General features: G+C 42.9%; 8 protein-coding genes across 8 annotated transcripts; 2 read left to right on the forward strand and 6 right to left on the reverse strand.

The window, feature by feature from the left end:
* Positions 1–1,190: 1,190 nt before the first annotated feature.
* On the reverse strand, positions 1,191–2,138 carry LOC112911788 (olfactory receptor 51I2-like). Its single transcript, XM_025988461.2, has one exon. It carries the CDS (start codon positions 2,136–2,138, stop codon positions 1,191–1,193), a length of 948 nt encoding a protein of 315 aa, XP_025844246.2.
* Positions 2,139–14,353: 12,215 nt separating this feature from the next.
* LOC112911756 (olfactory receptor 52D1) lies at positions 14,354–15,310 on the forward strand. Its single transcript, XM_025988430.2, has one exon. The coding sequence runs from the start codon at positions 14,354–14,356 to the stop codon at positions 15,308–15,310; it is 957 nt and encodes a 318-aa protein (XP_025844215.2).
* A 12,470-nt stretch (positions 15,311–27,780) lies between these two features.
* OR52D1 (olfactory receptor family 52 subfamily D member 1) lies at positions 27,781–28,737 on the forward strand. Its single transcript, XM_025988432.2, has one exon. The coding sequence runs from the start codon at positions 27,781–27,783 to the stop codon at positions 28,735–28,737; it is 957 nt and encodes a 318-aa protein (XP_025844217.2).
* Positions 28,738–33,358: 4,621 nt separating this feature from the next.
* LOC112911787 (ubiquilin-1-like) lies at positions 33,359–35,002 on the reverse strand. The gene has a single exon (XM_025988459.2). The coding sequence runs from the start codon at positions 35,000–35,002 to the stop codon at positions 33,359–33,361; it is 1,644 nt and encodes a 547-aa protein (XP_025844244.2).
* An 8,415-nt stretch (positions 35,003–43,417) lies between these two features.
* On the reverse strand, positions 43,418–45,385 carry UBQLN3 (ubiquilin 3). The gene has a single exon (XM_025988410.1). It carries the CDS (start codon positions 45,383–45,385, stop codon positions 43,418–43,420), a length of 1,968 nt encoding a protein of 655 aa, XP_025844195.1.
* A 4,632-nt stretch (positions 45,386–50,017) lies between these two features.
* Positions 50,018–51,862, reverse strand: UBQLNL (ubiquilin like). Its single transcript, XM_025988458.2, has one exon. The coding sequence runs from the start codon at positions 51,860–51,862 to the stop codon at positions 50,018–50,020; it is 1,845 nt and encodes a 614-aa protein (XP_025844243.2).
* A 2,296-nt stretch (positions 51,863–54,158) lies between these two features.
* Positions 54,159–59,820, reverse strand: LOC112911785 (olfactomedin-4-like). Its single transcript, XM_025988457.2, has 7 exons — positions 59,672–59,820; positions 58,977–59,076; positions 58,572–58,724; positions 57,531–57,653; positions 57,188–57,341; positions 56,644–56,803; positions 54,159–54,870 (listed from the first exon to the last, which is right to left on the reverse strand). The coding sequence occupies exons 1-7, from the start codon at positions 59,818–59,820 to the stop codon at positions 54,159–54,161; spliced, it is 1,551 nt and encodes a 516-aa protein (XP_025844242.2).
* Positions 59,821–62,292: 2,472 nt separating this feature from the next.
* LOC112911783 (olfactory receptor 52D1-like) lies at positions 62,293–63,312 on the reverse strand. Its single transcript, XM_025988456.2, has one exon. It carries the CDS (start codon positions 63,310–63,312, stop codon positions 62,293–62,295), a length of 1,020 nt encoding a protein of 339 aa, XP_025844241.2.
* Positions 63,313–70,959: the final 7,647 nt, after the last annotated feature.

The raw sequence follows: 70,959 nt of genomic DNA on the forward strand, positions 1-70,959 counted from the left end.
GGGCTGTCAAATTCAGTACAGGTAAAAAAAAATAAAATAAAAAATAATAAAAAATAAATAAAAAATAAATTTAAAAAATTTAAAAAGATAAAAAAATTCGGTAGAGGTTGGCAAAACCAAAGGCCTACATATTTCAGGATCTCCCATATGCAAAGAACATATCAAGAATCCTAAAGTCTAATACTGACTACTTAAATATTGTAGCTGTTGGATTAGTCAGGGATCTCCAGAGAAACAGAACCAATAGGATATGTATATAAAGGGATTTATTATATTTATTAGAAGGAATTGCTTCTCACAATTATGGAGACCCAGAATTCCAGACCCAAGGGAACTGATGATATAGTTTCAGCCCAGATTTAAAGACCTGAGAACCAGGAAAACCAATGGTATAAGTTTCAGGCCAAGCCTAAGACCAAAAGCAAAAGAAGACTAATGACCTTACTTAAAGACAATCAGAGATTTCTTTCTTTTATACTTGGACTTTTATTCTATTCAGGAATTCAATGGGTTGGATGAGGCCCACCTACATTGAGAAAGGCGATATACCTTACTCAGTTTACCAATTCAAATTCTAATCTCATCCAGAGACATCCTCACAGATACACGCAGAAATAATATTTAAACAAATATCTAGACACTTTGTAGCTCAGTCAAGTTCATATGTAATATTAACTATCACAGCTGCCAAACTTTAAAACTTGACTTCTCATACATGATGGGGAGAGCTCTGGCTCTTGACAACATCAGAAACTAATCACCTGAGCTAAACTCGTAAACTGGTAAAGATGTGATATATAGCCCATGATGAACCCCTTTGCCCCTTTTTCAGAATTGTACAGGCCCATAACCAGAAGTCCAAGTATCATGTCACGCAATATCTGGAAGATCATTCCCTGCTCCTCCAGAAAATAATCTCACCCTGTAGTGATATTTGACATTCTTTGGGCTTCTTGAAAAGAGACAATTTTTCTGTGTCTCAAGGCCATAGAAACAGTTGATTAATGGATAAGATCCAAGGTGGTCCTGGCAGGTGTTGGCCCAATATATCAGACTAAATGATTAATCATTGATTCTATAACTTAAAGTGTGGTGCTAGCTTTCTCTGGATTGATTCTCTTCTCCTCTGGTGTCTGAATGGTTATACCTCCAACACCAAATTTTCCAGGGCTTCTAGCTCTACCCAAGACTCAGGACTTAAGCCTAAAGAGCATCTTGAAGAGCCTGCGACGTATCTCCTTTGTCTTGATGGAGTAGATAATAGGATTGAGCATGGGAGGCACAAAGAGGTAGAGAATTGACATGAGGATATGGACAGCATGAGGCAGACCGGCACCAAAGCGATGAACAATGGACACACTCACCATGGGTACATAGAAGATGAGCACAGCTAGGATGTGGGACACACATGTGTTCAGTGTCTTGATACGCTCCTCCCGGGAAGCAATGGCAATCACTGATCGCAAGATTAGTACATAAGAGATGAATATGAGTGCAGAGTCCAGGCCAAAGGTGAATAGCACAATGGAAAGTCCATAGTGGCTATTGAGGGAGACATCAGTACATGCCAGCTTAATCATATCCACGTGAAGGCAGTAGGCATGGGAAAGGATATTCTGGGGGTGACAGAAGGGCAGTCTGTGCAGCAGCAGTGGGAAGACAAGAATGAGGGCAAAGCTTCGGAGGACAATACACAGGCCCATTGCCACAATGCAGGCATTAGTGAGCACTGTAGCATAGCGCAGGGGGTTGCAGATGGCCACATAGCGATCGAAGCTCATAGCCAGAAGGATTCCAGACTCTGTCCAAGAGAAGAGATGGATGAAAAACATTTGGGCTAAGCAGGCATTAAAGGAAATCACCCGGGCATGGAAGCAGAGAGCAGCCAGCACAGTTGGCAATGTGGAAAAGGACACTCCCAAGTCATTGATTGAAAGGAGAGACAAGAAGTAATACATGGGCTGGTGCAAGATCTGCTCCTCCTTAACAATGAGGAGGATCAAAGTGTTTCCCACAATGGAGACAGCATAGAATAGAAAGAGAGGGAAGGATAGCCAGGATTCCATGGACTCCATTCCTGGGAAGCCTGTCAGTATAAAGGTGGGAGCATCAGAGGCATTGATTCCGAAGGTACCCATGAGAAGTTGGGGACAGCCCCGCTTTTTGGAGAAATTACAACTTGTGTCTAAGACTACTGTTGTTCCTAGGGAGGAAAAGGAACACAAAAGTTTATAAATTGTTATTACACATAGATGTTCTTGCTAAAATACACTGGGAGGATGAGAATTAATTCCAGGTTTTCTTGGGAGGCAGTTACATGGCTTGAACTAGATTTCCCTAATCCAGTTTCTACCCTGAGGTCTGTACATGGTCTACAGCCCGCAATTCAGCTGGAATAGTCCATGCGGGACCCTGGGAAAATCAAAACGTCTCAGGAGGCATTGGAAAATACTAGTTAAGAGCATGGCACCAGAGAAAATCCTGGGTTTGAACTCCAGTGACATTAGATGAATTTCTTTTTTTTTTCTTTTTTCTTTAAAAAAATTTTTTTTATTTTTATTTATTTTAATTTTTATTTTATTTATTTTTTTAAGGATACAACATATTTATATATTATGAGCCAGGCATTGAGTAAATTTCTTTACATAATTGTCCCACTTAATTTTCACAACAATCTTATGTAGTATGTAGTATCATAATTTTTCCCATTTTACAGAAAAGCAGAAGTTAAGCAATTTGCCCTGGATCAGAGAAAGAGCTGAGTTAAATTCAAGTTCTGAATTTTGATGCTTTCCCACTGCACAAACCTGGGTTTCCTCTGCTGAACAAGCCCTGATTTACAAGGTCTTTGAGGGCTGAAGATTTTTTTTTTAAATAAATTTATTTTTTACAGGTGTTCAATTTGCCAACATATAGAATAACACCCAGTACTCATTCCGTCAAGTGCCCACCTCAGTGCCCGTCACCCAGGCACCCCCACCCCCCGCCTTCCTCCCCTTCCACCACCCCTAGTTCGTTTCCCAGAGTTAGGAGTCTCTCATGTTCCGTCTCCCTTTCTGATATTTCCCACTTATTTTTTCTCCTTTCCCCTTTATTCCCTTTCACTATTTTTTTATTCCCCAAATGAATGAGACCATATAATGTTTGTCCTTTTCTTAAATTTTTAGATAAATTTCTTAAACTCTCTTCCCTGTTTCTTTACTTTTAAGACAGGGATAAAAGAGAACTGCGCTATGGGTATGGATACATGCATACGTAAGATAGAAAGAGAGAAACAAAGAGAGGACAAGACAGAGAGAACTTGGACTTGGAACAGGTCCTGCCCACTGTAAGCATTATAGAAGCACTCTCATTATTGTTATTATTTTAAAAGCATGTTTATATGGAAGATAAATATTATATTGTGCTTTCCAAAGCACAAAAGTTATTGAGTATATTCATAATAAACTTAAATATGTATTTTTAAACATTTGTTATCATAGAATAGATTGTGGTATGGACAAAGCAGAAGTAACTTGCAAAACTTTGAGAATTATTGAGAGAAAAATTATAACACTGAAAACATTCTATGCATTACCTTATTGTTTTTCTTTGTGTTGTTAAGGAATAACATTTTTCATTTCCATAACAGACCATTGTTTTTCAACTCAGAGTGTGTTAAAGTTCAATAGGAGTAGACAATTAGAAAAACGGCATTACACCAGCCCAGATGAGGTTGTGAGGAGGGTTGATAAATGAGTAATCTATGCATTTGTCATTCCTTGCACTGTGGAATTTCAGAAACAACCATTTGGGGAGGGAGCTACATTTAGGAATATTTCATAATGCCCAAAACCCTTTGCATACTCTGTGATAGGGGGCTATACCTATTAGCTTTGGAATTTAGGCATTAGAGGCCCCCTACTTCTCATGGCTAGTTCCTAATACTTGAATGGAATTACTCACCACTGAGTAACTTATTATTTTATGTCCTTTTGGCCAGGGGGACTTTCTTTCTCTCTGTCATAAAGCCAGCAATACATCAATGAACAATCAGATTAGAGATACACGAGTCAGTCTCTTCTTGAGCACTCACCACTAGATTTCATTCCATCACGTCACATGTTCCACTCTAAGGAAGTCTAAAATTGTCTTAATTGTAAAAGCCTGATGCTGCAGAAGGTCAGTTTCAGTATATCCTTCCTGTCCTACTTAGAGATATTCGAGTTCAATTGAATGTCCTACTCTGTTCCTTATTTTCGGTGTTCATGCAAAGCAGAAGGTGGACCAGAAGATGAAGAGAGACATGATAAAAAGACAAAGAGAGAAGAATGGAAAGGCAGGGAAGAGATAGAGAGCAGGAAAGAGATAGAGATACGGAGATAAAGAATATAGAGGAAATACTATGGAAATAGGAGAGTCAAGGGAGGGGAAAGGGAATTCCAGACCAGAGAATGAACTTTAGGAAGACAGTAATTAGAACATTATACATGGAGAGGAAGAAAGAGGACAAACAAGGCCAAGAATACTTCTTGAGAATATTGAGAACATCATATGCCAAATGCTCCACAGGATGGGCTGTGTTTTCCCCAAGCTAGGCCAAGGCTGCCAAAGACCCTATACATACCACATTTCATGGGAGCTGCCTGTCAGGCTCTGAGCAGTAAAGTGGCTATGGTAAGCCATTAATTATCCTCCAGCCAAGCCCTGCTGGGAATAGATTATTCATGGCTGGATCCCGGTGGACACTCCTTACTGTCTGTTCCCATGGTTGATTCAGATCTGCTTGCCAAAGCCAAGGGAATAGCTCCTCTCCTCCCAGCTGAGCAGGGCTTACCTGCCCCGACACTGTGTCTTCATGGCTTCTGAGATCCTCTTAAGGGCATTCTAAGGTAGCTCTAGTAGATAAAGGGTGTGAGCTCCAGGGAGCCCAGTGTTAGTAAATGGTATGCTAAGAATATAACTCATTCATCCTGATCTTCAGCCCCAAGATTTCTTTTTTCCACACCAAGTCCCCACTCCAGGGCCCTCTTCTTAGGGGACTTTGGAAGCCAGAATGCATGGCTGGCTTGGGTCATAGGTGATAGAAATGCAATAAACATCATCAGTGATACTGGGTATTTGCAACGGTCCTTAAGCTCCATCAAGAACTTTATTAGATTTGTCCCTTTCTATTCTAAACCACATTTAGAAAGAAATATCCAGGGGTACCTGGCTGGCTCACTGGTTGAGCATCTTCCTTCAGCTCAGGCTGCCTTGATCCCAGAGTCCTGGGATTGAGTCCTGCATCAGGCTCCCCATGGGGAACCTGCTCCTCCCTTTGTCTATGTCTCTGCCTCTCTTTGTGTCTCTCATGAAAGAATAAATAAAATCTTAAGAAAAGAAATAATGTCCACTTTCCATTTTACAGATGAGAAAAATGAGTGCCCAATGGGATAAATTAGGTCCAAAGTTACAATACCACTGAGTGGCAGGGCTGCATCCAAACATAGACTGTTCCTTTATTCACTTAACATTTTCAGAAAACTTAGTAGAATTTTTCATCTAGCAATGACCCTGGAACATGCATCATCTACTTGTTAATCACTACCATCTTAATCTCCCCCCCCCCCCGCCCCTTATCCTTTCTTTCATATTTGATTATCTTGTCTTTGCCTTTCTCTGTGCAATCTACCTCAAAAATAACTAGAGAAAACAGAAGAAGAAAAAGGATAAAATAAATTAAAACTGTTCTCTCTCATCCTATGACTGTAAACATCTGGCCTTCCCATAAGGCCACCAATGAATATCTGAGAGACAAACCTGGCCCCTTCCTCAGTACTCCTAATCAAACCCAGAGCTTACATCTCCTTTGTGTATGGTGTCACATCTATGGTGTTGCAAAAGCAGCTGCATCCCAGGCAGTGGAACTTTTAAGTTTCAAAGATGATGTGATTCTATAATTTCCTTTTTACAATTTTGCCATTACCATATAATTCACACTCCGTAAAATTCAGTTTTTAAGTGTACAAGTCAGTGATCTTTAGTGTATTTGCAAAGTTGTGCAGTCATCACAAATATCTAAGCACAGAATGTTTTCATCACTCTAAAAAGAAGTTTCATTACTACTAGCAGTGACTCCCCGTTCTCATTTACCCTAGCTTCCTGGCAACAGCTCATCCACTTTCTGTTGTTTTGGGCTTAACTATTTCGAACACTTCAACTAAATGTAATAAAATGTGCTGCTGATTGCGTTTGGCTTTTTTCACTTAGCATGTTTTCAAGGTTCATTATGTATCAGTGCTTCATTTCTGAATATAATTTTCCATTGTATACACAGACCACATTTTGTCTATTAGTTATTTGATGGGTATTTGGATTATTCTAATTTTGGGGCTACAAATAATGCTTCTTTGAATGTTAAATGTATAAGCTTTTATGTGAAAATACGTCCTCAGTTCTTTAGAGTATTTACTACCCAGAAGTAAAATTACCCAGTCATTTGGTAGCTTTATGTTCAACTGCTTGAAGAAAAGCCAAATGGTTTTCCAAAGCGGCTTCATCAATTTACATTTCACCAGCCATGTTTGAGGATTCTGATTACTCCACATCCTTGCTAACATTTCTTATTTTCTGTTTTGTTTTTTTTTTTAAATCTTGTTTTGTTTTCCTAATATGTGTGCAATGTTATCTCATAGTGGTCTTGGTTTGCATTTCCCAAATGACTGATGAAGCTGAATGTGTTTTCATGTGCTTAATGCCTCTTTGTATGTCTGTTTCTGCAGAAATGTCTATTCAAATCATTTGCCCATTTTTAAATTGGTTCGTTTGACTTTTGGTTGTTGAGCTGTAAGAGATCTTTATATATTTTGGATATGAAGCTATTGTCAGATATATGATTGCAAATATTTTCTTCCATTTTGTGGGTTGTCTTTACAGTTTTATGACACTGTCTTTAGCACAGAAAGTTTGTGTTTTATTAAGTCCAATTTATCTATTTTTCTTTGGTTGCTTGTGCTTTTGGTATTATACCAAAACAACCAGTGTCTAATACACCAATAGTTTTCCTCTAATGGTGTTATAGTTTTGCGCTTTACCTTTATATTTTTAAATCTATTTTGAGTTAATTTTTGTATACAGGTTGAGAAGAGGATCCAACTTCTGCCTCTTTCATGTGGATATCCAATTATCCTAACATTTGTTGAAAATATTATTACCCATTAAACAGTCTTACTACCACTGTTAAAAATCCACTGATCATATATATTATAATATATATATATATATGAGTTTATATATATATATATATATATATATATATATATGAGTTTACTTGTGAAATGTTAATTCTTTTCCATTAGCCTATATGTTTACCCCTTACATCAGTACCATCCTGTCTCAATTAATCTAGATTTGTAATAGAGAGAGCAGACAGCATGAGAATCTGAGGTACTGTTTCCAGTCAGTAGCAGAATTTTGGAGAAAGCTCAGGCATGGACAATAAGAACCAAAAAGAGTTTTCTGATTTCACTAGGAATGATAGGCAAAGGCCCACTATTTTCTAGTCCTGCTTCCTTATTAAGGGCACTGACATTATCAGCTGTGGCCTGAACATTTCTAGGCATCATTAACTATTTTACCTAAACTATGTTGTTCAATTAGTTGTCGCATCTTGTAACATTCCTTCAAATTGCTTTGGCATGTCATCAATACCATATCTGCCTAAGAGTAGACCTTCAACATCTGAATTACTAAGACTACTTATTGGACCCTGCACAAAAATCTGCCACCACCCAGTCATTCCGTCTCTCTATCAACAGAGTGATTTTTAAAAACCAAATCTTCCTGCTTAATTTCTTCAAAACAGACAGTTCTCCCTTAGTTTAAAAGCTAAATAATGACAAAGATATGTATAATCTACTTCTCATGACCTATTAACTTTTTATCTGGAACATCTAATTCCTTCTAGTCCTCAAATCTTATAAGGGGAAGTGCAACCTTCTATAGTTTGGGGAAAGTGGATACACTGTGACCTACTAATGGACATGCTCATGGGCCACCACCTCTTCTCATTGTCTCTTCTTTCTTGTTCTTCATTAAGTACATAATGGACTATATTTTATTAATGTCACACTGCAAAACTATGCTTGGAAAGTCACCACTGACCTCAACATTACTAAATACAATAGACTCTCAGTCCAGAGACAGATACAATTGACTTTACTTCTTTCCTGATTTTTTTTTTCTCCTTTCTTGGACCAATAATGGCACTCTTTCTAGGTCCTCCCCATATCTTGATCCTCATATCAGTTTCCTTTACAAATGGCTCTCCCTCTGTTGTCTCCTCTGTTACACTACCCATCGTTCTTTTCTAAGCTAGCTTCAGTTTGGACTTTATATACTCTCTCTGAATGACCATGGAAAACCAACCAGATTTTTGCTATCTTTGAAACACATTAATCAAATAATCTGTATATTCTGCTCTAATTTATTTCTTTTCCAACTGACTACCTGGCATGTTTATTTGACTGTGTCATGGGAACTTTAAAACCAAAATTCCCAAAATATGAATATAAATTTTTTTATTCATAGATTCCTCTTCTCAGTGCGTAGCATGAATTTGATAGCTAAGCCAGAAACCTAACTATCATTCCACACTATCATCCTTTCTCTCATGCATTCTTCATATCTAAAAAGTCAGTAAAATCTAAACATCTGTTTAGTACAAGTAGTGCAGCAAGCTCTAATAGAGCAGTGGGTATTCGAAATGGCAGTTAAAAGGAATGACGTAGAAAATGAACTTTGTCAAATAAAACAATTGCTTGGTAAAGCTAAAGTATGAAGCTGTAAATTTACATTGTGTTAACCTGTAGATATTTGTGATTTTTTTTTTCTCTAGAGTATCAAGCAATCTTAGAGCTAACCTCAGAAAAGCTAGGTGATAAGAATGGTTCAGGACAGATACCACCAAGGAGCTCTTGAAGATGGAAGAACAAATCCTAAGTTGCCATAAAAACCATCTCTGATAGAAAGAAATTTGAAAAAAAGAGAAATTGAGAGATCAGTTTTTATGACATTAATTTTAACTATGTTAGTATTATGATTATAAACTTAGCCATAAAAATTCAGTCATGTGAGAAAAAAATTTAATTCAATTTCATGCATTCTCCTGTTCTTTTTTGGTGCATTACTCCTCCTATAAACAACAATTAGAGGGGTAATTTCAATAACTGATTCAGGGCAAACCACTTTATTAATTACATCACCACATATCACCTAGAGTTTTCTTTCCTTGTGTTACACATATTTATTTTAAGAATAACATGTGGCTTTAGATTGCACTATTTTGGCAGTATCTGGAAGTTCTAAAATTGAATATATTGTTGGGCTCTGCCAATGGGAGCCATTAGATGTAGACTGGAGGTCAGAAGAAGGAATTTACTTTTCCTGTTAGCTTTCTGCTCCTGTCATTGTCACTCAAGCTACTGTTTTATCCTTAGCAACAGCAGTTGATTCTGACAAAAGCAACTGGTTCCATTCTTTTGTTTTGTTTTGTTTTTTTCTTTTCCCACACTTACCTCCAAATAGTCTTGTCATATAATTCACATTTACCAGCTCCAGCTCTCAGTGGTCCATTCTTGAAAGTCTGGGCCCTAGCTCTGTGGGCACTCTCCTTTAAGCTTCTATAACCAGAATCTCCTTTTTCACACCAGAAATTAATTTCAGCACTTACTGAATCTCTGTTAAGGCAGTGTGCCAGGGTATTCAAACTCCTTCCACTCATAGCTATTGGTCTAAAAACAAGGGTTAACAGAACTTGGTTTTATAAAAATTAACTAAGGGTGAACCTTGTCTCATATCATCGATATTGATTTTTGAATATATAAATTCATTGAAGGAAAAATAAGAAAACCCACATATATTCTATTAAAAGCTTTATATTAAAAATAGGCTTGTGTTCAATAATTTATGAAATTAAAAGTTTTCTATATTGTTTGTGTTAATGTGTACTTAAAATAATTGTTATTGTAGAAAATCTTAGTACTCAGAGCCTAATGATTAAAAAAAATAAAATAAAGAATTCAAATTTGCATACAAATTTTCATTGCAAACAATGAAAGAAGAGTGATCATCACAAGATATTTAAGTGCAGAAATTAATATGTAGGAGAATGGACTAACTTCAGGAAGACAAAGCAACAATGTTAAATTTATGACATTTACAGGGCAGCCTGGGTGGCTCAGTCGGTTAAGCGTTCAACTTTTTTTTTTTTTTTTTTTTGGAGTTCAATTTGCCAACACATAGCATAACACCCAGTGCTCAATCCATCAAGTGCCCCCCTCAGTGACCGTCACCCAGTCACCCCCACCCCCACACACCTCCCTTTCCACCACCCCTTGTTCGTTTCCCAGAGTTAGGAGTCTCTCATGTTCTGTCACCCTCTCTGATATTTCCCATGGATTTTCACTTCTTTCCCCTTTATTCCCTTTCACTATTTTTTATATTCCCCAAATGAATGAGACCACATAACGTATGTCCTTCTCCGATTGACTTATTTCACTCAGCATAATACCCTCCAGTTCTATCCATGTCGAAGCAAATGGTGGGTATTTGTCGTTTCTAATGGCTGAGGAATATTCCATTGTATACATAAACCACATCTTCTTTATCCATTCATCTTTCGATGGACACTGAGGCTCCTTCCACAGTTTGGCTATTGTGGACATTGCTGCTAGAAACATCAGGGTGCAGGTGTCCTGGCGTTTCATTGCATCTGTATCTTTGGGGCAAATCCCCAGCAGTGCAATTGCTGGGTCGTAGGGCAGTTCTATTTTTAACTCTTTGAGGAACCTCCACACAGTTTTCCAGAGTGGCTGCACCAGTTCACATTCCCACCAACCGTGCAAGAGCGTTCCCCTTTCTCCACATCCTCTCCAACATTTGTTGCTTCCTGTCTTGTTAATTTCCCCCATTCTTACTGGTGTGAGGGGGTATCTCATTGTGGTTTTGATTTGTATTTCCCTGATGGTAAGTGATGCGGAACATTTTTTCATGTGCTTGTTGGCCATGTCTATGTCTTCCTCTGTGAGGTTTCTGTTCATGTCTTTTGCCCATTTCATGATTGGGTTGTTTGTTTCTTTGCTGTTGAGTTTAATAAGTTCTTTATAGATCTTAGATACTAGCCCTTTCTCTGACAGGTCATTTGCAAATATCTTCTCCCATTCTGTAGGTTGTCTTTTAGTTTTGTTGACTGTTTCTTATGCTGTGCAAAAGCTTCTTATCTTGATGAAGTCCCAATAGTTCATTTTTGCTTTTGTTTCTCTTGCCTTCATGGATGTATCTTGCAAGAAGTTGCTGTGGCCAAGTTCAAGCGTTCAACTCTTGATTTTAGCTCAGATTATGATCAACTCTTGATCACAATCTCATGGTCCTGAGACTGAGCCCCATGTGGGCTCCATGCTCAGCACAGAGACTGCTTTGGATTCTCTCTGCTTCTCCCTCTGCCCCACTGCCTCCTCCCACTCTTACTCTCTCTCTAAAAAGCAAAAAATTATGAGAACTATGGAAACCTTGTTCATTTATTTTTAAATAGATAATAAATGAGTGGCAGAAAATTTCAAGTCTGTTTACATTCCATAGGATACACTTAAAAGACTGATGTATTTTTATCTTAAAAATATCAGTATTCATAATATACTGTATGTTATATCTTTTTCTAATATTTAAATATTAAATGACAATTTATAGATGTCAACATTTTTGAGGAAGTATATACTATTTCAAAAATTTTTGGAAAGTACCTAGGCAAAAAAGTTTGAAGACCACTGGTTTGTATTTACATGAGAGAAGGTGTGCCTAGGTGGCTCTGTAGATTGAGATCTCACCTCCTGGTTTCAGTTCAGGACATAATCTTGGGGTGGTGAGATTGAGCCCCAAATGGGGCTCCTTGATCAGCATGGGGTCTGCTTGAGATTCTCTCTCCCTCTCCCTTTGCCCTTCCCTGACTGTCTTGTGTGTGCTCACTCTCTTTTTTTTTCTCTCAAATAAATACATCTTTAAAAAGAGAGAGAAGACAATCATGAATAAAGGAAAAGAGTACAGCACTCTGAAGGCTTTGATGCAAACCATGGTGTCCAGGCTCGATAGATGGGTAATGTCAAAGAATCTGAGTGCATCTGGCTAGAGAACTGATGGCTTCACTCCTAAGATGAGCTCTGTGGGTGTGAAATCTGCAGAGTAGCATAATGCCCGTGCTCAGAAGAGTCCTGTGTTAGATTTAGTATACTGCTGCCATGTTCTTAAAATTCTTACCAACTGATTTTTGAACTTATGAAGTCTCATGAGACAATGGAGCCTAAGCCTCTCCACCGCCATTTCTTACCACCATATTTATATGTATATGGCATTCACGATGCCATGTGTACACAAAATACCATGGACCACTACACATGGAAATTCAGAGACGTATCACAATTAAGAGTGAAAACAGAGAAAAAGAAGAAAAGGGAAGGAAAGGGAAAGTAAGAAGGGAAACATAAAACTTACTACATTTTATTTCAACTTTCCTTAAAATTCCCTATGGAAAATGTTCTTTCATCATTTCTTTCTCTTCCTTCAACCTCTCCTTATTATCTCCCTAAGAATGAGCACCATGAATCAAATCTCTAGAGAAATCAGCCTTGGGTTTTTATAATCAAGCATCAGAGAGAGAGTCAACAAGTAACCTCACCTACAAAATCCCTTGATCTGAGAAGGCTGAAACTCAGAACTAAGCTGAAGATACTCAGTGAGCTCACAAAACTGAGGGCAGATTGGACTTTTGAACTCAGATTCCACACTCAGCCCCCATCATCCCCCAAATCACATCCATACATCCTGCACAAGAATACAGCTTTCACATCCCAAGAAAAACCACTGCATTCAGGCATATATCACCTGCACCAATTGTTTCTCTACCACATACTCTCCTGCACAGCCCCACATTCACATGTGACACCCATCACAGAGCTCCAGCCTCAGCATGCTCAATCTGTGAACACATGTCACTGGAAACAGGTATGTTTTTGAAAGTTTACAGAAAAAAATATGTGAAAAGAAAGAACTCAGAGTTCAATTATTAAAGCCTAGGTCTCCAAGGCATGATAGTGACCAAGAGCCAAGGCTGAGTGGGATGAATTTGGAAGGATGCCCACATTCCACCCAGAGTGTTGCTCCAGTTCAAAGTCATTTTCCTATTGTTTCCCTGAAAAACAACCTTATTTGTACCTAGGCTTTCTGGTATCTTCAGAGTGGCAGAGTATCTTACAAAGTAGTAGCTTCCTTACAGTAATCTTTGGTAATCTTCCTTTACCGGCAAGAATAGGCTGGAAAGAGAGGACAGAAGAAGGTTATAGTGACTCCAGCTCTCTACCCCACCACCCATCCTTTTTTTCCTCCAGTGGCTGGGGCCATCAGTGAAAGTCCCCTGGAAAATAGGAGCAGCTTTCACTAGTATCTGTCTCTTTGAAGTCCAGATAATGAATAAAGTGATTGCATTAGATACTGATATTGGGATATCTGGCAAGGAAAAGATAGGAATTCAAGTATTGGCCATATAAGTGAGGCTAAGTGAGGTGAAAACACCAAACTTTGAATCGGGACACTTAAGATGTAATTTCAAATCTGACAGTAACATACTTTGTGATCTGGAGTGCATTAGTTTATTTCCCTGAACTTGGACTTCCCCTTGGTAAAACAGAGGTAGAATAATTATAACACTCTATATCATTCCAATATGTGGCTACAGGAAAAAGAGCTTGCACAAATGGGGAAGATGTTATTTTTGGTGTCCAAACATTTTAATCCCATATACTTAACTCTTTTTTTTGCCCACAAAAAATTGTGTGAGAGAAGGAGGCCAGGTGCTGTCATTTCCAACTTATAAGTGAGAAAACTGAGTCTCAAAAACATCGTAGGACTTATCTAATGCTATATAGTGAATAGGTTGAGAAGCTGTGACTTGGATTCCAGATTCATTGTGCTTCATAAATGAAGACTGCCCAGAAGGGAAAATATTTTTCTTAAGAATCTGCAACATTTTTGTGACAGATTAGGACTAAAAGTTAGGAGTCCAGGTATCCTACAAAGGATTCTGTTAGGTATGCTTGGGGCTTGGAATGTGAAATCAAAACATTAATTTTGAGAATAGAAAATAGATGGAAAAAATGAATTACATATGATACAGTATTCTAAGATTGGGAACAAGTTACAAACAATGTATGTTTTTCTCCGTCTAAAAAAAGATTGTTTCACAGAAAGGTCATTTTATATTAATGAACCAAGGACCTGATGTTACAGGGCAATCATACCATGACTCCACCACCTCTTGGATAGAACCCTTTACTTACCAAGCAGAATGTCAACTTCTAACCTCAGTGATGACAGTCTTCCAGCCATCATGTTCCTGACAGGAATCCCAGGGCTGGAGTGGGCTCATGCCTGGATTTCCATCCCCTTCTGTGCCATGTATCTGGTAGCACTGGCTGGGAATGCTGCCCTCATCCTGGTCATTGTGACAGACAATGCTCTTCATGCACCCATGTACCTCTTCCTGTGCCTTCTCTCACTCACTGACCTGGCTCTCAGCTCCACCACCGTGCCGAAGACATTAGCAATTTTGTGGCTCCATGCTGGAGAAATTTCCTTTGGTGGATGCCTGGCCCAGATGTTTTGTGTCCATTCTATCTATGCTCTGGAGTCCTCAGTTCTTCTGGCCATGGCCTTTGATCGCTATGTGGCTATCTGTAACCCACTGAGATATACGATCATCCTCAACCGTAGCATCATAGGCAGAATTGGCCTTACTGGAATACTCCGTAGTATCGCTGTTGTCTCCCCATTCATCTTCTTGCTGAGGCGACTGCCTTACTGTGGTCACCATGTCATGGCACATACATACTGTGAGCACATGGGCATCGCTCGCCTGGCCTGTGGCAACATCACTGTCAATATTGTCTATGGACTGACTGTGGCCCTGCTAGCTGTGGGTCTGGATTCCATCCTCATTGCCATTTCCTATGGCTTTATCCTCCACGCTGTCTTCCGCCTTCCATCTCAAGATGCCAGGCACAAGGCTCTGAGTACCTGTGGCTCCCACCTCGGGGTCATCCTGGTCTTCTACATTCCTGCCTTCTTCTCCTTCCTCACCCATCGTTTTGGCCAGCACCGAGTTCCCAAGAATGTGCACATCTTTCTGGCGAACCTCTATGTGCTGGTGCCTCCTGTGCTCAATCCAATCATCTATGGGGCTAGGACCAAGGAGATTCGGAGTCGGCTTCTGAGACTGCTTCACTTGGGGAAGGTCTCAGTGTGAGTTCCAAGTAGCACTTGGAAATGATAAAGAAAGGTAAATGAGCAAGATAATTGCCTAGAAGCTTTTACATGGATGTAACCCTATAATGTAAACAGGAGAGGAAGCACTGAAAGAGAAATGGCCAGGCAAATTGGTTATGTTGAATATGATGATGAATGTGCTGAATGAACAATTCTAAGTTGCTTGGAAAAAGATTATTATTTTTTTTCTGTCATCTCAGTAAGTACAATATTTAGCCAAGAAGAAAGGCATTCCTGTCTGGATTTCACATTGAATCTCATGTTGGAAATATTCTACTGGGACATGAAACAAACAAACAAAAGAGAACATTTGGAGTGCATTTGAATGAACTCCAAGGCTTTGTGCCATGTTTAAGAGCACAAGAACAGAAGTGATATAATCAGATTGCCTAGGTTTGAACACTGGCTTCTCCACTCGCTAGGTTTATCTTTCAAGCATGTTGCAAAATCTTTGTATGCCTATTTTGGTCAAGTGTAAATGAGAATAATAATATCTTACTCTGGAGTTTGTGGTGAGTATAAACTAACTTATTGAGTTTATGTAGAAAATTTAGAACAGTGTCTAAAGCATAAAATGCTCAAGAAATGAATGTAAGATGTAAAAGTTACATAACCTCTCAAAACATTATTTTAGGTTCATAACTCATCTAAGAGCAATTTTGTATTGTCTCATCTCACATAATTTTTGCTACTCTATTATATAAGTGCTGCATAAAGTTAGGCTTTGCTTGGTATATGATTAGCACTCAGTAAAACCATATTTTCCTCCATTCCTATCCACTCCTCTGATTGTGAAGTTTATTTCCTTTTGTCATAAATTTATCCCTTACTAAGGATTTATAGAAGCGTGTTCAGAGTTCCACTGCCTTTCTAAATAGTCGCTTGTTGACTTCAGTGACTAAGTGTACTTTTAAGTTTATCGCACTTTAAAATTGTTGAGCTTCTGTAAATTAATATTTTTCATCAGAGATAGATTTATTTATTTATGTATTTATGTATGTATGTATGTATGTATGTATGTATGTATGTATGTATGTATTTGTTTATTTATTTATTTTTAAGAGAGAGAGAGCATGAGTGAGAGGGGCAGAGGGAGAAGGAATCTGAAGCAGACTCTGCACTGAGTGCAGAGACCTACTTGGGGCTCAATTTCATGACCCAAAGATCAGGACCTGAGCCAAAACCAGGAGTTTGATGCTTAACCAACCAACAATAAATTCAGAGAGTTTTGAATGTTAATTCTTCAAATGTTCCTTCTTTCTTTTCCTCTCTCTCCTGCCTCTCTGCTCCTTCTCAGACTTTCATACATATGTATCGGCCTTCCTGATGATGTATCACAGGTCTGTTCAATTTCTTTTTCTTTTAGTTACTCATACTGAATAATCTCCATTGACCAATCTTCACATTTGCTGTTTCTCTCTTCTGTATAGTCAAATGTACTATTGAGACCTTACAGTAAATTTTTTATTTCAATTATTGTACTTTTTAAGCCCATAATTTGTATATGATTTTTTAAAAATAATTTATATTTCTTAATTAATATTATCATTATCACAGTTTCCTTTAGTTCTCTGAATATATTTAAAATAGTTGATTTAAAGTCATGGTTTAGCAAATCCAATGTTTTGACTTCCTCAAGGACAGTTCCTCTTGGTAATTTTTTTCCTGTGTATGGGCCATAATTTTTTGTTTCTTTTGATGTCCCATAACCTGTTGAAAACTGAACATTTTCTTTCTTCTTTCTTTCTTTCTTTCTTTCTTTCTTTCTTTCTTTCTTTCTTTCTTTCTATTTATAAAGATTTTATTTATTTATTTGAGAGAGAGAGAAAGCACACTCACACGTGGGGGAGGGAGCAGAAGTGGGTGGCGAGGGAGAAGCAGGCTACCCACTGAGCAGGGAGCCTGATGTGGGGCTCGATCCCAGGACTCTAAGATCATGACCTGAGTTGAAGGCAGATGCTTAACTGACTGAGTCACCCAGTTACCTCTGAAAACTGAACATTTTTAATAGCATAATGTGGCAACTCAGAGAATCATTCTCTTTCCCCATTCTCTTTTGGTTTTTGTTGTTTGCTGCTGGTATTTAGTGTTTTTTTAGTTAATTCTGTAACACCAATTCACCAATTCATTTTTATGTGTAGCCACTGAAGTCTCTGCTAGTTAATAATAGGAAAGAGATTTCCTTACATACTTGGAAACAGGAAGTCTTTATCTCTGCTCGTAGCTCTCTATATGCATGTTGGAGCAAAACTTTAATACTCAGCCATTCAGTGTGAAACTATATGTTAGCCTTTCCTTTCCTACTTGTGCAGAGCTTCAAGGTGAGACAAGGATGAGACCACAGGGTTTTCTCACGTCTTTTCTGGTTATATCTACAGTCCTCGGCAAATGCAGAGACCCGGATATGCACATGGCCTTCTATATCCTCAGAGATGTGTCAAAAATATACAAAGTTCCTATAAATATCACATTCTTAAACATTTTGTCTTTACTTTTTGGTTAGTTTCTTATTTTCTCCAACTGTTATCCACTATCATAGGCAGCTGCAATTTAATTGATTGCCTGTAATTGTTTTTGACAATTACCCACAGGGAAAAAGAATGCTTACACTAAGAGAGCTATGGATCAGATGAAAGAGAGACAGCCTTGCAAGAGTGGTCTTCAGGGGAACTATCAGGCCAAATAACGACAATTTTCTGGGAAGGAGATTTTGAAAGAATTCCAGCCTATCTGCTCCCTCTGGATGTCATTGGTTTTACTGTGAATTCTGGCTGTTATTTTTTAAGGCTACTGCGGGGCTAGAGAATGGGAGAATGGCATTAGGCAAATCAAAATGATACACAGCCACTTATCCTACAAAAATTCAACCATTTTTTTCTTAAAGACAGCCTCCCTGGATGGATAGATGCAAGGCTTTAATGCCTAGAATTCTGAAAAAGTTGATTCAAACCATTTTTTTTGCCAGAATTTTCATTGTCTTAATGGAACAGGAAAGTTTCCAATATCCTTACTCTGCCATTTTCACAGTTGCCCCCACCATACTCCATATTATTTCTTTGCTGGCAGACATGGGGACCAAGAAATCCATTGGGAAAATGGGAAAAAGTTTGTTATATTTGAGAAAATGGTTTTGGAATCTGACTTGTTATGAATACTTATCAGTTAGATGATGTTAACCTAAACCATGATTTAAACTTTAATTTCTTCATCCTTATGAAGAGATACTATCTTAAATCTCCTCATTGCATGTATCATATGAATTATTTACTTAGGTTGTAAGATGGCAAGAGTGCAACAAATGTTATTTCCCTTCACCATCAGCTACTCCACTTTTGGAACAAAAAAATGAACAAACAGGGTAGAAATCAGAACCTTGTCTCCAGTCAGTTGTGGAGGAGAATGCTAGGACTGAGGAGGGAAATACTAACTTCACAGAGGAAGGACGAGCAAATGCTCATATGTCTTCCTGTAACTTTTCTCATTATGGCATTGTCATTCTCAGTCCTGGCTTAAAATCTTCCACTGCTCTTTGATTATTTACTCTCATTTCCATGTCCATTTAATTTTCAAGTTTCATAGCCTTTTTTTCTACAAACATTTCTGCCACTTCATATATATCATGTCTGCCTGAGTTTAGACTTTCACCATCTGAATTACCAAAGCAACTTCCTAATTTTTCCTGCACCAACTCTGCCAGAATACATAAATTTCTTCCCTTGGCTGACAGACTGATCATTCTAAAATCCAAATATTCCTGCATAAGTTCTTCAAAACATACACATTACCCTTTGTTTAAAAATTGGGAAATGACTCAGGCATGTATCATCCTTAAGAATTAGTCTTAATTCATCTCTCTACTACTTTTTACCATTGATTTTTGGCTGGAATACTCAATCTTCTTCCATTTCTTGGGCATTACAAGGAGAAGAATGTGTAATACAGCCTTGAGTGAGTCACTATACCATGAGTTGCTCAAGGACATGCTTATTTGCCATATGATTCCTTTATGTCTTCTTTCTCATTCACTAATGGACAATTCACTAATGGACTCATTCACTAATGGACAATGTTTTAGTAGTATCATACCATAAAACTGTGCTTCTACTGTCACCACTGACTTCAATATTACTAAATATGTTGGATTCTTACTTGAAATATTGATATAGCTGGCTGTTCCTTATTTCTTGACTGTTTCTCTTTTCTTGAATTACTAAATGCCACACTTCCCTGGCCCTCTGCTTACCTCCACATTCATCTCTCTTCAGTCGTCTCTGCAAATGATTCTCCTGTTTTCTCTTCTAAATACTAGTATTCTCCACATCTATTTTTAAAGTTTGATTCAATTTTAACTATATATTCTTACTGGATGATCTTGGAAAAAATCAGATTTCAAACCTACACATTTAGTTATAATTACAACTAACAGATATCTATGATTGGCTGCTGCATAGAATTTGGAAGACAGCATATCCCAAGTACTAATGTAAACTTGTTCTTGTTAATTCCTATTTCTCAATAAATGACACAAGTTTTTTAAATGGTCAGTATTACTTAGGCTTCTCTGGAGAAACAGAATCAATAAGATAGATAGGTAATAGAGAGATGATAGATAGATGATAGATAGATAGATAGATAGATAGATAGATAGATAGATAGATATAGATAGATAGATATTGAATTTATTATAAGGAATTGACACATGTTCATGTAATTATGGAGATTGAAAAGTCTCATGATTTGTCATCTCCAAAATGGAAACCTAGGGAAGTTGGTGGTGTAATGCTGTCTAAATCTTAAGGCCTGTAAACCAGAGCAGCTGATGGCATAGGTTCTAGTATAGATCTGAACACTTGAGAATCAGGGGAACCAAAGACTGGAAAAGATGATGTCTCATTTGAAGCAATCAGACAGAAAGAGCCTAGGTCTTTCTTCCTCCAACTTTTTGCTTTTCAAGCCTTCATGGATTGGATGATGGTCACAGATGTTGGGATGGCAAATTGCTTTACTGAGTCCACAAGCTATTTATATCCAGGAATACTCTTATAAACACAACAAAAATACTGTTTAGTCAACTTTTCAGGCATCCTGGGAACCAGTCAAATAGACACATAAAATTAACTCTCATACTGACTAAACAAAAAACCAGATGCCATTGTGCACATATTTTTCTCCTTAATTCCCTATATTCACTTAAGTAGTCACTGAATCCTAAATATTCTGTATCCTGAATATTCTACATCCTGAACAAACTCCAAAGGTGCAATGGATGTTTGAGACAATATCTAGTGAGGAAAATAGAGGAAATTAACACCAGATCTAGCAGAATGATTGCTGGATAAAGCTAAGGTTTGAGGCCAGGAGTTTATATTGTGTTAATTTGTGGATATTTATTATTTTTATCCATAATATTTGCTATGGATTAATTGTATCCCAGTCCCCCAAATTCATGTTTTGAAGCTCTAACCCCTAATATAACTGTATTTGAAGATAGCACTTTTAGCAGGTGATTAAAGTTAAATGAAGTCATAAAAGTAGGGCTCTAGTCTGATAGGATTAGTGTCCTTTTAGGAGAGGCACCAGGGAAGCACTTTGTCCCTGCTCATGCTCAGAGGGAAGAAAAGATCAAGTGAAGGCAGAGTGCTTTCTGCAAGCAAGTCTCTTTTTTAATTAATTTTTTAATTTAAGTTAAATTCAATTAACATATACTGTATTTTTCGTTTCAGAGGTGGAATTTAGTGATTCATCAGTTAAATACAACACCAGGGCTCATTACATTAAATGCCCTCCTTAATGCCCATCACCCAGTTATCCCATCCCTCCACCCACCTCCCCCCAGAACCCCTCAGTTTGTTTCCTATAGTTAAGAGTCTCTTAAGGTTTGCCTCCCTCTCTGTTTTCATCTTATTTTATCTTTCCTTCCTTTCCTCTATTTTCATCTGTTTTGTTTCTTAAATTCCACATATGAGTGAAATCATATGGGACTTATCTTTGACTGATTTTTTTCACTTAGCATAATACCCTCTAGTTCCATCCATATCATAATACCCTCTAGTTCCATCAATATCATTGCAAATGGCAAGATTTCATTCTTTTTGATGCCTGAGTAATATTCCACTGTGTGTATGTGTGTGTGTATGTGTATCATGGATGCACACATATGAATCATAGGATACTGTGTTAATTGCTATGCTATTGCCTCAGCTTCAAATCTTTCTGATCTCTGCTTGGGGATGCCTGTATATATATATATATCACGTCTTCCTTACCCATTCACCTGTTGTCGGACATCTGGGTAGAGAAATTTTCTTCAATGGGTAATTAAATCACCATATATTTGATTAAGACTTGCTTTCCTGCTTATGCATATTGATTTTAAGAGCAATGCAGGGCTTTTGAGCTGAGTATTTTCACAGTGTTTGTATGTTCTAAATATAAAGATATTAAAAACATAGGACAGTAGGAGTCATTTTGTCTTTTTCATCCTTGATCTAAAGTTAAAGAAGTGGGATGCCTGGGTGGCTCAGCAGTTGAGTGTCTGCCTTTGGCCCAGGGCATGATCCTGGAGTCCTGGGATTGAGTCCCACGTCGGGCTCCCTGCATGGGGCCTGCTTCTCCCTCTGCCTGTGTCTCTGCCTCTCTCTCTATCTCTCATGAATAAATAAATAAAATCTTTTAAAAAAATAAAATAAAATAAAGTTAAAGAAGTGAAACTCCTTAACAGAGAGTTACATGAAAGAAAATTAAAGAAAGATTCAAACAGTAAATATTGTTTTTTTCATATGTTTAACTTCAAGGCATTTTTGTAATTGTAGTTAAATATCTATCATTAGATTATGTTGTTAACTAGAAAGAAAAATAACCCCAAATAGGTGAATTATTACAGTTATTAATTATAAGTATAACTGACATACTTAATGAACTATATTTTTCAAAATTCACTAGATGATTTTTTAAGGTGAAAAAATTATGTCATATGTGAGTATGTGTGGCTGTAGAGAAGATGTGTGTTAGAAAAGTATTGTTCATTTAAAACTATATTTATCAAATTATATAAATGTTTTTGAGTTACATTCAATCTTAAAGTTATTTAATCCTATGAAATGTTTCCTGTTGTCTTAGTGATATACGTTTTTCTTACACTTAATTTAAAAATTATTGTAAGGTATAAAAAAATGAATGGAATTATACCTGATTTTTACATATGATTTATATTTCCTCAGTCCCCAGATATACCACAGGTTGTATCACATGGATGCACACATATTAATCATAGGATACTGTGTTAATTGCTATGCTATTGCCTCAGCTTCAAACCTTTCTGATCTCTGCTTGGGGATGCCTAGGATGGGACATTTGTCCTTCACCTGCTGGCTGGTCCTAAGACTCAACCAGTAGAGGGCAGTAGCGGTCAATTAGACCCTGGGACAGGGTCAGAGGATTTGTTTATCCTATGCACATTCTGTTCTGTGTCACCCAAGCATCTGTTATTTTCACTGGTAATAACAGTTAACTCTAATAGAGACAGTAGGTTCCAAGTGGCATTTTAATATTGCCCCTTATTTTGAACCAACCTCATCATGTCCTTCAGATATGGCACTACCATTTGGCTGGAATCCCTCTTCAGAGATCTGAGTCCAGGCTATGAGGCCACTGTCCTTTGCCAGAACCTCCTCTCTTAGGACCATTACTGATTAAGGCAATTACTCTCAATTACGGCTTGACTGCCACAATGCAGAAACAAAACTCCATCCACCCCCAACTAAAGTACTTATATAAACAAAGGTTCTCAGAGCTTACCTTTATAAAAATAAAATTAAGAATAATTAAGTATGAATCACACTTCATTGAATAAATATTGACTTGTTAATATATGGGGTAGTTTGGAAGAAGATAAAAGCTCTATCAACCTCACTAAGGATAATATTTCCAAAACAAATTTGGCCTATACTTATAATTTATAAAACTTAAATATTTTCATATTGCTCTTGTGAATGTATGATTATAGTTGTTATAATAAAACATTGTAACACTTGAAGGTTATTGTTATAATTTCTTGTATTATTACTGGCATGTAAGAGTTATCATAATGAGATATACAAACAAAAAATATACATGTGAGAAAATAGACCAACTTCAAAGAGACAAAGCAATAATTTCAAATTTCTGACAGTTAAGAAAAACTCGTTCATATACTTTTAAATGGGCAGTGGTGAGTTAGAAATTCTAGGGCATAGAGTTTCCAAAGGATATATTAAAAATTGTTATATAGAACTTTTATTTTTAAATGTCAAAATTTATAATGTACTGGAAATTACATTTTTTTCTACTCTTTAAACTTTTAACGGCAATTCTCAGAGTCAATGTAAAGGGGAATATGAAAATTTTGAAAATTATTTTATGAAATAGCGAGTAAGATTTTTGAAGACCACTAGATTGAATTAGTTTGACAGGAGAGAGGTATGTTAAAAGGGAAGAAAGAAGAGTACTCTAAAGTCATTGAAGAATGATCAGTTAATCCTTGAAGTGCTAGCTCAGGGACCTGATAGATGGATGAAGTTAAAAATCAGAGGGAATCTACCTAGAGTATGGATGTCACTTCATACCAGTCCAGCTTCATGGCAAATGAATGGACACTTGCATAGTGCTCATTCTCAGAATGGCCTTGTGCATTCCCTAGCACTCTGTTATCATCATGAAATTCTTGGTAATTTTACCTTTGAACTTGTGTTTTGTAAGTGAAGCCTAGGTTATAATGATGTATGAATGCACATGCTCACCATCATTGTTTGCTGCCTATCACCCACCACAGAACTCTGGTGGATTCACAGTGAGATGGAGTTCAAAAAAACACATAGAATAAAAAGAAGAAAAGAAAATGAGGAGACAAGAAAGAAAAAAAATTAAGAGGTGAGAAGGGAGAATAAAGCATAAAATATACCAGATGTTTCATTTCCACTTTTTCTGGATAAGTCAAGGAAGATTCTCCTAATTCTTCCTCATGTTATCAGTCCTCCTCATTCTCTCAAATGTGCATCACAGGCCAAATCCCTGGAGGAGGCCAATTTGATTTATACTCCTGAGCATCATAGGCAGAGTCAATAAATAAACTTGCTTATCAAGCTCATTGACCAGAGGAGGCTGGGACACAGAGCCGAGTTAAAGACATTCGCTGAGCCCAGGAAACAGAGAACAAAGAAAAGATCAGACATTTCAACCCAGATTACACATTCAGACCCCTCTGCTTCCTTCTACCACAACCACATGAACCTGCACTGAAACGCAGCTTTAACCTCCTTAAATAACACTGAGCAATCAGATACCCATCTCCTGCACAAGCTGTCTCTCCATCACCCTCTGTACACAGCCTCACACTCAGTATACCCACTCACAGAGCTCCAGCCTCAGTGGACTCCACTTGCAAGTGCATGTCTACCATACAGGTATGTTCTTCTTCTCAGGCTACCCAACAACTGGGTTAAATGAAATACCACAGAGTTAAATCATTGAAGTCTAGGTCAGAGAGGGGGACCTCAACGACAAGACCCTGAAACAATTTGGAAAGCATGCCCCCATTGTGGACCAGAGTGGCATTTCCTCAATATCCATATCCCATCATTTCCTGAGGGGGGGGGGGAATCCAACTCTGCTCTTATATTAGGCTTTCTGCTTCTCACATCCCAGATGGTCACAGAGTACTACTATTTTATAATTCCACTTGAAATCATCCTTAAAGGTCAAGAATAGGCTGATAAGAGAAGGGAAGGGAAGATGGTAGTGATATCAGCTCTCTGCCATCCACCATCCAAGCCTCTCTCCCCAGGTGTCAAGGCATGCATCAAGACCAAGCTTAAGACCAATTGATGTCATCAGTGAAAGTCTCTATGCAAATATGAGGACTCCCTAATTCTCATTTAGAATTCAGATAATGAATAAAGGAACCTTATGAACTGATATTAGACAAAATGCCTTGCTTGAAAGAGATAGGAATTAGATATTGGTAATATCATGGATATTTGGGTGTGGTAAAACTTGAAACTTGAATCAGGCCCCTTAATTTAAGCTCTGCAATGAACATGCTTTGTTATCTGGATGACATCAGTTCACTTCTCTGGACTCTATCTTCCCACTGACTAGGGGTGCAAATGATTATCACACCCTATTTTTAAAATTTTTTGTATATATATATATATATATATATATATATATATACATATTTAAGATTTTGTTTATTTATTCATGAGACACAGAGAGAGAGAGGCAGAGACGCAGTCTGAGGGAGAAGCAGGCTCCACTCAGGGAGCCCGATGTGGAACTCGATCCTAGGTCTCCAGAATCACGCCCTGAGCCGAAGGCAGGAGCTAAACCGCCGAGCCACCCAGGCTGCCCTGTATATTTTTTTTTATTGGAGTTCGATTTGCCAACATATAGCATAACACCCAGTGCTCATCCCGTCAAGTGCCCCCCTCAGTGCCCATCACCCAGTTACCCCCATCCCCTCTCCCACCTCCCTTTCCACCACCCCCACCTTGTTCATTTCCCAGAGTTAAGAGTCTTTCATGTTCTGTCACCCTCTCTGGTTTTTCCCACTCATTTTCCCTCCTTTCCCCTTTACTCCCTTTCACTATTTTTTTTATATTCCCCAAATGAATGAGACCATATAACGTTTGTCCTTCTACGATTGACTTACTTCACTCAGCATAATACCCTCCAGGTCCATCCACGTTGAAGCAAATGGTGGGTATTACACTCTATTTTCTCTGGGAAGTTGTTGGTGATAAAGAGCTTGAAAAAAGGGAGCAATTATTTGGGATATCGAAACTTTTTTCATGAATATTATTTATTTCTCAACCATAAGCTTTTGAAAGTGATAAACCGTGTGATGCCATTTCCAATTTGGAGATGAAAAAAAAAAAAGGCCCAAAGAGGTTATGGGATTATTCCAATGCCACATAAGGAACAGATGGAAAAGAGAGAATGACTATAGAGGCATTGATTTTTCCAAATTAAGACAGGCCAAAGAAATGGAAGATTTGTTCAAAGTCACACATCAATTTTGTTAGAGAATCAGGACTAAATTCGAGTTTCTCAGAATCCCACACAGGTTTCTTTTAAGTAGAAAATGTATTTACTAAAGGGAAATGTTTTTAAGTACTAGCTAGCCTTCCAGAGCAGAAACAGATTCTCTTTCCAGAATATCTTTACAGTAAGCAACCCCAGGATACTCTGTTTCTTCCCTTGAGTTGTCTCTGTCAGCACATGGCATTCTCATCTAGCCTCAACATCCAGCCATCACACTGATGGACATGCAGCACCACTGGCTGGCTTTGCCAGAGTAGGGATTGCTGTCTCTCAATAGAATGATATATCTCTTTCTTTCTTCTATTGTACCCTGATGAGTACTCAAATAACTGTGGATACTCACTCATGTGCTATGTGAGCATATTCAGATGACTTAACTACTTTCTAGGCATTCCAGTTGAGGTACAAAATGAAGTTATGTAAATATATATATATATATATATATATATATATATACACACACATTAGAAACACAGAAAATAAAGTGATTGCATTATTGTATTATAAAGTCCAAAAGTGAATGTTACATTCCATTGACTAGTAAACATTGAGTCTTGAGTGAACATTGATCAAAATGTCTAGGTCCAGCCAAAGGCATGGTTGGTGTGGAAGTTGCAATTGCATAAAGGCATAGTCTCAGATAATGGGATTGTGTAAAGTAGTAGAACAATGAAAAAAATAAAAGACCATTTTGGACCAGAAAAAAAGGGAAGCTTCTGGGAGAAAGGAAAACATTCACTGAAGCTTTGAAAACAGAGAAGGGGAAAATAAAGCCAGAAGACACCCTAGGCATGGAAAGAGGCAAGGAACATCCCTCCGAGTGAGTTGACTAAATGATGGGCAGGATGTATAGGCGGTAAGTTATGAAGGATCAGATTGGAAAGATGCTTCAATGGTTAGTTTGGTGCTCAGAATATAGAACTCAAAACATGATTGATGAGTACATGAATGAGCAGAATGAAAAAAAAGAGCAGACTATACTTGAGAGAGTCTTTAAGATTCTTTTTTTTTTTTTTTGGTTGTAAAAATTTGACTTTTTTTTAAAATTAATTTTTATTGGTGTTCAATTTACCAACATACAGAAAAACACCCAGTGCTCATCCTGTCAAGTGTCCACCTCAGTGCCCGTCACCCATTCCCCTCCAACACCCGCCCTCCTCCCCTTCCACCACCCCTAGTTCGTTTTCCCGAGTTAGGAGTCTTTATGTTCTGTCTCTGAGCGAGTTAGTGACAAATGTTTTTCTTGGTCTAAAAAAAAATTGTTTCACAGAAAGATCATTTTATATTAATGAACCAAGGACCTGATGTTACAGGGCAGTCATACTATGATTCCATCACCTCTTGGATAAAACCTTTTACTTACCAAGCAGAATGTCAACCTCCAACCTCAGTGATGACAGTCTTCCAGCCATCATGTTCCTGACAGGAATCCCAGGGCTGGAGTGGGCTCACATCTGGATTGCCATCCCCTTCTGTGCCATGTATCTGGTAGCACTGGCTGGGAATGCTGCCCTCATCCTGGTCATTGTGACAGACAGTGCTCTTCATGCACCCATGTACCTCTTCCTGTGTCTTCTCTCATTCACTGACCTGGCTCTCAGCTCCACCACCGTGCCCAAAATGCTAGCCATTTTGTGGCTCCATGCTGGAGAAATTTCCTTTGGTGGATGCCTGGCCCAGATGTTTTGTGTCCATTCTATCTATGCTCTGGAGTCCTCAGTTCTTCTGGCCATGGCCTTTGATCGCTATGTAGCTATCTGCAACCCACTGAGATACACAACCATTCTTAACCATACCGTAATAGGCAAAATTGGCCTTGTTGGCCTCTTCCGCAGTGTGGCCATTGTCTCCCCATTTATCTTCTTGCTGAGGCGACTGCCTTACTGTGGTCACCATGTCATGGCACATACATACTGTGAGCACATGGGCATCGCTCGCCTGGCCTGTGGCAACATCACTGTCAATATTGTCTATGGGCTGACTGTGGCCCTGCTGGCCATGGGTCTGGATTCCATCCTCATTGCCATTTCCTATGGCTTTATCCTCCACACTGTCTTCCGCCTTCCATCTCAAGATGCCAGGCACAAGGCTCTGAGTACCTGTGGCTCCCACCTCGGGGTCATCCTGGTCTTCTACATTCCTGCTTTCTTCTCCTTCCTCACCCATCGTTTTGGCCAGCACCGAGTTCCCAAGAATGTGCACATCTTTCTAGCGAACCTCTATGTGCTGGTGCCTCCTGTGCTCAATCCAATCATCTATGGAGCTAGGACCAAGGAGATTCAGAGTCGACTGCTGAGATTCCTGCACTTGGGGAAAAATTTAATGTGAAACTTGAGCACAGATTGATAATAAGGAAAATGAATGGGTATGGTCACTGTCATGATGCATTGACACGAATGGAGACCTCGGATATTACAGAAATGTGTTTACAGGCAAGGAAGCACTTGAAGGAAAGTGAAGATCAGATGAATCAGAGGTATCAAAAATCACACTGAACATACCATATTCCTGAGGCTCCTGGAGTAACTCTGAAGAGCCCAGAGAGATGATAATATTTATTTTGCCATTAGGAGTAAGCAGGTGTTGGAGAAAATCTGAGTATGATAGTGCCAGTGCCAGCCCAGAGAGATGATAATATTTATTTTGCCATTAGGAGTAAGCAGGTGTTGGAGAAAATCTTAGGTATGATAGTGCCAGTGTAGAATGCGCTTAATGTTTTTTTCTTTCGTTGCAAATATTTCTATGACTTACTAAAGATCAAGTCAATTCCACATATGAAATGAGTCTGGGCTTCATAGTGAGAATATTCTCTGTTAGTCCAAGTTAAAAAAAATTAGGTAAATTTAATCTGATTTCCAATTCTTTGGATAGTGATGAAAACACAAAGTCTAAAGTTAGAGTACCTGGGTTTGAACGCTGGTTCCTCTGCTTGTTACTTTTATAGCCTTGATCATGGTACTCAACCTTCCTATGTCTTGGTTTGTCTAATTATCAAATGGATAATATTAATCTCTCTCTCTCTGTCTCTTTGTCTCTTTCTTTCTCTCTCTTTAAATATCTAATTCTTAATACTGTGGCAATGAATAAATAAGTTAATGAATGTAGAGAACTTAAGGTAGTAGCTAACATGCAAAATGATCAACAAATATGAGAATGTCGGGTGCCTGGATGGCTCAGTTTGTTAAACGTCAACCTTCGGGTCAGGTCATGATCCCAGAGTCCTGGGATCGGGTCCCACATCAGGCTTGCTGCTCTGAGGGGAGCATGCTTTTCCCTCTCCCTCTCCCTCTGTCACTCCCCCTGCTTGACTTGTGCTCTTTCTGTCAAATAAATAAATAAAATATTAAAAAAACAAAAATATGAAAATGAAAATGTTATATAAACTCTGAAACTTATTATCCAACTCAAAACTTTTAGGACTGTTTTTCCTGGTATCATTTCACAGGGTTGTTATGAAAACTATATAATATAGCATCTCTAAAATATTTAGATAGTGCTTGGGATATGAATGGTGCTTGTTGAAACTATGTTTTCTCCTCTTTCTCCTCTGGTCTTCAGTTTTGAAATCCCTTTCCTTTTAGCCATAAAATTACCCCTTATTAAGGATTCAGGGAGGCCTGCTCAAAATCCAAATGCCTTTTTAAATAATCCTCCTTTGCCCTTGTAACCTCAGCTCTAAAATACACAAATAAGTCCCCAGTTGCTGCCCCCAATGATTCAAAATGTAGCTATAATCTCCATTTTAAATTAAGAGCCTGTGACTCAGAGAGACTAATAGTCTTAAGGTTATGCAACTATATAGACTGTATCTCATGAATTATCCAGTATGAGATATGTGTGGGGATGCTCAACCTGCACAAACAGCAACAAAAGTGAAGTCCCTTTGTCTGTTGAGGTCATAAATGGTAAAGAGACTCAGTAGTGTAATGATTTCAGGAACATAGAAAAATATATAAAAAGAGCTGAGGGTGAGAATGGGTAAGGGAACCTGTTCTGCTCCTGAAATGCAGCAAAATTCTTTGTGGGCCTTAAGCTTACTCCCCTAAGATGCTGGTTGAATTTGATCAAAATGTCCCCCTCACAGGACAACTGCTTACCATTCACACTACTAATTACCTGCCATGAACCTCACATCTTTCCTGAAATAAAGTGGGGGTCAGTAACCTAGGAAGTTGGTATCAAGGGCAGGGCCAGGATTTAGGACTCTGGACTCCCATGGTAATATTTAAAATGCACTCAGGGTCACCTGGGTTGGCTCAGTTGGTTGGGTGGCTTGTTTCTGCCCACATCATGATACCAGGCTCCTGAACTGAGCCCCACGTCAGGCTCCCTGCTCAGTGGGGAGTCTGCTTCTCCCTCTGCCCCTCCTCCTGTTCATGCGTGCCCCCCCCCCACTCTCTCTCTGTCTCTCTCAAATAAATAAATAAAATCTTTTTTAAAAAAAATAAAAAAATAATGCACCCAGCTGTGGACTAGATTTGCAGGACCATACAGTGCTAAGGGATTTGATGTACTGGTAAGGAAATTCAGGTGCATGAGTGGGCAAATGATGTACCTGATATTAGGCCACAAGTCCAGTGGTTTGCAGTGTAGTGCTCCCTCATCTCAGGCACAAAGTCATCAATCATCCATCATAACTCTTGGGCTAGGGCCCTTGGGTGGCTCAGCAGTTAAGTATTTGCCGTTGGGTCAGGGCATGATCCCAGAGTCCCACATTGGGCTCCGTGCGTGGAGCCTGCTTCTCCCTCTGCCTTATGTCTCTGCCTGTCTCTGTGTGTCTCTCATGAATAAATAAAATCTTTAAAAAATAACTCTTGGGCTATCCTCTTCTTCTAGCTATATGTGTGGCCTGAGAGGAGCTCTCAGGAGAAAGGTCAAAGGGGGTAGATTGGAGACTAGAAGAGAAGGAGGGGTGCAGCATCGCACAGCTGCTAACACCTTGGTGCAGGAATCTAGCTGCCACCTATGCTCTGGATTGATACTCTGTGGATACAGCACAGGGTGGTTCCTCCCCATGGCTTCCCTTTACTGACCAAAATCCAAGTTGCACATACCATAGATAACAGATGAAGGATTCTGCATCTCTGGCAGCAAGCTCCACTCCCTAAAGTTCTGGTTTTGGCTCTTTTTATCATCCTGACACTAAAATGCAATAGTTCCTAGAAGGAGAGGGTGATTTGTAGAAGTCAGTAAGGCTTCTAGAAGACTGGAGGTAGCAGGGTTCAGTCCCCAGGAAGACTATTAACATTATTGCCAAGATTTCCCACCTCACTCAGGTGTCTGGGTACTGTAGCCCACATGATAGAGGAAGCATACTTCTAGGAGCCTGGGATACTGCCCTGCCCGTCATGCCCACTTCACCCCCAGACTCTCATTCTTCCCTGGGACCCAATGTGCATCACTGCTCTCAGAAATTCAGACCAAAATCCTGGTACCATGGGGAAATGAAGAGTAAACTGTGTATCAGAATCATTGTTGGGACATGTAGTCCCAAAGATATTTTATCCATAGTCCCTGACTGCCATAACCTTCATTTATAGGTTCATGCAGTGTCACAAAACAACTGAGTCACAGTGTATAGCTCAGAGATGTTATCCTACCCAGCCACCAGAAGCATGAGATTTTTTTGTTTTTCAAGCTAGGGTCAGTTGACTCCTGGCTCTGGCTCTGAATCTGCACTCCTTGATTTCCCCCAAAATAACACTTCCAATATGGTCCGTGCCTCTCTTTCATCAGGTGGTATCCTGTTGCATGGTTTCATACAGCCCCTGGTGCTCTGGGTCACACTTCATGTGCCTACACTGTGAATCACCTCTATGATAGGAGAGTTTACAGAAGAGAATTGGTGGATTAGGAAAGTATTGGGGACTTTCATTAAGACACAGGGACTCCAGAACTTAGAGTAGGAATGGGAGCCAGGAAAGATGCTGAGCTCTATCTAGCCATGCTGAGCCAGAGTTTCCTCTGTGACACCCAAGAAAAGGCTGGTAGGCTATGGAAAGTACAAATAGATTTAGAGATGAAAGAACCATGAACACAGAAGTAAGAGCCACAGCCATGGACATGATCAAACTCTCTGAAAGATGAATAAAGAATCCATGTAGCATACTCTCAGGAAAGATCACTCTATAAAAAATGGATGAGAAAATAGATTCAATAAAGCAGCTTATAGAAAGATGGGTCAGTATATCTTCTGTACAAAAGAAAAAAATGGGAAGATGAGTAATGAGAGAATTTTGAGAAACTTCCATACCATCCTGGGAGTGACTGCAGAGGACGGGGAGATGTAGCCAACTTTGGAGGAATTCAAAGAAAATTCTTTTCTCTTTGGAGAAAAGAGAGAGAAGTTGGATGGCTGGTGGGACAGTTGAGTCAACCATTTTACAATGTAAAGGCAAGAAGTCTACCCAGGAGGAGAGGATGGGGCTTCAGAAGTGGTCAGAGTTCACTTCACAAAGCAAGATCCTGCCAGGCCGGTAGGAGAGAAAGAGCCTGAGATGAAAGGGAAGTGGGACAGGCTTTCCATAATATGGAGAGACTGGGCCTGACGATGGAGACATTTGGTGAAAGAGAGAGTGGCTTCCTGGGGGAAAAAAAGCCAGAATTCCTTCAGAGTAATTTTGAAGTTGGAGCAGAGGTGGCTTGTGATGATAAGGGCAATGTTGGTGGGGACCTAGGTTGCTGAAAACACTCAGGACTACCCCAAACTCATGTTCAAATTTGGAAAACACTGAGATTAAGGGTATGAGAATAGGTGCAGCCTGGATCCAAGACCCTATAACATTATCAATATCTCCCCCAAACAACATTCTTTTTGCCCACATACCCCCAAATTGGACATCACACGTGAGATCCAAGCAATCTTTTTAATGAGGAACAGGCTTGGGCAGTGAGTGAGGAGGGCTGTTAAAGTGTGCACATGATCTGAGTAAGAGGAGTTCAAAATATGCTATTTACCCTCCCCTCCCCTTCCCCTTTCCCTTCCTTTCCCTCCCTCTCCATGAGGTGGTACACTGTAGGCATCAGTTGGTGGGACCTGGGCCTCTGGTTGCCCCAGTAGCCTCTCAATGGCAACCTGAATGTCTCCTCCCGCGGCCATGAGGGTCTGTAGATTGGCATCATGGTTAGCAAAACCCATGGCCTTCAGATGCTCCAGCTCTTGCTGGAAGCAGCCTTCAGGGAGGGAGAATGAGGATAGTGAGGATTGTGTGGACTGAGAACAGGCATTGGCTAGTGCATGGAGAAGCTGAAGAACAGCCCAGGTGGGCTGCACAGAGCCTGCTCTCTGACCCTGCCCTCCACCCCTAGTCTCAGGGGGTTCTCTAGTTCCCCTACCTGGGCCCCACAAACAAGGTCCCAGCCCAGGCACCTCCTTGGACAGTATCTGCAGGCCCTTTTCTATCTGTATCAAGGCCTGCAGTGCTCGAGGGTTGGTCAGGATGGGAAGTAGTGGCAGATGGTGTTGTAGGGGGCTTCCACTTGCCAACTGGTGTAGCAGAGCTGGATTCTGCTGTAGGACATGCAAGGCTTTATGCAAGGCAGAGGGCGAGGGTCTCAGCTGACTGGTTAAAGTGGCTTTCCCTATGGGCTGCTGGCTCTCCTGGGAGAGAAGATTGTGGCCTGAGTTTATATCTGGCATTCTAGGCCCACATCCTGAATGGGGCTGATTTGAGGCCACGCTCCTAGCCTGGATCGCTTGTCCTGCCTTGACCTTCTGGGTCAATGGCCTGGCAGGTGCTGAGGCTGTGGGGATGGTAGTAGTAGTGTCAGTACTGCTGTGAGCATTGGCCTCCTCTTTGCAAAGCTCTGAAGCTGGGTTTTGGCCTTTGGAGGCAACCAGGGGGGCCAGAGTGAAGAGCATGAACTGCTGGATATCAGAGCAGACTGGACGCATAGCATTGTCACCACCTGGCACTGCCGTCAATGCCTCTAGATCCTGTTTATTTGCCTGCAGGAGCTCTTGTTGCCGGGCTGGGTTCTGCAAGGTTTCCAGAGCCTTAAGAGTTGTCTCAGGTTTCTGAGGATTCTGCCTTGAGGATTCGGGAGCTTGTCTGGACTTGGCTGGTTTCTCATTGACCAGGCCTTGAATCACAGGGTTTTCCAAGAACTGCACCACTGACTCGGGTGCAGCTGTTAGGAGTTGAGCCAGCTGGCCAAGAAAGTCAGTCAGCTCAGGTGAGCTCTGGGCCAGCCGGCCCAGCCTGGCCAGCATCCCAGCACTCTCTGAGGTGGAGGGTTCAGAGTGATGTGTGCAGTGGTCAGTAGGGCCTGGAAGAGTTCCAGGACCAGGCAGAGTTCCTTTCAGACGGGTTCTCACCACTAAGTTGACCGTAGTGCCATCAAAGATGCCGCGCTGGCTCAGTATGTCTTGGTCTCGGAGGATCTTTCCAGTGAAGATGAGCACCAATCGGTCAGTGTCATAGTGAAGGCGTTTGGAGATCTCTTTCTTAAAGTAGTGGACACTGCTATTTTCTGCCAGCATAAATTCTTGGCAGTCCTGTGGGGTCTTGACTGACACTCTGATGATGCGTGATGTCAGCTCCCTATCAGACACCAGCTGGCTGTCCCTTGCTTCTTCCCTAGCCTGAGCCATATTATCTCAAGAGCAGGATGCAGGAGCCCCTGAGGACCTGTAGAAGCCCAGGTACGGCACTAAGCACACCTGGGTGCAGGGACCAGTAGGTGTTTAGGGATGTCCACTCACCCACGGCCTCTGGACACCTCTTCCTAATGTAGCCTTGAGGTCACCTGGCTCCCATAGGGGTGTCAGCTATCCTTCATCAGGACCAGCCTTAGGGGATATGTCAGTGATGTCAGTGATGAGGTCACAGTTGAGAAGGAGACTTGAATGGGGGAAGGGCAGAGGTCTCTTCTACCTGTCTGAGGTTGGCTCTCTTTACAATTTGACTTAAATAGCAAAAGAAAAAAAAATTAAATGTTTCTGTCTAGAAAGCCTGTTTTGCACCAGGCTATTTCACTGTTGAAAATCATACCACCTGAGATTGGCAAGCAAATATAGCTAAGTAGAAAAGGTAAGAACTGGCTTAGGAAGTGCTGATTCTAGTCACCTACCTTTCACTTAATTACTGTATACGGATCATGGCCCAGTCAAGGCCACAAGTTCCCTTGTTTCTATATGAACAGAATGAAGATACATATAATTAGTCCATTCAGCCTCAGCAGGGCTTGAGGGCAGCTTGCATCTCTGAGGCCCACCAGGCTGACTAACTTATTGACATGGTTCTAAGAAAAATAGCATCATGTTCCCCAAGAACTTGTGAACTCAGTTGTACTCAGACATAAACCATCATCTCAACCCTCCAGGATTAGAGCTGAGACAAAAGAAATGATAAGAAAGTAGTAAGTTTACTCTAGGTCTTTATGATTTAACAATGATTAATTTTTAAAAGATCTTATTTATTTGACAGAGAGAGGCAGAGAGAGAGCACGAACACAAGCAGGGGGAGCTGCAGAGGGAGCGCTGTAGAGAGAGAGCCCACTGAGCAGGGAGCCTGATGTGGGACTGGATCCTAGGACTCATGACCTGAACCTAAGGCAGATACTTAACTGACTAAGCCACCCAGGCGTCCCAACAATGATTAGATTTAATACAATTTGAAGAGGAAAATTGTTACTTGGGAGCTGACATATTTCAGCTGCAAAAGCAGAAAATGATGATCCTCTGAGCTATTTTTTTTAAAGATTTTATTTGTTTATTCGAGAGATAGAGAGAGAGAGAGAGAGAGAGAAGCAGAGACACAGGCAGAGGGAGAAGCAGGCTCCATGCAGGGAGCCCGATGTGGGACTTGATCCCGGGTCTCCAGGACCACTCCCTGGGCCAAAGGCAGGCGCTAAACTGCTGAGCCATCCAGGGATCCCTGAGGTATTGTTTTGATTACTCCAAGCAGGTGGGACCCCAGGTAAAGTCAAATCTGCAACAATTGTGTTTTTTACTGTGAAGATGGATACAATAGGCTGCTAGGCTTTGCCATTATATAATTGAGCCTTTTTCCGATTCTGGAATTTCCAAGGACTACAACATGAGCACTTGGCTGCCTATAATACCACCTTCAAAAGGTTCTGCTGGATTTGGTAAACATGAACATCTAGAACCATCTACAACTACGATGTTTATGGGATATCGATATATGTTCTTAAACTTGAACTAGTTTGAATGAGTATCTCCTGTATCCCACCAATATCAAGACTCTAATAAGTTGTAATTCCTGGGTTTAAAAGACCTTCTCAGTCTGAGGCAACGTCATAAAGCAAGCCTTGTGGCTGGCTGGCAGCAAGCAGACGGAGCAGTCTGGCATCAAGCAAGTGCACTTTTCTTGGGAATGCCCAGACCTCAGAACAACTCCTACCACACAAATATTATTAGCAAAATCAATTCCTTTGCAGATTTTTTTTTGGATTTCACCTAGCATAACTAGATCTTCAAACTAACATTCCTGGATTTTCATTAGCTAATAATTAATATGTAACAGGTGTTGAACATTCTGGATGACATTGTCTAGAATTGCTTTCTCATACTTCATGCTCCCAGGGATTTCCTCTTTGCTATGCATGGCCTGTGGGGTGAAGCATCCCTTCTCTCCTCTCTTTCAGGCCCTATTATCAGGACCCAGAATGTCTCCTTCCCAAGCACCCACTGATGGCCCTGACAGTCCATTTACACACTCTGTCTCAGTGAGGGAGCCCTGACCACACTGTCCACTGAGTTCTTCAACACAGGAATCGCCCGTCATCCTTCCTGAGAAGCTGACATTATTGGAATATCTTATATTGTAACTATATTTATTTTATAATCAGAAAATTAAAGTATCAACTTTTTATTTAATCAATTTAAAACTTAAATTGAACATAGAACTCTCTAGAGGAAAATAACCCTGGTTTAAATCCCACTCCTACCACTTAATAATCTTCAACAAGTCATTCACCCTTTTTAAGCCTGGCTTTCATCATCTATAAAATGGTATTTTTTCACAGATTTGTTTTGAAGATTTGAGGAGATAATTCACATAAAGTACAATCCAAAGTATCTGACACAGAGCAGATACTTGTCAAACACTGAGTATGAAGTCAATACTACAGTCACTATCGATCTTCAGCATATCCTGCGGTCACATCCATTAACTAGATTCAAGCAGGGAGAACAGATCTACCTGTCAGGGCTGACCAAATGCCCAGAGATATGTTCAGCTGTAGATGATGAAAGACAGCTCCAAGCAGACTGACTGGTGAGGAAAGTGTGGTATCTTCTGTTAGACCCAGGACTCTAATCCTGGACTGAAATGCTGACTTTATGCACCTGATTTAAGGTTTATTATATTAAGATGTAATTTCCAGAAAATATATTTCATTCCCATATTCTTCACAGAGATTGGCTAAGGTTATCCTATTCTGCTAAGAGTTTTATTAGATCAAACTATATAAAAATCTCAGTATTTTTTAAAGATTTATTTATTTGACACACAGAGAGACAGAGTGTGTACAAAAGGCAGAGCAGCAGAGAGAGAATGAGAGGGAGAAGGAGACTTCCCATGGAGTATTGAGCCAGACATGGGACTCAATCTCTGGACCCTAAAATTATGACCGAAGGCAGACTCTTGACTTACTGAGCCACATAGGTGCCCATAAAAGCTCAGTATTATATGCAGTTTTAGTGTTTCTTGTCAGTAATTTGTTTCAGAAATATCTAATGAGAGTTTAATTCTTTTTAACCAAAACTATCACCTGGGAGAAGATGGCTCCTGGTGGCCAGGCTAACTGAACATGAAGTGCTATAAGTAGTCCCATTAAAAGAGAAATGCCTGATTCTGTCCTACTAGTGAGCTTCCTGTAACCCACTGAGTAGGTTTGAGCCAAGTCTGGTTTATGATAATCTTATAAATTTGTTGAATTAATCCTAAAAAGATCCTCTAATGGAAGTAGCAAAGACTACCTCCATATTACTTTGGCAATAAAATCCAAACTCCTTGTCTAGCCACAAAGCCTCTCCTGCATGGACTCCTGCCCATCTCAACTACCTGATGATGATTTCCTCCTTTTCTATAAAACTTGGCCACATTTGCCTCCCTTTTATATCTGAAACAAGCCAAGTGCCTTCCCATACTTAGAGCCATAGTAATTGCTAATCCCTAAAGCTTTAATGCTTATCCACTTAATTTTTACAAGGCTTGTCCTTACCTGTCAAATCATCTCTTCACCAAGCCTTTCCCAACCATTCCAAATCTTATCAGTAGATTTTAATTATTTGTATAAAATGCATTATGTCATCATTTCCTCTTTTCTATTCATTTATGTTTCCATCTCCCTTCACTAGAATTAAGCTCCATGAGAACCGGAACTTTATCTTATTTGCCTCTGTAACCCCATTGCCAGCAAATACCAAATAAAATACATATAGGAAGGAAGAAAGGGGGCAGCCTGGGTGGCTCAGCGGTTTAGCGCCGCCTTCCGCCCAGGGCCTGATCTTGGAGACTGGGATCAGACCCTTGTCGGGCTCCTTGCATGGAGCCTGCTTCTCCCTCTGCCTGTATCTCTGCCTCTCTCTCTGTGTCTCTCGTGAATAAATAAATAAAATCTTAAAAAAACAAAGGAAGGAAGAAAGAAAGTAAAGGTAGGAGGGAGGCTGGTAAGGAAGGAGAAAGGGAGATTGAATTACATGTAGATACAGACAGTGATTTACCAACATAGCAATTTGTGATGTTTTGCTCACCTAAATAAGAGGTAAAGGATCTATACTCTAAAAACTACAGAATACTTCTGAAAGAAATTGAGGAAGACACAAACAGATGGAAAAATATTCCATGCTCATGGATTGGAAGAATTAATATTGTGAAAATGTCAATGCTACCCAGGGCAATTTACACGTTTAATGCAATCCCTATCAAAATACCATGGACTTTCCTCAGAGGTTTGGAACAAATCATCCTAAGATTTGTGTGGAATCAGAAAAGACCCTGAATAGCCAGGGGAATTTTAAAAAAGAAAACCATAGCTGGGGGCATCACAATGCCAGATTTCAGGTTGTACCAGAAAGCTGTGGTCATCAAGACAGTGTGGTACTGGCACAAAAAAAGACACATAGATCAATGGAACAGAATAGAGAAAGAATCCAGAAGTGGACCCTCAACTTCATGGTCAACTAATATTGACAAAGCAGGAAAGACCATCCACTGGAAAAAAGACAGTCTCTTCAATAAATGGTGCTGGGAAAATTGGACATCCACATGCAGAAGAATGAAACTGGACCATTGTCTGACACCATACACAAAGATAAACTCAAAATGGATGAAAGATCTAAATGTGAGACAAGATTCCATCAAAATCCTAGAGGAGAACACAGGCAACACCCTTTTTGAACTCGGCCACGTAACTTCTTGCAAGATACATCCATGAAGGCAAAAGAAACAAAAGCAAAAATGAACTATTGGGACTTCATCAAAATAAGAAGCTTTTGCACAGCAAAGGATACAGCCAACAAAACTCAAAGACAACCTACAGAATGGGAGAAGATATTTGCAAATGACCTATCAGATAAAGGGCTAGTTTCCAAGATCTATAAAAACTTATTAAACTCAACAGCAAAGAAACAAACAATCCAATTATGAAATGGGCAAAAGACATGAACAGAAATCTCACAGAGGAAGACATGGACATGGCCAACACGCACATGAGAAAATGCTCTGCATCACTTGCCCTCAGGGAAATACAAATCAAAACCACAATGAGATACCACCTCACACTAGTGAGAATGGGGAAAATTAACAAGGCAGGAAACAATACTTGTTGGAGAGGATGTGGAGAAAGGCGAACCCTCTTGCACTGTTGGTGGGAATGTGAACTGGTGCAGCCACTCTGGAAAACTGTGTGGAGGTTCCTCAAAGAGTTAAAAATAGAACTGCCCTACGACCCAGCAATTGCACTGTTGGGGATTTACCCCAAAGATTCAGATGCAGTGAAACGCCGGGACACCTGCACCCCGATGTTTCTAGCAGCAATATCCACAATAGCCAAACTGTGGAAGGAGCCTCGGTGTTCATCGAAAGAATTTCATTTTAAAGATTTTATTTGACAGAGAGACAGAGACAGAGACAGAGACAGAGAGACAGAAAACAAGAGACAGAGCACAAGCAGGAGGAGCTGCAGAGGGAGAGGGAGAAGCAGGCTTCCCGCTCAGCGGGGAACCTGATTCAGCTCCATCCCAAGGCCCTGGGATCATGAGCTGAGCCAAAGGCAGACACTTAATCAACTGAACCACCCGGACAGCCCTAAAATAAGAATTTATAATGTAATTGGTCATAGCACAGTTTCATCACAACGATATCCATCCTGAAAATATAATGGAAGAAAATCTCAAAAGAACCAGAAAAATGTAACATTTAAATAAACCCACATGTGTAAGACTAATATAAAGAAACTGCAGTCCTTTTGTTGTTGTTGTTGTTGTATAATCAACATACAATACCCTGTTAGTTTCAGGTGTGCATTGTAGTGCTTTGGTATTTTATACATTATGTCACCAAACGTTATTACAACATGACCAACTATATTCCCTATGCTGTATATGACATCCCCTTGACTTAGTTATTCTATGACTGGAAGTTTACACCTGTTAATCCCCCTCATCTATTTCATCTACTCCCAACCCCGCCTCTTCTATTCACCAGCAGTTGGGAGAAGCTACACTTCTTTATAGAGAAACAGGAAATATGAATGGAAACATTCCTTATTCTAAAAGGGAAAATTGTCATTTGTAAAATTCTCAATTTTGGGAGAGCCTGGGGGGCTCAGTGGACTAAGTATCTGCCTTTGGCTCTGGCCATGATCCCAGGGTCCTGGGATCCAGCCCCACGTCAAGAACCTTGCTCTGTGGAGAGCCTGCTCCTCCTTCTCCCTCTGCTTCTTCCCCCACTCATGCTCTCTCTCACTCACTTAATCTCAAAAAAATAAAAATCTTAAAAAAAATTAAAAAACTAAAATTCTCAATTCTCTCTAATTTACAAATGTAGTAGAAAGCCAATCAAGATGTCATTTGGCCTTTTCTGAAATTTGACATGTACATAAGTGTATGCAGAAAAATAGAAAAAATTAGACAATGGTATTTTGCAAAGGAATAATGAGTCAACCATTGAACATTTTGTCACTATTTCAAAGTTAAAACAACTGAAGTGTGGCAGTAGTAAATTAAATTTAAAAAAACCATAAATACACATATATAAACATATGTAAGATACAGATCGGAGAATATTCCAGTTCATTGTAGGTTTTTTTTTTTATAAATTTATTTTTTATTGATGTTCAATTTGCCAACATACAGAATAACACCCAGTGCTCATCTGGTCAAGTGCCCCCCTCAGTGCCCGTCACCCATTCACCCCCAACCCCCGCCCTCCTCCCCTTCCACCACCCCTAGTTCATTTCCCAGAGTTAGGAGTCTTCATGTTCTGTCTCCCTTTCTGATATTTCCTACTCATTTCTTCTCCCTTCCCTTCTATTCCCTTTCACTATTATTTATATTCCCCAAATGAATGAGACCATATAATGTTTGTCCTTCTCCGAATGACTTATTTCACTCAGCATAATACCCTCCAGTTCCATCCACGTCAAAGCAAATGGTGGGTATTTGTCATTTCTAATGGCTGAGGAATATTCCGCTGTATACATAGACCACATCTTCTTTATCCATTCATCTTTCGATGGACACCGAGGCTCCTTCCACAGTTTGGCTATTGTGGACATTGCTGCTAGAAACGTCGGGGTGCAGGTGTCCCGGCGTTTCATTGCATCTATCTTTGGGGTAAATCCCCAGCAGTGGATGTGGAGAAAGGGGAACCCTCTTGCACTGCTGGTGGGAATGTGAACTGGTGCAGCCACTCTGGAAAACTGTGGAGGTTCCTCAAAGAGTTAAAAATAGATCTGCCCCACGACACTGTCTTGGTTGGGATGCTTTCCCTTCTCCTGTCCCAACAAGTAGTTTTGGCTACTTCATTGTTCCCACTTTTAAGATTTCAGCTTGGAGCTGGCACTCAGGAAGCCCGCCCCGTCTCCCCAGGCAAGCTCAGGCCCATGTGCTACCCCCACAGCTCCTGCTCTTTACAGCACCTATCACAGTTCATATTCTGTATAATGAGTAGTCTTCAAATACAGTTTGAATGCTCTGTGTCCCCAGACCATCACCTTCTGAAGGTGTCTCTGACTTATTTGACTCTCTAATCACTGACAAAATACTAAGCACAGGGTGAGTATTCCATTTCTGTGCTGGCAGTTGTCAGAAAGAGTACTTTGTAACCTTGGTGAGATTAGGGAATCTTAGAACTCAGCCTGAATTCTTGGGGCTCCCTATCTACCCAGGAATCAGCCTCAAATCCAGAAAGTGAGAGCCACCTATGGGATGGTCTTCAGGGGTGCTAGAAATTAGAAACTGTGCCCACTTTGCAGGCAGGCTGGTGGTAGGAACGTGCCAAGGAACAGAGTACATGGAGGCAGCTCCTCCAGGACACGAGATCTGGGAGTCCCCTGGAAGGACCCCAGGGGAGCTGCAGGCCTCTGTTCCTCCTCCTTTGTTCTCCATGAATCTTTGAACCTCAGACCTATGAGCTTATCCTCCAAATCCTCCCATGCATGCAAACACAGCTCTTATTGCCAGCTTTTCTCCCATATGTCCCCTTCCCCACCAGCCCACAAAGAACCAGACTCAGTCAGCAGCAGACACTGGAGATAGGATGTAATTGCATCTCAAGATAGGCATAAGCAGAGCTCAGACTGGGGCCCCAAGATGGTTCAGTGGCAGGGGTGGTTGGGTCACTCCCAGCACCCCCACCCTGTTTCTGGCTCTCATTCTTCCTCAATGACTCTGGAACAACATTGTCTCCCCAGTAAAGGGCATCATAGTGGATTTGGTTCATAGTGCAGCTGCATTCAAGAACGGGGGAGTTAGGGTTGTGGGATACAGGGGAAAGGCACGGAGGAAAAGATATGGTCTGACCACCTAGGGCTCCTATGCCTGCCTCAGCTTCTCCACGGCAGCATCCACATCACCCCCAGTGGCTATGAGGGCCTGGAGGTTGGCTTCGGGATTCAGAAAGCCCATTGCCCGCAGTTGCTCTAGCTGCACCCGGAAGTGAATCTCGGGCTGCAGCTGCTGCGGATTGGCACCAACAAGAGTTTGCAACATCTGGAGGAAGGGGGTAGAATGGAGGCCTAGCTCCACAGAGCCCTGGGCTGGGGGAACCTCAGGAGCTGGGGCAAGAGGGGGATCCTCAGGCATAAGGGCACCCTCCCTAGGCTCTGTACTGCCTGCCATATTCCCCAGCCCTGCTAGGCAAGGCATGAACCAGAGGAGGAGGCGCGGGGCTTCAGTAGCCAGGACCTGCAGACCCTGCTCAATCTGTAGCAGGGCATGCATGGCTCGAGGGTTAGCCATGGCTGCCTGAAGGTGCAGCAGCAGTGGCAGCTGCCGGCGCATCTCATCCTGCAACTGTGGGACCTGGCTCATGCTGGTAGGCCTCAGAGATCTTGGAAAAGCTGGTGGTGGCAGCCAGGCATGCTCGGGGCTGCCGAGGGTAGCCGCCACAGAGGAAAGTGGTGAAGGAACGAATGGTGCCCTGTTAGCAGAATGCCCCAGCCCTAAGACAAGATCAGGCATGTTGGTGCTGTGGCTAGGGGAGCCATTCCCTGCACCACTTTGGCTTCCATCTTGGCCAGTATTGCTCTCTGGGGGGTATCTTAGGAATGATGGGCAAGAGGACTTTCCCTTGATGGTTGTTGACTCTTTGGGGAGAGGCTGGCCTGACTCACGTTCTTGGGAGGAAGAGGAAGTTGGGGGGATACGATTTCCTGGTGGTGGTGGTTCTTGGCTGGGATTGAGGGTGGATGCAATCCCTTGCAGATAGGTTCCCAGGGACTGGGGGGTCTCATGTAATTGCTGAAGATAGTCATAGAGCCCTATATTACCCAGAATGTTGGGAACCCTGTTTCTAGTTTCGGGTGCATCCTGGTCTCCAGGACGCCTGCCTCGCCTACTACCTGAGCTTCCATATGTGGAAGCCCAGGGGTTCGGGAGAGGGTCACAATTCTCTGTCCTCGAAGGTTGGTTGCTGCTGGTGGTGGCATTAACAGTAGTGGCAGTAGCAAAGGGATTGCCACCAAATTGCTCCTGTACTGCATTCAGCATCGGATCCATAATATCTGTGTACATGGTACGAAGCACATTGTAGCCACCAGGGATGCTCTCCAGGTTACTGAGTGCCCGGTCCTGGCTACGCATCATCTCTTGCATCATGGCCGGGTTGCGCAGGAACTCCAGTGTCTGCCGCATGATTTCAGGGTTGTTGAGAATATGCCCAATCTCTGGGTTGTGCTGGATCAGCTGCTGCATATGGGGGTTGTCGAGAACTAGCTGGCGCATCAGGCCTGTGTTGGACAGCAGACCCTGGATGAAAGGGTCATCGATGATCTGAGCCACAAACTCAGGCACAGACACATGCTGCCACATCAGTGAGCTTGGCTGGTCAGGGAAGCTACCGGAGGTCAGGCCTAGCCCATTGAGGCCTGTGAGGACACCTAAGCTAAAGGTGGGTGGCATATCAGCTGGGTAAATGGAGCTCGATTGAGGGAATGATCCAGGGCTGGAGGCTGGGGCAGGGACTGAAGCAGCTGGACACTCAGTGCCCATGGTGCGGCGTTGCATCTTGATGACCAGGTGGACAGTGAGGCCATCTCGGACTCCACACTGTGCCAGTGAGTCAGGGTCCTTGAGGATTTTGCCAGCAAAGATTAGGATCAGCTGATCAGGGTGGGCCTTAAAGCGCTGGGATATTTCTTCCTTCAGCTGCTGGATGGTGCAAGTGTCTGTAACTGAGAAATCCTCCTTGTCCTTGGGCGTCTTCACTGTCACCTTGATGAGGCGGGGGTCCTGGATCGGCGCTGGGTTGCCCTGTGGCAGGGCCTCTCCGCTTTTGGCCATGGTGGGCAGCAGGAGGCCCAGGTCTGTGGGGACACAGCTGCGGGATGTGGATGGGGGTACTGAATCATCCTTTTGGGCAGTGGCAAAAGAAGGAAAGGTGAGCAGGAAGAGGGCCTGGGGTCTCAGGGTAAGGGCACAGGGAGTCTGCATGGGAGGGGTACTGAGGTCCTAGGATTGGATGCTTGTGGAGGATTATGGATCTGAGCAGTGTCAGGGTCAAAAGAGGGACACTGGATGCCCTGAGAAAGAGGTCTACGGTTGATGAGTGAAGGGCAAAGGTAAGAAGAAGGGTTTGGGTCAGGGCATACATACCAATCAGCTGTGGCCCCGTCCTCCCTCTTATACTGGGCTCCAAACCGCCCTCATCTTGCTAACAGCCACCCCTGAAGCCTTCTGGGCCGGAACCCACTCCATCAGGTGACCTCTGTGACCTCAGCACTGACATCACAGCCTCACACAATGGATTCTTGAGATTCCTCCAAGGTGCTCTGTATCCTCAGGAACTCCCCCCTCCCCCCCATCTTTACCTCTTTTATTACCTTTATCTTGATGCCTTCTTCACAGTGAGCGGTCTGGGCTGACCCTTCCATTTCAGGCCAAGAGTCCTACTTCCACACATCTGTATATGGTATGTGGAGACTCACCTCCGATTGCCCAATTAGGAAAGGCTCATCCTCCCTTGTCCCTGTAAAGACCCAAATTCAGCTGCACCTTGAATTGCTCCTCTTCCTGGCATTCTAGGTTTCTGCCTTCTCTTTGATTCAACATTAGCTGTGAATTTTTAATATATTTTCAGAGCATTAACTTACTGATAGGCAAGATCAAGAGTATGAAAGGGGAGCCAAAAATGACATAACGTTTTTTTTTTTTTAATTAGAGGGTTTCCCTCTCTCTCTTAACATTCTTTTCTGTTTTCAGAATTATCTCTGTTTTCTCTGGGGTCATTTTTTCTATTTTGTTTATCTTGGTCTCTTGTGTAGGTTGCAAGTTCTTCTGAAATATTTATTTATTTATGATAGAGAGAGAGAGAGGCAGAGACACAGGCAGAGTGAGAGGGAGAAGCAGGCTCCATGCACCGGGAGCCCGACGTGGGATTCGATCCTGGGTCTCCAAGATCGCGCCCTGGGCCAAAGGCAGGCGCTAAACCGCTGCGCTGCCCAGGGATCCCTGACATAAAGTTTTTATTTTACTTTTTAAAAAGATTGTTGTTATTCCCCAAAAGAATGCAAAGAATGGATTGGCTATTTACTGAGATTTGAAAAAAAAAAAAAAAAGACCGAGAAATAAAGTTGTTAAACAGAAAACCCAGAATTCAATGCTATGTACATTTGAGATGTTTATTTTATACCCAAATGGACAAGAAGGGAGGGAGTTCACTATTGTGAGTCTACAGTTCATCAGCCATGGCAGGGTATTTAAAATCATAAGATTCGTGAGTAGCAGTAACATGATAGAGATAAAAAGACCAAGGCACGAGCAACTACATATTTACAAGTCTGGAATATAAGATGTGTTCCACAAAGGAAATTGAGAAGAAATAAAATATATAGTCAGAAAAGAGAGAAAGGGGAAAAAAGCAAATGAAGTGTTTCAGAAAGAAGAGAGTAACCTATGGTATTGGATGATGCTGGTGGGTTAGGAAGATAAAGGCTGAAAACTATTAGATTTGCCAAGAGAATGGAGGACAATGATGAGCCTGAGTTTGGAAGAGTGGAGGGGGCAGAGATCTGGCTGAAGTAGATTTAAAAGCAAGTGAGGGGTTGCCTGGGTGGCTCAGCAGTTGGGCCTCTGCCTTCGGCTCAGGGCGTGATCCTGGATCTGAGATCAAGTCCCACATCAGGCTCCTTGTGGGGAGCCTGCTTCTCCTTTGGCCTGTGTCTCTGCCTCTGTGTGTATGTGTTTGATGAATAAATAAATCTTTTTAAAAAGCAAGTGAGTTGGAAATGAAGTGGATTAAATAAGAGTATTTATATAAGAGAAAGGGTACGATGTCTGTGTAGAAACATGGGGATAGAGATGTTTTTCTTAGACGGACAATACTATATCATGCTTTTATTCTGTTGGGAACAACATAGAGGAAGGACAAATGATGCAGAAAGAAGAGAAAATAATTGCAAAAGTAAACTGTTGTGTAGATGAATTGGAGAGACTGAGATCAGTGCCCTAGTGGAGAGCTTGATTTAGGTCCAAAGATAATTTACTCATGATAAGAGAATGGAGGACAGAGCGTACACTGTCAGTGGACAGTCAGATTTCAGTTATGGCACAAAGGTGGGGATCATTTAGAGGAAACGTTAGATAGAGTAGGGTTTTGCTGTTGCTAAATTATGAGTTCTAGATGGTGGGTGGAAAGATGTGGAGAATTGATGACCAATGGAAACATCGGGTCTGATGAGGGATTTTCAGAGCATATTGGGGTAGGAATCAGAAAAATGATGCAAAGAGCTTGGGCTTTCATGTAAACTGTGGCAAACAGGGTATAAAGTTCAATCATATTAATTGATTGGATAGCCTGAGTGGCTTACTCAGTTAAGCCTCCAACTCTTGGTTTTGGCTCAGGTTATGATCTTAGGGTTTTGAGGTCGACTCCGATTTCAAGCAGGTAGTTAAGCTGCACAATAAGCTCCATGCCTGGTGTGGAGTCTGCTTGGGATTCTCTCTCCCTCCAGCTCTTCCCTCCCACTCGAGCTCTATACATACATACATACATATATACATAAATTTTTTTAAAAGATTGATTGGATAGAAACATCTTAATGGGAAGGTGGAAAATCCATTTTAGATGTAATTCTTTCTTGAGACATATCTTTTTACTAGTTTGAGGGGGTGGAGTGGGAGTCTGGCAATAGATCTATAGGAGTTTTGTGGATTCTCCCTCAATCTTGCTGATTGCAGTGTCAGGGCTGGAAGAGGGGTGGTCTGTGAGAAGTACACAAATTTCTGTGGGTACCCTTTGCAGACCAGAATCTGAATACCAGGCACCACCTCCACTGCTGCAGACACCACCGTCTCCCACCCGCTCCATTGTAAGAGCTGCCTCACTAGTGCACCCACTTATAGTTCTACCTCTACTATGGTCTTTCCCCACTCTGCAGCCAGACCCACCCACCGAAACTCCTGCATTGTTTGCTCAAAATTCAGCAGGGATTTTCTACTACATTCCTAGTAAAATTCAGAGTCCTTGTCAGACCTACAAAGCTCTTCCTGATTTATCTGATGTTCTGTTTTTCCTCCCATTGTTTAGTTCACACTCCACTCCAGCTACAGCATCTCCTTGTTATTCTTCAAATACCTCAAGAATATTCATTCCTACCTTATGCTTTTACCCCTAGGTAGCCTCCTACGCCTGGAATATATTTCTCCCAAGGGAGTGCATGTTCAGTTCTCCCATTTCCTTTTGATTTCTGCTCAACTATTGCCTTACAGAGAGACCTCCTGGATTACCCCTGCTTGTAGAAGAGCTTATCCTGCTTCATTTTCCCTCATAACACTTATTTGTAAGTTAGGTAGAATACAGTCTTATCCCCACCAAAGTAAACTCCATAAATAAAGGAAATTTATTTGGTCACTGCTATTTCTTCAACGCCTAAAATAATATTTAACTTATGTAATTGTTTACACACCAACTGGCTGGGATACTCCTCTGGAGGCAGGAAGAGGAAGAGATGGGGCCTTGGCTAACTACAGAGAACACAAGCTACGGATATTAAATATGCTGAAGGATGTATATTCTTGGAAGCTGCCATGCCCCGGATGCCTGAGTTTTGGCGACAGGAATATGCAGTCAGGGTCGGCAGCTCCATCTTTCTGAGCTCAAGAGTGAATAGTAACAGTCCAGGAAAGTCCTATGATTGTGACGATGGCAGTTAGTAAGAGATTCCTAAAGAGGACAAATACTTACCTTGATCTAACTGAAATGTGGACTTTTCCTACTCTGGCCCACCAGGCCATTCTTCCACTTTTAAACTTGAACAATTTGGACTTGCAAAGTTGAGGAAGTCTTTATGACTACATACCTGTGTCTATCTATAGCAATTTTCCCTTTCTGTATGGGTATGTATGACTATCTTCCTCTACACATGGATGAGTCTGTGTATGCATCTTTAGACATCTGTATGCTTCTATGCATGTCCATAGCTGTGTGTGCAGTGTGCCGAATATCTGTGTCTATCAATGTGAATCTTTGACTGTATGACGTTGTGTATGTGTGCAACACTGTTTGAGGCTATGTATACATGTTCTTGGATATGTGAGCATGGTATCTGAGCTTATGGTTCTATGCGTGCAACTATGATTCTCTATCTCTAAATTGACATATGCATGTGGTATGTGTGTGTGCTCATGTATGTACTGTAGGTGAGACAGGTAAATCGTACACACAGATAGTTCCTTTTTTTTTTTTTGCAAAAGAAACAAAGCCAAACCTCAGATGGGGGTATGTGGGAGTAGCCATTTTATTGACAGATCTTCTACCCATGGCCAATGGTCTATTCTTCAGTGAAGAAAGCATTGTTTGGTTTCTCCTGTTCCAGGACCTTTCCTGGTTGAAAGCAGCAGAAGAGGTAGAAGAGAGAGATGATGTGGTCAAATGGATCATCAGGCAGGTAACAAGCAAATAAGTAGGCATGGTGGTTAGAATCCCTGGGATCTCTTGAGCTTGCGAATAGCAGCGCTGGTGTCCCCCTCAGTAGCAATGAGTGCTTGCAGATTGGCATGGTGGTTCCCAAATCCCATGGCCTGAAGAGATTCCATTTGCTGGCTGAAACGAATCTCAGGGGCTTGCAGAAGATGAGAAGGGTCTCCAGCTAAGGACTGTAGCCTCTGCAGGCCTGTTCCAGATTTGTGGCAGCATTCAGGACCTTTGGGTTCAGCAATATCTGGCACATCCCAGGCCCAGGGCACTGTATCAGGGTGGCTGCAGCTGGGTGCAGGAAGCCAACCCAGGCCCCAAAGGTAGGGTGCAACCCAGGGTAGAAGAACAGGAGCCTCTGTGGCCAAGAGTTGCAGACCTTGTTCGATCTGTAATATTGCTTGTGATGCTTTAGGGTTGGCTAGGGCTATAAGCATGTCGGAAAGCTGTGTCTGCTGTAGGAATGTGGGCAGCTGCTGCCTATACTGTTCGCTCAGCTGGGGCGTACTTATGAACAACATCATCTGGGCTGCCAAGAACGGGTTGTTCAAAAGCAACTGCATCATGCTTCCAGTGATTTGGGATTTGGTCTGCTCATCTGAAGGCTGGAGGTCATCCTCTAATTTCTGGTCAGAGCTATCTAGAGAGATGGTGGCATCTATGTCCTCTGTCTGAGGCTGCTGAGTGAGCTCTATGCTGGGTAAGGCTGGTACCCTAGCCGGCTGCTGAACGGGACAGGTAGGACTCGGGCCCTTGGTGGAGATAGTGGTGGTATGGGTACTGGGAGTATGGTTCACCTTGTTGGGGGTAACACTGGCCGAGGTGATGGAGGATAAACCATGAGAACTAGTATAGATGACTCGGGTTGTAGGGAGCTGTGGAAGCTGGTCTTGCCGTTCCTGGGGTGGTGTTGGAGATGGAGGCGAGGACTGAAGTTGTTGCAAAACTTGTCCTTCCAGGAGAGCTGGGAAAGGGTTGCCCCCAAAAGGATCTTGTGAACTGTTGAGCATTTGGTCATTGCAATCAACATAACTCTGACCCAAGGCATTATCCCCACCTGGCAATGTCTCTAAGCCCGGGTGTGACTGTGGGTTCAGTGGATGCTCAAGAATCTGCTCAGGTTGCTGGATCTGCATTATCTCTTGAATCATGGCAAGGTTTCTGGCCAGCTCCAGAGTCTGCCATAGAATGTCAGAATTGTCAAGGATGTAGGAGACTTCTGGGTTCTGCTGCATCAGTTGTTGCATGTCTGGGTGTTCTGAGATGAACTGTCTCACGAGGTCTGTGTTAGATAGAAGCTGCTGGATACTAGGATTCTGTAGCATCTGTGCTATGTACTCTGGACCACTCACTTCCAGATCCTGGGAATGCACTTTGGGAGCATCAGGCTCCACAAGGAGGGCTGATTCCACTGGGATGTGACTCACACCCCCAGGTTGGTATACCCCATTGGTGTTTCCTTCAGTGTTTCTGACCTGGTGGCAGGGCTCTTTGGTCGGCAGGTTCCGGGAGGAATGCGCTAGGGATCTGGAGCTGCATTTGGACTTGATGACCAAGTGAATGGTGTGACCATCTAGGATGCCCCTCTGTCTCAGTGTGTCATGGTCTTTGAGAAGGCGGCCCATGAAGACCAACACTAACTGGTCCATTTGGCACTTAAAGTGGGTGGATAGCTTCTCCTTGAACTGCCTCACTGAGGTGTCATCAGCTATCATAAAGTCTTCCTGCTTGCCTGCTGTCTTCACTATCACTCGGGTGACACTCGGAGAAATGTTCTTGTCTGCAGGCATACGTGAAGGATGCCCACTCTGAGCCATCCTGGGTGTTCGAGAGATGACATGCGGCATGGACCTCAGTGGGAAGGCAGATGGTGAGCAGGTGGAAACCGGGGCAGAAGGGGTGAGGGCAGAGGAGTGTTTCTGCTGGCCCCCGTCTCAGTTGTTGTGTTCTCAAGCCAAAGGCTAGTTTCCTTGTTGCTAAGAAAGGGATGAGTGACCAGGCTGGGGCCAGGTATTTTATGATGTTATACCCCCCACCCCAGTTCTCCAGATGTGGCCTAGCTGAGGCCTGTCGTGGCTACTGATTCATAGTTGGTACTAGGTGGGCTAAGTAAAGATGACTCCACCCAGGGCTGCCCCTCCTTTCTGCCCCACCCACCAAAACCATAACTTCTTCAAAAAAGGGATATTGTGAAGTCAACTCTAGTCTCACAGTCTCTGCCAGGGAGTCATATTTGTGTATGTGTGGGGGTGGGGTCACCAGATCTTCATAATAAAATAAAACAAGGTCATTTTCCAGAAAATGGAGGTCAGGTTCTCAGGATGAAACTATTAAAAAAAAAAAAAAAAAAGACCAGATTGCTTATGTGAGATGTGTGCTTCTCTGTGGTGCTGTGTGGGTCCCTGTTGAGATGGCAGGCTTGTTATAATGATATATATATATATATATATTATAATATATATAATATATATAACTATATATTATATATTTAATATTTATTTATATATACTATATTATATATATATATATATATATATATATATATATATATATATATATGTTTGTTGAAACCATAGATAAAACTGCGTACCTGGAAGAATGGAATCTCTCCTGTAAGAGGGATCTTACTACTTTTGTTAGAGATCTCAAAAAAGTAAGGCCTTACAAAGGAAAAGGGAACAAGAACAAAGTTCACAAGTGGAAGAGGAGGTCACGGTCTTCTCTGACTCTAGGTTTAGTGATTCTGGACTTAAGTGAGAGTGCTCTCATGTGGAGAAAGATTTCCTCTATCCTAAAAGCAGGAGCAAGGCTAGCTGGGGAGGCTTTCTGAGGAGCATTTCAAATTAAAGGTGAGTGAGCCCTTACTGGCAAAGTATTTTTTATTCACTTATCACTTGGTCTTTTCTACACATCATTTTAGCAGAACTTTTAGAAAAATTTGTTTCAATGTCTTAGCCCAGTCTTTAGTGTCCACCTTTGTGTCAAAGCATTAGAAAGAGAGAGGTCTATAAATCAAGAGGTGACGGTGGAAGAGATTCATAGTGAAATACCTAACAGGACAGGTTTAAGCAACTAAAACAGATTCTTAGTTCCATGCAGATTTGGAGGACAGTGCTTGATCTTATTTGCATAGTAGATGAATTTTCTGCTAGTCGATGTGTTAAAATGTGTACTTATGTCTATGTAGATGGAAATATCATACATATGAATAAGAACCCATATGTCTGATTGGATGTATATTTGTGTATGTTTGTATATGCAGAAGTGTAAACATAAGACAGTGTGTATGAAGTAATCTGGTACCCTCTGGGTGACTGAAGACTTTGGGGTCTGAAATTTTGAACATTCCATCCAACTTCATGGAAGGGAGTTGAATCACACAGATAGGTAAGTAACAGATGTGGAATGTTTGGGTCTCTATGTTCTCAGTGTGTTGAAGATGAGCAAAGAAATTACAGACGGCTTGCCAGGGGACTTCCTGTGTCACACCAAAGGATTCTCTATTGAGAATATCTAGACCACCAGCTCAGTCCATGTCAGACCCTCCTCATCCTCAGCCATATAGCTGCTCACTTCCTAGGATGGGACTCAGACCTAAGTCCCTCACTCAATTTCACTCAAAGTGAGATGATTCAGGACAGTGAATCATTGATTTTCATACTAAGACACTGGCCTCTGTCTTCCCAGGTACCCTACAGGAAGCTGAGGATAATGACCATTCTAATGACCAGTTGCCCTAGGTCTCTGCACTGAGACCAGAGGCTCTCAACTTAAGACTTACTATGCTAAGCCTTGTTAATGGAATTTTATAGTTGTCAGAGCTGGATTCACAGTTTTCAAAACACAGAATAGATTTGTTTTAAAAATTGGAGTGTAGCTCCTACAATTCTGGGATTCTAGTAAAGAGGTGTTTGTTAGTTTTAGTGTTTGTTTCCCAATGAAACCCCAATCTAATTTACTGAGGCCATTATTAAAAATAACTTTAATGTGATGATTGAGTTATTAATTCTACAGAATTATCAACTATAAAGATATAATCGACATTTTCCAATCAGTAAACTGATGGCCTTTTTGGGGGATGATTCATCTGAAGGGTGAGGAAGACATGCTTCTCCCAATACTCTGCCCCCCCCACCCCGGGTCTCAGGGCCTGGAAGTTTTGTTGGGAATGACAGGATTTGGTACAGTAGAAAGCCAAGAGACCTTTCTAGCTGGCCTGTGCTTCAGTGTCCGGAAGCTGAGGTCATAATAGACCAGGTAACCATCATTATAGACATAAAGCTTATGATCCAAGGGAGAGTAATTGATGCCATGCAGGGTTTCAAGCATCTTATCCAGCAGGATGCTGAGATGGTGCTCCCGCCCTGTGGTAGTATCAAAAGCATAGAAGATCTCCTCTTGGCGGGTGCTCAGTGGGCGTATGGCATAGAGCACTCCACAGGCCATGAAGGCTCCTGACAAAGCTGGCTTAAACTGGCTGGTGTGCCAGGTTTTCTCCACTTCTAAGTTGCTGGTATTGAGACGACTCACAACCAGGTTGCCTTTGCTTTCCTCAGTGGCGTAAAGGACCCACAGGCCCTTCTCATCACCAGCAAAATCTATGTCTTTCCAGGACACACCAGCATAGGAGAAGCGGTTGTTGTGGGTGGCGCTGGGCAATGGGCGTTGTAGCACCAGGGTGTTGGAGGAAAGATTCACCTTGGCAATGTCATGTGTGCCATAGTAATTAAAGTACATGAAGCTTTCATACACAGTATTACCACTGCCATCACCATAGCCCATTGTCCATTCCTTATAGTTCTTCATCAGTACCAGGTCATCATAGGACTTGTACAGCCGGTAGGAGTCAAAGTACCTAGGCCAAGCACCACACCAGAATCATCAGGGTACACAATGCCAATAAAAATGAACAGACTAGTGTTCTAATTAATAGTGGGAGCTTTGGAATCAGACAGAACTGATTTGTAATCTTTCTTCTTTTACTTACAACATACAGTGACAAAAAATTACTGTAAGAAAATCAGTAACAGTAATAACAGTGACATCAAACTCAATAATGCCTCATGGACACGGTGCATGCATTATATCATTTAATTATAGTGAAAACACCAGAAGGTAGTTTGTATTCCCACAGATTAGGAGACCGGGTCTCAAAAAGAGACCTAAATAATTTGCTAAATAATTTGTTGAAAGTCTCTCACCTCATAATTAAAATCCATAAAAAGAATACCAAAAGAGGGCAGCCTGGGTGGCTCAGCGGTTTAGCGCCACCTTCGGCCCAGGGCATGGTTCTGGAGACCCGGGATCGAGTCCCACATCGAGTCCCACATCGGGCTCCCTGCGTGGAGCCTGCTTCTCCCTCTTCCTGTGTCTCTGCCTCAATCTCTCTCTCTCTCTGTCTGTCTCTAATGAATAAATAAATAAAATCTTAAAAAAAAGAATACCAAAAGAATCTATCTCATTGATTGTTAGGACTGACCAAAATAATGTGAATAAAACAATTAGTAGAATATTCATCTCAAAGTAAGCAATAGAGGAATAGTTATTATTCTTTTCTTCTTTATGGAGACTTTCTGTACCCTAGACTCCACTGCTTTCACCTGCTCTTGAGACACAGGTGAGTCCTGTGACCAAACATAGTTCTAGAGCTGAAGTTGGGGAGATCTATACTCATGAGGCCACTTTGGAAAGTACTTTAAATTATCCCTGAATTATGAGTATTGTCACAGCTTAACATTGGACAGTAAGTCCTGCCTTATAAAGAGATATTTTGAAAGGATTTAAAAAGCAAAATCATGTAAATGTGCTTCATATGATACAAAGTACCTGTAAGAATTGGGATCAATATTATAAGTAACACTAATCTGTCTGAGATGAGCTTCCACTGAGACTCTTCAGGTTCAAGCCACGTTCTTCCTTCCCTCCCATGATTTCCTGCTCAGCTGGATTTTTCTCATACTCCTACATGTCCTGACTTTAAAAACCCTGCCTGTGCACTGAGCCTAGCTACCTAGACAGGCTGCCAGTTTATTGAAGGGCTCATTTGTCTACTCATGGATTTAGTTAGCAATTCTTTCATCTAAAAAACATCTATCAGCACCTACTATGCTGTTCACACTTTGCTATGGAATCTCACATGATATTCTTGCAATTTAACTATCCTTACTTTCTAGATGGCTAGAGTGGTTCTGAGACATGAATGCATTTCTCCAGACTCATTTAGCTTAAGTGCTGAGATTTAAACTCAGCTCTGTTTGAGTCCATCTCTCAAGTACGGTCAAGCTCATCCTGTAAACATCTTTTAGGAAGAAGGTAGGATTCTGAAGCCAGGCGGAGAAGAATTTGCTCTTGAGATTAGCTCAGGCTACAGATAGAACCAGTTTCGTTTATGATGGGATTAGAAATTTCAGACAGTGGGTTTTTGAGGTAGCTCAGGGCCATCTGGGCCATCCTTAATCCTGAAAGGAGCTCTAGGAAGTGACCTGTCTGGCCTAGGCCAAGGTTGTCCAGGGGCATACCTAAAATGGAGAGAGGAAGCTCTGCTGGGGCCATAAAGAACCCTGTTAGGGTAATGTGGAGAACATTTGGAATGAAACTGGTTGCAAAATGGAAATCATCTTGAACTCACCTATCATCTGAACTCAGAGGGGCCACCCAGTAGAGGGAAGAGTCTGGATTGGGTCCTGAGTCTCGACCCCAGACACCTGCCTTGTGGGAGAAGCCTCTCCAGTTGAGTTGCACCACAAAGGGTCTGCTGACTTTCTGCAGGCCTCTGTGGGCACAAGAACCTAGAGAAGAGAGCAGCCAAGGTAGAAACCGGAGTGAAACACACAACCTCCAGGGAGAGGACAATGAAAGTGTGATATCCATATGTGCATTTCAGCATGTGTCCATCTACCTGAGGGCATGTACAGGTATATAAGCAGGCGTGACTTTGTGCGAATACAGGACAGTGCACCTGTCTGATTATAGGTGTGTTTCTATCTATCTGTGTATACTAGCATGTCTGTATGTGAGAGTCTGCATCCCTTAGTGATGTACCATGCAAGGAAAGAAAAGATTCATTCTATACCAAGACCTTTACTGTCCAACCCTGCACACCATAGCCAATCCTACATTCCCAAACTCTGTCTTTGGGGAGATGAGATCTTAAGAATTCAGTGATGCCTCACCAGGTGGCAGGGGTGGACCAGAGTCCTCTTGCCTCTTCGTCCTCTCACACTCGCTTAGCCGGCCCTCAAGGACATCCACCTTCTGGCGGAAAGCACAGAGGCTACGTTGGTCAGAGTCAGCCAGAAGCTTGAGTGTGAGGCTGGCATTAGCCACCTATGGAAACGAGATGTCAAGGATATAAGTCACAAACTGTTCTTAAGACCTGAAGTGAGGCTCCCATATTACTCAGCTCAGTGTCGCTTTTCTCCAGAAGTAAGTGATTTTGGAAATCATCAAATTTATGAGATTAAATAAGAGAGGATACCATGAAGGGAAGAGGGACTCTCTAATCTATCCATGTACTTGGCTCTGGAGTTGAGAGAGGAGGTTCTCAGCCTCACAAACTTCTCCTTTGGCCATAAGTTGGTCCACCAACTTCCGTGCTCCCTCCAGTTCGAGGCGTAGCAGGCTGTAGTTTGGGGTCTCCTAGGAGGAAGCAAAGGCAATGGGATTCCCGGCCTTCAGGGCACAGTTTATCTCCCGGACCTGGTTATCCTAACCTTCAATGGTGTGTGCCTACTTGCCAACGCGGGTGCGGGGCATGGACAGGCATTTCCCTCAAACTTCAAGACCTATAGCTCTTTTCTTCTATTCACAGTTCCCCAGTTCCACACAGCCAACAAAATACTCTCAGATCCATACATTCTTTTATTCCATTAATAACCTCAAGTAAGTATTAGTGTTATCTCCATCTCACAAATGAGGACATTCATGTCCCTCGGTTCACTGCAGGGAAAATAACTGTTTCCCGGGTATGCCCAGACTCTGTCTCCCCCTTCTTGGTTACAGCCACACCTCAGGGGTGTCTTGGTGAGTGAATGAATGGACAGACTCCTAGTTTCCAGGCCCTCTCCCATCAACCTTTCCCAGGGCTCCACGAGCGGCCATTCCAAAAAGCAACTGCCCACATCACACGCTGAATGTCATATTTCCATTCACTCAACCTTACAGTGTAAGCACAGCTCACCAGCTTGACCCACAAGTCTCTCCAGATATTGCCCCTATTTTAACTCAACTCCAGATCTTTTCTGTCTCCCTTATACTGGTCATCCCACTTCCTTCTTCTTTTCCTATAACATATTCCCATCCCCCACTGCACCTATACCCATGAATTAGCCTCTTAGTGGAGGAAGCACATCCTACACAAGCTTCTCTGTACTGTGACTGCCACTGAGAATCCCAAGAATAGTACCTAATTTTTCCTTCATACTCAGGATTCATCTCAAAGATGAGGGCTATGCTTCACTCAGCAATTTCTCTACCACCTTGGCTCATCCTCATGCTGCATCCAGGAGAGAATGTGCCTGTATAACTGCCGGCCCTGCCCACAGCTCCAGTGCTCACCCTGGATAGCTCCTGATTGTACTTGTCCATGAGTTCCTGGGCTATACTCTGTAGCTGCTCCAGCTGCTTCAGTGGAATGAGATTGTTGGACAGGTGAACTATACAGTGGCACAGGCCATCTTCATCCTCAGAACCTGGCACACTTTTCACCAGCTGCAAAAGCAAGACCATCATACATTAAGCATAATCAAACATGCTGGGGCAACAATGTACTGTTTAGGAACATGAAGCAGAAGAGCTGACCCTCCTTTGGAGTGTCAGAGAAGAGCTCTCTTTGCACAGGAGATTGTTCATGACTGTCCGGGTTTCTTTCTGCCATGAGTTTGAGCGACCCTTCCCTTGACTTCCCAGAACCGAAGCATAGCCCCCTTCCAGCTCCTAGCAGTAGGGCCTCCCTCACTCTACCTTATATTCTGGCTGGCTCTGGTCGCAGTTCACAGAGCTGGGAGTAAACTCTTCCTCGAGGCTCTGTGGAGAAGAAGAAAGCTGCTCTGAAAAGAAGTCCCTAGGGAACCAGTTTAGGGGCTACAGCACCTCTACTCTGGAGAATAGTATATTGCCACAAGTTCACTTTGTCTCGAAGACAGCAAGAACAGAGTTCCAAATTGTCAAAGAAAGGAGATGGATGTTAGTATCACCATGAGGCACCAGACTGATATTTAGCATTCACAAGAATGTGACAACATATGACTTCAATTCTTCTTCTTCTTTTTTTTTTTTTAGGTGAAAAACTAGAGGTACTGAGAGTTTAAAAAAAGAATCAGCTGGGGTTTTTACAGATTCTTCAAGAATCAAGATATGTGACTCCTGTCCTTCTCTGAATAGTCCCACATGTAGCTTCTCTTGTCCTGGGAATTAATTTGGCTATGTCTTCAGTCTGTAACCCCAGCCCAGTGGTTTAGTTTCTGGGGAAGATGAAGCAGAGGGCACATGCCTATAATAGCCCAGGCTGGCCTCCCTCAGCTCCAGCATCCTTCACACAGGAAAAGGGTGGCAGATTTCTGCAGAAAATGAGGCCTCATAGAAGAGCAGGGTGGACAGCCCAGAAATCCTCCTCTCTAACCTTCATCCTTGTTTTCCCTCTCTCACTCAATGCTTACCCAAGCCCAGCAACAGTCAGAGTTGACTGGGTATCCCATCCTTGTTCCAGACATCCGTAGGCCTCTCCACCTCCACTCTCTCTCAGAACATGTGGCTTCTTGACACAGATCAGAATGGTGAGGGAAGCCAGTCCAAAGCCCAGAACCATCTCCCCACCTGATTGAGATCCCCCCACCCCCAGTCTGTACCTGAGGCTGTCCTGGGAGCACCAAGAGCAGCAGCAGTAAGGGTACTGTGAGGGCCAGGGAAGGCTGCATCTTGCTTCTGCTATAGAAGGGGAACAAGACCTTTGAGTCCTCCTAGCCTTTTATCTCCAGTCCAAGTGAATGGTCTCAGTAGGAGGGATACAGATTTCAACACCTGAAAGGACTGAGCGCATGAGAGGGGTGGGGAGGGGACAGGGTGGGGCGTGGGAGAAGAGGCTGTGACACACTTGTGCTTCCAGAAATGAGGTGGAGGTGACTTTTTTACATGAACAGGATCTCTCTCATCTGTCCTCAAGCTGAGATATATCCTCATCCTCCTGGGTCCTCCTGTCCAAACAGAATAAGGCAAACCTGAGACAGGCTGTGGGGGCCTTGGGATGGGTCTCTTTCAGGAGGGTTTATGGTCTTTCTCTCAACATGAATACTCTAGAGTACTCCTCTGATATTTAGTAACTCCATCTGATCCATCTCCAGGACAAAAGCCATTTTGGTAACCAAGGGCCCTTGGAGGAAGACCAAGCTGTATACCTGGGGGGATTGTGCAGCCCTGTGCTGGCTTGTTCTGCCACATGCCCTCCCCACACTTAGAAGTCTGTCCTTTTCACTGTTCTAAGCACTCCAAAGGTTTCCATCTCATCCCACTATTCAAATGTTTCTCCTAATCCCAGCTCCTGATGCCAACAGCCTCCACTGCCTGTCCTTCAAGAAAGCCCCCCGGCCAGTATCTTCTTGTTAAGCCTCTGGTCCTCTGGGCTCTTGCCTAGGGTACCTCAAAGAAAAGGAAGAGCTGGTTCCTGGGTCATAGCTCAGTGTTCCTAGTGCCAGACACTCAAAACTGTTCTTTCTTCTTCCATATGTCTCTTGAGTACTTCCCAGGCAGCAGTGAGTTTTAAACCCTCCAAATACCTAAGGACATGCCAGATTTCCTATGAAGACTGCATTTTCCCCATTTTCCCATTGAGCAATTTGTATCCTTTGGTATTTCCTACTTGTCATTGCTCCCCTAGTTCAGATATCATAGGCATTTAGCATAAAGGCCATTTGCTAATGCATCCCCTCCTTTAGAGCCCTTTGCCCAACACATGATACCCAGTAGAGAGAAGCATATGAAGTCTCTACTTCTCCTTTTAGGGAAGGGGTTGGAGAGCTTAAATGAACATATGACTCCAGGAAGACACACCTTGAGTTCCATTGGGCAATCTTTGATGAGAGATTATACGCTCATCTTGTTTTACAGATTTTCACCCTCTGACTCCTTGCTTGAGGCCTGGTATCCACTCTCCATCAACTCCTCTGGCCTAGCCTTGCCATAGCCATGGGTCCAGGGGAGCCACAGAGGTTAGGCAGATATGAGAGTTGGGCACCCTAAGCTGCATGGAGCAAGAAGCATCTCCAGAATCACTGTCCACAGGTGGGTGTTACTAGAACTTTATGGAAGGAAGGATGGAGAGGAGAAAGCATGCAAGAAAACAGAGCATGAAGCATGACAACTGGTGCTAGGGTCATCTTCCTGTTTTGCCAACTCAACCTGGTGATTGGAACTAGTTGGGAAAGCATAGAAAAGCTAGGCTTGTGAGCAGAGAGGGAAAATAGTTCAGGCAGGTAGCATGGGGCAGTCCACTGTCTTCCCTCCCAGAGCCAGCAGCTCTTCCAAGATTGAGGTATGAATCAGCCAGGTCAGAAGCTGTGTCACCATAACTCTGGGAAATGAACAAGGGGTAGTGGAAGGGGAGGTGGGTGGGAGGGGGGTTGGGATGACTGGGTGATGGGCACTGAGGGGGGGCACTTGGCAGGATGAGCCCTGGGTGTTATACTATATGTTGGCAAATTGAACTCCAATAAATTTTTTTAATAATAAAAAAATACAAAAAAAAAAAAAAAGAAGTTGTGTCAAGTTTCCAGAGCTATGTTCTCTTTTATTCATATTGTACCATTTCCTCAGCCCCTTCTGTTTTCACCCCTTCAGCAAACATGGAGTTCCTGCTTAGTGTCTCTCTCTCTCTCTCTCTCTCTCTCTCTCTCTCACACACACACACACACACACACACACACACACACACCAAAGGCCCTACACAAAGCCATCTTTCACTAATTTGGTGCTGGCTGGGCAGAGTGATGGAGAAAGATGAGATTTTGATCTCCAGGTTGTGTCCTGGGCCTCCCTGTTTGCCACAGTCCAGGTCCAACATGTTCTATGTGTGTGATACGTAACTGTGGGGATGAATACATAGTTAGAAAAACCAGAAAAACTCTAGCCACACTAGGCACAGGCCAGAAGAGGTGAGTTCAGTAAGTCTTCTGTTCATTCAATGAAACAAGGTTGGGGTGACCAGAGCGCCACCTATTGGCAGATAATGAAGATATCTTCTTTAGCACTCTGGTCAGAGGAGCCTCATGCTGCAGCAAACAGGTGCTCATTCACTGCCACGGGAGGCCCTCTCGGGGCCCACATCCCTTACTGCCCTTGCCCACCAGAGCCGAAGCAAGTACCGGAGCCTCTGAGCAATCTGCTGGGTACGTACTCCATAGACCACAGGATTAAGGGCAGGTGGCACCACCACATAGAGGTTAGCCAGGAGGATGTGGATATGACTGGGCACTGTGTGGCGGCCAAAACGGTGAGCCAGGAAAGAGAAGAGGGCAGGGGTGTAGAAAAGAGTGATGACGCTGGCATGCGCCCCACAGGTACCCAAGGCTTTGCAGCGGGCACCATGAGATGGCAGGCGACATACAGCACGGAGAATGAGGGCATAGGAAGCAGCAATGAGCCCTAAGTCCAGGGCTGGAGACAGCAATGTGGTGGCCAAGCCATACCAAACGTTGGGGCGTGTGTCGCCACATGCCAGCCGAGCCACACCCATGTGTTCACAGTAGGTGTGGGGGAGCTCCCGCTGCCCACAGTAAGGCAGTCTCTGGAGCAAGGCCACTGGAGGTGCCATGACACAGGCACCACGGGTCACTGCGGCTACTGCCACTGTGCCCACCACACGCTGGGTAAGCAATGCCCCATAGCGCAGAGGCTGACAGATGGCCACATAGCGGTCTATGGCCATGGCCAGGAGCACTGAAGACTCAGCAATGAAGGTCACATGGGTTACAAAGAGCTGGGCTAGGCAGGCTGCGAAGGAGATCTCCCCTGACAGGCCCCAGAGCACAGCCAGAGCTTTGGGCACTGTGGATGTGGCCAGAACCAAGTCGGCGGCTGCCAGAAGCCCCAGAAGCTGGTACATGGGTGCCTGAAGTGTCTTGTCAGTGGCTACCAGCCCCAAGAGAAGGGCATTCCCTGCCAAAGCAGCCATGTACAGCAGACACACAGGCACTGAAAGCCAGGCATGCAAGGCCTGCAGGCCTGGCACCCCCAACAGGACAAAAGGCCCAGGCCCAGAGGTGAGCACAGTCTGGTTGAGAACAGGCAGTGCAGGATCCAGTTCCATCTCCTGGTTCACCCTGGTTCTGTCCCTGCAGGGTATGAATGAGGCCTGTGAGAAGCAATCACCAGTTCCCCAGAGATTTTAGATAGGTGGTGATGAGGGTCAGGACTTTGGGTGCTACAGCATTTGCTGAGAGCCATATGCTGACCTGTGGATTCCCTAGCTACCTGTGGATTTGCTAATGTTCCCATAAAATGAATGAAGGAATTTCGTTTCTTACAGGTCAACAGGCTTACTACAGGTCACACATTTAGTAAATAAAACTAGTATTTGAATCAAAACTCATCTGACTAAAAAACCACAGTCTTCTGACAGTCTTCTCTGGGTGGAATGTCTCCTAATCAGCCCAGGCACACAGGAGCATTGGAATACGCTTTTCCTGATAGCCTGTGCAGGAAGTTATTCATGTCATCCAAGCCTAATCTCACCAATATTCTCCATGTTTCATCCACCCCAATGAAGCTGTAAGTAGGAAGGTTGGAGATGTGGAAGGGCTATTTTTCCTGTCACTCACTGACAGATGCTCAGACAAAACTTGTCTTCCAAAGTCCTTCTCCAGAATCCAGTTTATTAGCTCATCTACTCTCCCAAACAGTCTATTCCTTCCAATTTATCTGGTATCTTGTCCCAGCTGCCCATGGCTTTGACATCCCTCCCTCCAGCTCTATTCATCATACTTCAAAGTAACTGGGTCATGAAAATTCATTCATTCCTTCTTTGACCAGTGTGAACGCTCATCCCCTGACTTAGCTTTGTTGCTCTTTTTCCTTCTGTTCTTTGTCCATTGACAGACCCATTGGGTTCTGAAGAATTCAGTCTGGAAGAGCTCTGATTACCCAGAGAACAAGGCAGAGCATGGAGGTTGGGCTGCAGTGGAAGGGAATGGGATCAGATGCCACTATGGCAGTGCAGGTAAAAATCATGGGCTTGGATAGCTTTACTTCCCAGCTTTAGGTGAATAAGGAACAGCCTACAGAAAAAGGTTTAAGCTATACTGTGCTTTCCACAGTCTACCTGAAGACCACAGCTATGTCCACGAACTCATGAGATATTGTATTTAGTATTTTGAGCTATTCCAGAGAGTGAGGAACCCAGGGCAGGTGAGCAAAGAATAGGGTGGCACCAGGGAAAGCTATCAATCATCCCACAGTCTGTGTCTGCTCCAGGCTTCTCTGCAGCACTTCCTCCTGGGCCTTCTCTCACACCCCCATGTTTTGACTCCTGCAGAGAAGAATCAGTAATAAATGAGGATAGACTTTCCCAAATAGAAATCTGATTGGTTTAGAAACCAGATCTTCCTTCTGAAGAATAAGGCTATGCCAACTATTGGGTTCTGGTATTGCCTCTCTTACAATAGGGCCGGGCCCCCTGGGCTCCTCTGAACACTGAGAACACCCTTTCAGGATTAACAAGACAGGCCCAGCCTTTCCAAGGAAAGAAAGATGAAAACTCCCTTAGGCCTGAGAACGTCACTCCCAAGACCACAGAGCAAATATAACCTATACAAGGCAGGGGCCCCATAAGAAAGTCCTGAACTCAGGTGTGGGCCCTGCCAGCATACTTCAGAATAGCAAAATTCCAGGGAAATTTCTCCATATGGCTTATGTCCACAGTTCACACCTCTGCTCCTTCTACTTCCTCTCATAGTCTAAGTGAAGGGGAAGAGGACGAGGCTGAGATCTTTCCTCCCAACCTCGAGCCTCAAGCTCTGCTGTGTCTGGCTGTAGACAGAGGAGCGGCTTCTCATCTTCCCCTGCCTGCTCTGCTCTCTGCAGGGTCTCTCACCTCATCTCCAGGCCTCCACACCTCAGTGTCCTCTCAGGGTCAGGGGTTCACAAGGGACATGCTGACGGAGGTGGTAGTGGGATTGCCATTCCCCCTGACTCCTGGGCAAGAGACTGTCTCTGAGCCACAGCCTGGAGCCCTGGAGCTGCTCCTACCTGCCGATGCACGCAGCCATCACACTGTCCATGCCCCTTTCTGTGATCAGGAAACCAATGCACAGTGAGGCTTGGGTCACACACAGCTGGGACGAGGAATAAGGTCTTCTGGATCCTAGTCCAGGACCCTTTCCTGCCTGGGAAGTCTTTGCCTTGTTCCCAGCAGACAGCAATTTTCCTCTTGGCAGGAGAAGCTACTCTGCCACTCACACAGATTCAGCAGCTCATCTGACCTGGGCCCCCCCCTCCCCCCGCTCTGAGGAGGTCCTTGTTCTGACTCCATTCACACAGGCATGCTTTCTTGCTGGCATGAGTCACTGGGGGCACTGGGACACACACACCTGCATGAACCAGCCAGAGACTCAGACTCACCTCGATCCATCTGTGGCTCGCCCCCGTGGGTTCCAAGCCAGAGCCCGTGTCCTCCCTCTTCCTGGGCTGATGATCCTTCTCACGCTGCCTGCTTCTCCTCAGAGTGGCTCACAGACTGTGTCCTGCCTGAGGAGCTGGGGGCACAAGTGTTCCGTCCAGGGAGGAGCAGAACAAGGAATGCATTAAATGCAGCTGGAAGCAGTCACACAGAAAGAAGGCAGAGGGGAAGAGTTCAGGAACTGCACTCTGGCAGCATGTGTTCAGTCTCAGCTTTGTCATATGATTTGGAGTGAATGGGTTAAGCACTTTGGCTGTTGGTTTAATCAGAATTCCTGATCCTCATGCTCTCTGTGGAGGTAGGAGTGAGAGGGAAGCCAGGCACAACGATCCACTTGTTGCCATGTACTCCCCCTCTAGCACAGTGGTTAAGATCTGGAGTGAGCTCCATGGCCACAGTATTTGGTTCAGACCCTAGGTCTGCCACCTACCAGCTGTGGGACTTTACACAAGATATTCAACCTCTCTATGCCTTTATTTCCTTTATTTCCTTTATATATATTGAGGTAAGAATAAATGCGCCTGCTTTACAGGAATCATGGAGCCAAGAAAAGTAGATTAAATACAAAATTCCCAAATAAAATAGAGAATATCTTTTAATCTCTCTTCCTTGGTTCCCAACCTGTACCTTCCACATATTTCTGACCCAGAAACAGTGACAAGCAAGTGGTGACACTTCACTCCAGTTTTCAAACTTAACAGCCACAACTGGCCTCCACCCATGCTCTCCTTGGCACCCCAGAGCTGTTCTCTGAAAATGAGTCTAAACACCACATTTCTATCAGGACAAAGTATTTCTGAAGCATTCACAGGAGGGCTGGCACTGCTATCAGGACTTTCAGTGCTTGGCTCACTATGAGATGAATCCAGGTAGGGCAAGGAAGATGAGCTTTTCAAGAGCCCTCAGACCCTGTGTACATGACACTGATCTTGGCTGAGGAATTCCTACTGCTGATGCGTCAGGAGTTCTCATCTCTCTGCTGGGGAGATGGGGTTAATGATGAAGAGACGTCCAGCCTCCATCTATGCAGTGCTGCTCCACCCTGTCCATTCAGTAGTCAGGGCATCAGTGATCTGAGGACTCTGAAGGTACTCTCAGGCAAGCCTGGGGGAGAGCAGGTGTGGGCAGGAAGAATTTATGGGTCTCTTCTCAGGGCATCAGGTGGGGCATGGACCTTGTGTCCCTGGTGGGATTGAGAACCTGTGAGTCTCAGCTGTGCACTATTCATGAGGGATCTGCAGCAATCTGCAGTCATCTCTGCTGACTCTCCTAGTCCCCCCAGGTTTCCATGCCTCATGCACTCAGAGCCCTGGAAAGGAAGAGACCAAGCAGGGAGGTCTCTGTAGAGCCCTGGGTGGGGCACAGCAGACTCAGATGGAGACATGCTTCCTGCTGCACAATAACAACCCCAGCTGCCACCTAGACATGGACAGTCCTCATTACTTAGCACTGTTTCTGCCCTCTAGCCCGATATACAGACAAAGCAGTGTGGGGGAAGAGCCTGGGCTGTTGAATCAGGCAAACATGGGATAGATTCCACTCTTAAACAGACTAGAGCAAGTGTCTTATTCTTTGACCTATTTTTTTTTCTTTTATACAATGACAATTCATGGACCTTCCCCAAGAGGTGGTGTGAAGAGTAGAGCAGCAAACTGGAGCACCAGCAGGTGCTTGGGAGAGCTGACACGTTACTCAGGGTTGTGTGGCTTACAGTGTCAGCTTAAGGACAAACTCTAGCTATCTGAGATGCCTGTGGGACCCACATGGGGTAGCTACTGGACCCTCATAGTAGACAGTATTTCACAAATCTTCCCTCTCTCAAAAATGCCCTGCCTTCCATTTATCAGGGCAGAAGAGGATGTGGTAACACCAGATATTTCAATATATGTCCCCCACAGTTTACATTCGTTTTTAGACCTAGTTTGAATGAATTGTTCCATATTTACACTGTCACAGAACAAACCTACTGGTTTCCAAAAAACAACAAAAACATCCTTATTACTATAGTAATCATGTGTTTCAATATTCTAGAATAGTCCAATAAACTCTTCTCATGACTGGCCTTTCCCTTGCAGAGTGTGTGTGGATACACTGGGCAGAAGCATGTGAGAGCAATGGCTGAGATATGGTCCAGAGACAGAAACAGCAGGCCCACTGCAAACATGACAATTGATTCCTAGGAGTTCCAAGTGAGGATTCCATCCTGTACTGCGGTTTGTCAGAGTATGTGCCTAAGGAGGCTGCCCATTTTACAATGACCACATAACATCACATGTTTAGGGACTTGTTAGTGATACAGAAGCCAACTCACAAAACAAATAAAGCTGGAAAAGTATATTTCATTTGCTCTTGAAGAATGCACAGATACTGGAGACGCCTGCGTGGCTCAGTGGTTGAGCGTCTGCCTTTGGCTCAGGGGATGATCCCAGTCCCACATCAGGCTCCTTGTAGGGAACCTATTTCTCCCTCTGCCTATGTCTCTGCCCCTCTCTGTGTCTTTCATGAATAAATAGATAAAATATTTTTAAAAAATAGACCTTTTAGAGACACATTCGCCTACTGCTAAGAGTAGAAATGCAGAACCTAAGCAAACAATACACCAAAAAATGGTTTAGTCATAAATTATTTCTCACAAGTAGCATTGACATCAAGCCAAGTTATGTCAGGTAAATTAAGAAGAAAAATAAAAGTTCATTTGTACATTAAAACTTTAAATATGGGGAGGGGCAAGATGGCGGCAGAGTAGGGTCTCCAAGTCACTTGTCCTCAACAAATTACCTAGAAAACATTCAAATCATCCTGAAAATCTACGAATTCAGCCTGAGATTTAAAGAGAGACCAGCTGGAACGCTACAGTGAGAAGAGTTCGCGCTTCTTTCAAGGTAGGAAGACGGGGAAAAAGAAATAAAGACACAAAAGGCCTCCAAGGGGGAGGAACCCCGCGAGGAGCCGGGCTGAGGCCGGGGCGAGTGTCCCCAGGACAGGAGAGCCCCGTCCCGGAGGAGCAGGAGCTGCACCGACCTTCCCGGGCGGAAAGGGGCTCGCAGGGAGGTGGAGCAGGATCCCCAGAAAGGCGGGGATGCCCTCGGGCTCCCTGGGACAGTAACAGAGGAACTGCGCCCCGGAGAGTGCACCGAGCTCCCTAAGGGCTGCAGCGCGCACGGCGGGACCCGGAGCAGCTCGGAGGGGCTCGGGCGGCGGCTCCGCGGAGGGGGCTGCGGGGCGGGAGCGCGAATCCAACAGCGCAGGCCCCGGAGCACAGGGCGCCGGGACACAGCCCAGGATCCGGCCTCCCCCCAGGACAGGCAGAGGCCGGGAGGGCCCAGGACAGCAAGGACGCTCCTGCCTGGAACTGAGATCAGCGGCCCCGCCCGGGAGCCCCCAGGCCCTGCAGACGGAGAGCCCCGGAGCTACTGCGGGGGCTGACTCCAGGGTCCCAGAGCTGCCCCCGCCACTGTGGCTTCCTCCCGGGGCCTCAGGGGGTGAACAACCCCCACCGAGCCCTGCACCAGGCAGGGGCAGAGCAGCTCCCCCAAGTGCTAACACCTGAGAATCAGCACAGCAGGCCCCTCCCCCAGAAGACCAGCGAGACGGACCAGTTCCAGGGGAAGTCAAGGGACTTAAAGAACACAGAATCGGAAGATACTCCCCCGTGTTTTTTTTGTTTTGTTTTTTTTTTTTGTTTGTTTTTTATTTTGTTTTGTTTTGTGCTTTTTTTTTTCTTTTCTCTCTTCTTGATTTCTGATTGCGTCCCCCAACCCCCCCCTTTTTTTTCTTTTTTCTCCTTTCTTTCTTTTTCTTCTCTTCCCCCCCCTTTTTTTTCTTCTTTCTCTTTTTTCTTTTTCTCTTTTCTTTCCTTCTCTCTCTTTTTCTCCTTTTCCCAATACAACTTGTTTTTGGCCACTCTGCACTGAGCAAAATGACTAGAAGGAAAACCTCACCTCAAAAAAAAGAATCAGAAACAGCCCTCTCTCCCACAGAGTTACAAAATATGGATTACAATTCAATGTCAGAAAGCCAATTCAGAAGCACTATTATACAGCTACTGGTGGCTCTAGAAAAAACCATAAAGGACTCAAGAGACTTCATGACTGCAGAATTGAGATCCAATCAGGCAGAAATTAAAAATCAATTAAATGAGATGCAATCCAAGCTAGAAGTCCTAACGACGAGGCTTGACGAGGTGGAAGAACGAGTGAGTGACATAGAAGACAAGCTGATGGCAAAGAGGGAAACTGAGGAAAAAAGAGACAGGCAATTAAAAGACCATGAGGATAGATTAAGGGAAATAAATGACAGCCTGAGGAAGAAAAACCTACGTTTAATTGGGGTTCCCGAGGGCGCCGAAAGGGACAGAGGGCCAGAATATGTATTTGAACAAATCCTAGCTGAAAACTTTCCGAATCTGGGAAGGGAAAGAGGCATTCAGATCCAGGAAATAGAGAGATCCCCCCCTAAAATCAACAAAACCCGATCAACACCTCGACATTTAATAGTGAAGCTTGCAAATTCCAAAGATAAGGAGAAGATCCTTAAAGCAGCAAGAGAAAAAAAGTACCTGACTTTTATGGGGAGGAATATTAGGGTAACAGCAGACCTCTCCACAGAGACCTGGCAGGCCAGAAAGGGCTGGCAGGATATATTCAGGGTCCTAAATGAGAAGAACATGCAACCAAGAATACTCTATCCAGCAAGGCTTTCATTCAAAATGGAAGGAGAGATAAAGAGCTTCCAAGACAGGCAGGAACTGAAAGAATATGTAACCTCCAAACCAGCTCTGCAAGAAATTTTAAGGGGGACTCTTAAAACTCCCCTTTAAGAAGAAGTTCAGTGAAACAATCCACAAAAACAAGGACTGAATAGATATGACGACACTAAACTCATATCTATCAATAGTAACTCTGAACGTGAATGGGCTTAATGACCCCATCAAAAGGCGCAGGGTTTCAGACTGGATTAAAAAGCAGGACCCATCTATTTGCTGTCTACAAGAGACTCATTTTAGACAGAAGGACACCTACAACCTGAAAATAAAAGGTTGGAGAACCATTTACCATTCAAATGGTCCTCAAAAGAAAGCAGGGGTAGCCATCCTTATATCAGATAAATTAAAATTTACCCTGAAGACTATAGTGAGAGATGAAGAGGGACACTATCTCATACTCAAAGGATCTATCCAACAAGAAGACTTAACAATTCTCAATATATATGCCCCAAATGTGGGAGCTGCCAAATATTTAAACCAATTAATAACCAAACTGAAGAAATACTTTGATAATA

Source organism: Vulpes vulpes, chromosome 11, assembly GCF_048418805.1.
Source record: "Vulpes vulpes isolate BD-2025 chromosome 11, VulVul3, whole genome shotgun sequence".
In the NCBI taxonomy this organism is placed as follows: Eukaryota; Metazoa; Chordata; class Mammalia; order Carnivora; family Canidae; genus Vulpes; species Vulpes vulpes.

What these genes read in the sequence shown, in the direction of transcription:
- LOC112911788 (XM_025988461.2), bottom strand. Translation starts at nt 2,138, where the DNA reads ATGGGTACCTTCGGAATCAATGCCTCTGATGCTCCCACCTTTATACTG.
- LOC112911756 (XM_025988430.2), top strand. Translation starts at nt 14,354, where the DNA reads ATGTCAACTTCTAACCTCAGTGATGACAGTCTTCCAGCCATCATGTTC.
- OR52D1 (XM_025988432.2), top strand. Translation starts at nt 27,781, where the DNA reads ATGTCAACCTCCAACCTCAGTGATGACAGTCTTCCAGCCATCATGTTC.
- LOC112911787 (XM_025988459.2), bottom strand. Translation starts at nt 35,002, where the DNA reads ATGGCTCAGGCTAGGGAAGAAGCAAGGGACAGCCAGCTGGTGTCTGAT.
- UBQLN3 (XM_025988410.1), bottom strand. Translation starts at nt 45,385, where the DNA reads ATGGCCAAAAGCGGAGAGGCCCTGCCACAGGGCAACCCAGCGCCGATC.
- UBQLNL (XM_025988458.2), bottom strand. Translation starts at nt 51,862, where the DNA reads ATGCCGCATGTCATCTCTCGAACACCCAGGATGGCTCAGAGTGGGCAT.
- LOC112911785 (XM_025988457.2), bottom strand. Translation starts at nt 59,820, where the DNA reads ATGGTTCTGGGCTTTGGACTGGCTTCCCTCACCATTCTGATCTGTGTC. An exon ending in TCTCTCAACTCCAGAGCCAA is followed by an intron (nt 57,342 to 57,530) that starts GTACATGGATAG and finishes TCGTTTCCATAG; the next exon opens with GTGGCTAATGCCAGCCTCAC. An exon ending in CCTCTGAGTTCAGATGATAG is followed by an intron (nt 54,871 to 56,643) that starts GTGAGTTCAAGA and finishes TGCTTGGCCTAG; the next exon opens with GTACTTTGACTCCTACCGGC.
- LOC112911783 (XM_025988456.2), bottom strand. Translation starts at nt 63,312, where the DNA reads ATGGAACTGGATCCTGCACTGCCTGTTCTCAACCAGACTGTGCTCACC.